The following is a 72,089-nucleotide window of genomic DNA, read 5'->3' on the forward strand; positions in this document are numbered from 1 at the left end:
GTAAATCCACGATATGTTTTTTATTTATGTTTGATCCATTTTCCTAGACAGCTAATATGTGTTTTAAAAAGCTAATATGTATTTATATGAATGGATGTACGTTTACCTTCTTCTTCTTTTTGTTTTTCTCCAAAAAAGCATAGCATTTTACACCATGTCTCCACCTAAATTTCGTGATTTTGGATTTGCATTTCTTTTCTTTTTTTTAACAAAAAAGTTATTGACTTGAATTAAATCCATTGGTGGTAATGTATTTCACAGGAAATTCTCCAATACGGATAAATATATTTTGATACTGAGATGTGTATAAGTACAATCCACGTCTTAAATAATGAGCGACAAAGTAATCTATTTCCCGAGGACCGTGGATTGAAAAAAAAGAAAGAGTTGTTTAACATGAAACGGTGGGGGTAAAATCTTTACTTTCACCTTTAAATCAAATTTCAGATATTTCCATACACAATCTCTTTCGTTTTATTTGTGAGTGCCAGAGGAGAATTGTGGGGGCAGGGGCGGCCCGATGGTGTTTGGGGCCTAAAGCCAAATTTTATTGAGGGGCCCTAAGTTTTTTGGTATTAAAAAACTCATTTAGTAAAACTTTATTTAAAGTTTATTTTTTTAATTTTTTGAGATGTAAATTATTAATAATTTATTTATAATCAATTTCTTGGCTAGGATTATAAATAAATAAAAAGATGATACATATACATACAAACAAAAGATATCAAAAAATAACAAATTCTAGATGCAAAGTAATAAGAAAAGTACGGAATAATTGAACCTGGTTTAACAAACAGTTATAGATAACTTTTTATTACTTTTGTTGCTTCAATATTTTTGGTGCAATGCCAGGAAAGCTTGACAAAAAAGGGTTGCAATTGCCTTTTGCTATCTTACTTGACGGAATGTTTTATAAGATAGTTGACTTGTAAAGAAAAATAAAATAATCAAAGTAATATGGGTCTCATGATAATGATGATAGTGTAGTCAGGAAACATATTCACACTTAAAGTTTAGGGCTGAATCTCAAAAGTAACTATTTATATTACCAAATTATCTCTTATTTCCTTTTTCATGAAAAATATATATTTTTTGATATATTAGATAGTTTTAAAAAAAAATTATCATATGCAGCTATTTAATATTAGAAAATTTTGGACCCCATAAATATGGGGCCTCAAGCGATTGTTTGAGTTGCCTTACCATCTGGGGAGACGGGGGATTGGGAGTTAAAAGAAGTCATTTGTCCAGTTATTACTCCCATTAAAAGGTCAAAAAAATTACTACAGGAAAAAATATATCCAATGAACAAAATAGGTTTTGCTACAAAAAGCAAGTTAGTATTTTTTAACGGATGTTGTCAAAAGCAAGGCATTTGACCACGCGGCTATAAGTTACAAATTCTAAGCTGTTGGAATTTGTATCAATCAGATTTTTTCCCCATTACGATTTCAAGTTGATTCAAGCAAATAGGAACATCATCTACCAAAAGCAACCTTACAGAGAAATTGTTTGTATCATAAGAAAAACTGTCTTTTTTCCAATTACTTAAAAATGAGGGTGAAAAAATATTTAACAGCGTTTATCCGAAAAACGGATAGAGTTAAATTTATACGTAGTTCTAAGGGTACGTGTTATAACTTAGCACAAATCAGACAAGTAAGTAGAAATATATCGAATATTGACTATAAAGAATAAAATACGAACCAAATTGAATAGAAAACAATTTTATGAACAAGCAAGATGAATCAATGTATAAAGCTCACAAGAGGATAATCTCTACTGTATTTCTCTGTGAATAATAATATCTGAATATGAGAGTGTATGAATGCCTTAATGTTGGATCCCCTTACAGAAATAATAGTCATCCCTCTTATAGCGAAGAGATCCTACTTTGGATATAATTAAAAATACATATTGGGGAACCTATGATAGACTAGCTTTTCCCTAATTCCCGCCGAGATTCTCTCCCTTAGTGCGGTTGTAACGGCTCTTGCCTCTTGGCTCGATCTTTGATCGGACTTGGTATTGGTTGATTTCCAGATTTAGAGCTCGATACTGACTCGAGCTCGATATTGACTCGGGGCCCGGTATTGACTTGGGCTCGGTATTGGTCGGTCTCTGGCTCTCAAGCTCGATAACGCCGCTTCGCATCATAGTTCGATTTGGATTCGAGTTCGGTAATGACTTCGAGCTCGGTATTTGGTCGGTCCCAAAAATTTGAGCTCGGTAACCTGGCTTCAGATCTCATCCCGATATTATGAAGATGACTTTCGGTCCATTATGTTCCAATCTTGACTAATCATTCGAATGTCGAAACCGATTTTGATCGTATACAAACAGTTAAAGAAAAATCAATAACAATTTTTTCAACATGACCATTTTCTCATTGCAAAATGGAGATTAGGAAAATGCAGGTAAGGTGGAAGAGATGTTGAGAAAGTTAAAGTACATGAAAAAGAATTAGTTAGATAATTAAAGTCTCCTTCGTAATTGCCTATTGTCAGCGCAAGCCGCTAGAGGAGTAATCCTTTTCCAATATTAGCGTAGACTAATTTTGTCCATTAATGTGTGGAAAAAAGAGAGGTGATATTTAGATATTTCGGAGAGGTTTCGATTGAAAAATGAATAGTAACACAAACAGAAGAAGGCATGAAAAGAGATATAATGGATGTGTGTGAGTAGCCAAAATTTGAAGCTCGTAGGTTCAAAATTCTAGTTTTTTTTAAGTTAGGTTTCTTATGATAAATATAAGGTTTATATAAAACGAATTTCTTACGATAAATATAATATTTGAATCAAAATTACTTAATTTGGTCAAATTCGTAACCCAAATGCTAGCTTAATGCTGTGTATGTGAGAGAGAAGGAAAATAAAAAGAAAAGTTAAGGATAAATATGAAAGCATCAAATATAGGAATGACATCAGTTACTTGCATGACTTTATTTTCCATGTAGCCTTTTGCTGTGGGCTACATGCATATAGTGGCCAAATTGTTGGAGTGAAAAAACTTCCCCCGTCACAACCTAAAACAACTTATTCACCACGCCCACAAGAAATTAGAGAAGATGAAAAAGATTAAGCAATAAAAATAAGAAAAGAAACTCAACTATACTCTTTCGTGTCCGTGTGCTCTTTGTGTAAACAGTGTGCGAAAAAGCGAGTAATTAGGATTAGTTATTGCGTCTAGTTTAGTTTTTTATCAACTGAAAAAGTTACGAAAAACTTGTGACTCGACGCTAGAAATTTTTTTATTGGGCAAATAGATATTACTAACGGACCCGAATGTGTTCCGAGTGTTGACTATTGCAATACAGAAAATATTGTATCAACAAGTCAACCAGGGGCTGAGCTAGAGACCTTGAGTATGGCTTATGGCTTCAGATAGCTAGAATTAAGTAGTTTTGGTCAGTCTTTATATTTGTGTTTAAAAATTCATTTAATATGTGTAAATATTATGTTAAGAACACCGTAAACTATATTTTTTAAAATTCAGAATCATAAATTCAAAATTCTAGCCTCCCCCTAAAGTCAACAATAGTTTTCTTTTTCTTAAACCATAATACGATGTTCGGCAGATCCCTTCACAATTTGTTAGTGAAGAAAAGTATTGCGTGAGATGTATAGAGTCTAGTTTTGAGATATAAGAGGGATATATATTCGTTGTATCGAATGATAAAATGGAAGGCATATATGAATAGCATCTGTTCTAGTCAAGCTATTGCAAAACTATTTGATCTTAATCACATGGTAAAACTTTCGAGACATTCGCACCGTTTTCCGGACTAAGAATTTTTACTTTTTCTAAGTCGAGATTTCATGCAGAGCATAATCTTTTTTCTTTCAACTGGCAGACTCAATTTGTTTTTATATTAAAATCTCTATCTATTTTTTATATTATTATAAAAGTACTAAAATTTAAGCAAAATATCGACCAACTTTCTAACCTTTAGAATATATTATATTCTATGTTGTACAAAATTGTAATCGCAGATAATATGTTTTTTTTTACCTTGGAAGTTGTTAGTAATATCTCCATTCATTGAAGACACATCATTCATATTTTTCCTTTTCTTTCATAAGTTTAAGTATATTTCTATGACTAGAAGACATTTGATTCCTTCTTAACAAGGTATTTTCTATTTAGTATATGTTAATTAGAATTGAGAATGATTTTTCCTTCTTGAAAATTCCTCTTTAATTTATGTTAGGAATCTTAGGAATGTTTTCCTTTTTTTAGTCACTTTAGGAATTTGTAGCTAGGGCTTTTTTTCACTTTGAATATAATCTAATTTCTTCCTTGAAAGGGGTCGTTCGAGTTCATTTAATTCCATATAGCCAATGAACTATCTTTGCTTCTTTATAAGATTTTTAGCGGTGAACTTGCCTCTGTATTTTAAAATTTATCCATCTTCTGTTATAGTTCTGTCTTGTTAAACTTACATTTTACAAGATGAATGCATTCTGTAGAAAGAAAACAAAAGTTTTTTGTTTAAAAAGTAACAAAAGCTTTTATTTTATCTTCTTTGATTTACATAAATAACACGTATATAAGGTACTTGCACAAAGATTAGCTAGTGAAAAAAGATGCTAGAGTCATAGAGCATTTTAATATTAAAACTCTTTTAACTTTTCATGTTAGTGGGATATTATGGTGATATTAGTAGTAAATAGTAGTAGTAATAACATCTTTTGTTGTGTAACTCTTTGAGGCCACTTATCGCACACTAGTCTATTTATTAATCACTAACACTAGCGACTATTCAATGCTTTTTTGTTTCACTATTAAAGACTGTGTACACCTGTAAATATGAGTTATTTTTATTGGTAAATGTGTATGAAAAAAAGAATGGTATCTGAAATGGAAAACCCTACAAGTGTTTGAACATATAAGTGAGTGCTTGTTAATGGAGTTTTTCATAGCTTTAATATTTTACAAGTCGTCTGGAGATTATTTTTCAAAGAGTCATGCCATGTTGGATGGGCAAGATATGCTAAACATAAAGGCTTGCTTCCTCATTTGCTTTTACCAATATTGTGGTTATGATGCTCATGGGCATCTTATATTATCTGAATTTTTTTTTTAAAACTGGATTTTATTTCGAAAATGTAATTTTAGAGCGTATAATATCTTGGAGGGAATTAGTCAACAATATATTCCTCTTAAACAGTAAAAGTATCTACGGCAGTTGGATTCAACATGAAGACTTTTCTTGTAACTTTTCAACTAACCATTGGATTCACAAACCAATTTGAGAAAAACCTTTAGCTAATTCGTAAGCAGCATTGCACCGTGATAGAATAAAAGATATAGAAAATATAAAGCTACATAGCTTTTATACATTAATATCGGAAGCTAATATAATTTTCTTATTAATGTCGAATTGTAATATCGTCATTTTATTCGTGTTTTGTATACATCACTTCAGATTATTTTCAAGAGCATTACGGATGCTTTTGTTTGTATAATGATCTCTAAAGATACATCTTAGCAAATGTTATCGGTTTTGTCTTACCAGAGTACGTTTAACAACAATCCCAAAATTGTTCTAACTCAAGAAAATAAAACCTAAACTAAGTAGAACTTTTAACCAACCAAAAAAATCTAACAAGGAAATAAAATAAAATAATTAAATGCTTCCTAAAATAAGGAGGATATATAGTGCATGCAATAATATCTAACCAAGGTAAATCGGAGGAAATAGAATATTAATTAAAAAATAACTAAAAATAATACTCACCTTCTTTCCTTTTTTATCCATTATTATCAGTTATAAATGAAAAAGAATTATTCAGACATGATTAATAGCCGGTTTGGCCAAGCTGTAAAAATGAGCTTACTTTGAAAAATATTATTTTTCAAAAGTGTTTTTTTCAAAAGTATTTTTGGTGAAAAACAGTTTGTGTTTGGCTAATTAATTTGAAAAATAATTTTGAGCAGTAATTAGTGTTTGATCAATCTTTTAAAAACTATTTCTAGGTGTATTTTTTTTAAAAGTACTTTTCAAAAAAATAATTTTGATAATAATCTACTTTTTTCTATTTCTCCAAAACTGTTTATGGTTCTACTCAAAAATATATATATTTTTTTTCGTAAAAGCTTGACCACTTTAACTTTGAAAACAAAAAACGCTTAATTTTAGAAAAGTTTGACTAAATAGGCTATAAGTCTCCATTAATGGAGATTAGGCCGTACATGGGGACAACGTGAAAAAAGTAAGCTAAGAGAAAATTGACTTTTCTTCTCTCTTAGACAAAAACAAAGACTGAAGAGTCGAAGGGCAGGGGGAAAGGGATTAGCTGGAGGTAGGCGAAGGTGCATTGTAAAATTGTACATTAGAGGCCGGGATTAAAAACTAATATCGGTATAAAATTTAATGTTACTATACTCTATTTGGTATTTTAGTTCGCGTTTTGTTTCTGATTTAAGAATGCCAATATAATTATTAATCGCAAAATTTAAATATTATTTTAAACCGAGTTTAATATAAAATAATTGATCTAACTATATTAGTTTTACAGGGATAAGACACCTAAAAGTCAAAGAATAACCTTAATTTTTTCTCTTTTATTGTTTATTTAGGTAATTAAAACAAAGGTAAAACTATAAAAATATTATATATTTCATTTCCAAATAAAATAAACAAAACTAAATAATTTAGCAATTATTAATCGTTGTATTACAATCCGTATATTATTTGTGTGGTGAACCAAACGACCCCTAACCGTAAAAATTAGAGAGGGGCAGAACTGTGCATGGGATGTGGCGCATGGGACTCCCAACAGCCAACTGTGATTGTGATGATAAAAAGAGACCATTGGAAGGAGTTATTTATGATAATGTTTCATTATTCATTGCACCACATGATAGACAGTATATAGATAACAAAATCTGAAAAAAAAAAAAAGGTCTTTTTATTTCCTTCTCTTTTGGTGGTAACTATAATTCTAACAAAGGGTCACAATTCTCATCTGGGGGCGGCTAATAGAATTAAAAGGAAGAGGGTTAAGTTTCTTGCATAATATTTGGCCTTTTGATATTGCTATGAGCCACCTTGGTTTCTGTTTCAAGGGGCTACATACCCCTAGCCCCGCTCACCCCGGGTGGATGCACCTTCATATTATCGGATTTATTTAAATTAATATTATCAGCTTGAAGCATAAATATATATATATATACACAAAAATTAATAACAAATATGAAGTCATAGTTTTAAGAATATAATATGTTTCATCCTAAAAACCTTAAATATTAAACTCATAACTTTAAAAATATAATATGTTTCATCCTAAGAATCTTAAATATTAAACTTAATTATAAAACTTAAATTATCTATCCGCTTCGACATCCATCCCCACTCCACCCCCACCAATCTTAACCATGTTTGTACGTATATATGTGTAAATATATTAACAAGGACAAAGTTTTTGTCAAAGTTTAATTGCATCCATAGAATGAGGAGCTAGGAAACTTCAAAAGTTTTCTTAGAATCATATACTACTACTACTTATATATATGAGGAAAAGGGCAACTAGGTGTCCTCACATTCTAGTTGATGTGATATAGTTGCACATTTATTTATTTATATTTCTTTTCATGTTTGAATTGCTTTTGGAAATTTAAATAATAGATAAAGTGGGAGAAGCGTGTATAAAAAATACTACTATTAAAGAATAAGGAAAAATGGGACCACTCCCAAATTGTGAGAAAGATATTTGCACTTTTAATGGACTTTTGTCCTTTTTTATAAATTTCAACAAACAGCCAAAAGATCCCCACACTCTCCTAAAATTTTCATTTTAATTTCTGTGGCAGAAAGACGTTGGCTTAAAGTATCCTCATATTCATTTCTGTGAACAGGAAAAATATATAATTGTGTCAAGATTATTTCCAACTCATATGTGAAAATGATTTCTGCTCTTTGAAGGTTAATTTTGTAATTAAAATACGGCAGAAAACTAGATAAAATTCTCAAAGTTAAGAACTTAATATTAGAGGAAAAATCCCTCTCCATAAGATTTTCAGTTTAAAGTAGTCATTTTCCATTTCTTTTTGCTGGTGTAATAGTTGACATGGTTCTTTTTTTAGACGACACACATATCATACAACTCATTTTCTCTTTTTCCTCTTTTCCTTTTTTTTTTCGATCGATTATTTGTTAGTTTCATTTTTTGACCAACTTAGCTAACGCAACACCTTTTTCATCCAACATTAGATGTTCCCGTATGTTTCTCATTCGTTTCAGAATAATTTCTCCATATAAAAAAAAGATGTTGTAGATCCATTTAATTTAGACTTCTTAACGAGATTAAATTACTATGCTACTAATAGAACCTTAAGATATCCACTTTTAAAAGATATATATATATATATATATATATATATATATATATATATATATATATATATATATATATATATATACCAAAAAATCGGATAACAATTGAATTTATACGCGATTTTAAAGATACGTGATCTAATTTGATACAAAGCGGGAAATCAGATTTAATATGGAAGAATAAATAAAAACCATGTAGATTGAATAACTTAAGTCTCGTAGGATTAACTTCCTTTGAACTTAGGAGAGATATTATTGGGACCACAATATTATTGAAACTAAGACAATATGAACCAAGCTGAAGAAGATAGTCTGTTGTTCTTTTGAGTCTGTTACCATGTCTCTAATGAATTACTCAGTTCCCTTTATATATTTAGGGAGATGAAGTTTTTAAGACATTATTTTATCATAAATTATGTAGACCGTAGCTCCCTTTTTGACTTAATCCCATGATTTCTGTCATAATGATTGGGTAATAGCGAGAATCACGGATCCTTATCGGATGAGTCGGTAAAACTTTTCTTCGAGGTCGGTTAGAAGCAGGGTCGGTCGTGCCCTCGAGAAACTCGAGGGCAAATCTGATGATCTTGTTTGAACTTCGATCCTCGATATCGGGCTCTGTTACACCTGTGACTTCGATCTCTTACATATGTGTCGAGCCTTGACCTATTGTTCCAGATGCTCGATCAAGCGTCGAGTTTAGTTCTACCCGTATACAGATAGTCCCCTCATTTTTTGAAGAGTAAGCGATGGAAAACGATATGAACCTTCGGTCTTCACTTCGATAAATCATGATGATGGGTGCATGACGTAGGTGATAAGAATAGTGAAAACGTCCCGTCAGTCCTGTCTTCGAGGCATTAAATGTGTGTCAATTGACGGTTGGCTACCTCGGGGGATGAACCACTGCTTGAGGAACCTATAAATACCCTTTAATTCGTTTGTTAGAACTTTTACACTTAAATCCTTTTTGTGTTCTAAGAAAACTTCACCTTCTTCATCTTCTGGTTTCCTCATTGTTAACCTCAAAGCTTCCCCTTATCAACAATCTCTTTCCTTCATTTTTTATAAAAATGGCAGATTTCAAAGTCTGTTCCTAAAAAAGAAGCACCTCCTTCTTCAAAGCCTTCTAAAAACGTTTCTCACGCTGCTACTGAGGAGCCTCCTCTGAGATCATATATCCCTACTGGGTGCCTTACTCTGGTTGACTTCAAGGTTGAGAATACGCCCATGGTACCAGGTCGATGTGAGCTGGTCTCGAGGTTCATGTGTACGATTAGGGACATCATCCTCGATAAAGTTAAAGAGGACTGCAACTGGGTAGGCAAACTCGTAGTGGTTCCTATCCCTAAGGAATCAACCACCACCTACGTGGAGGGTTTCTTAAGTGTTTACACTTACCCTTTCACGCTGGGTCCTCTAAACCTGGTTATCATAGCCTTTTGCAAAAGGTATGATGTGACGCTCGGGCAAATACATACTTCATTTTGGAGGATCGTTATTCTACTTCGATTATTTGTGAGCAAGGTTGAGGGATGTCCATTCACCATCGACCATTTCATGCGCCTATACAGCCCTCGACTTTATCGAGGAAGGTTAATTAAGCTTGCACGCCAAGCCACCAAGACCTTATTCTCGAGTATCGACGAGGATCGAGACCGAGGTTGGTTCGATCGATTTGTTAGAGTGAAGATCTTAGACTTAATCCCGGCTGCGGACATGCCATTTCCTGAGAAATGGAACATGAAACGTAAGTTTAGCTTTGTCTTCAGTATTCCTTTTATTGCTTTTCATTCAGTTGATTTCTCATTGATGTTTTGTGATACAGCCGTCTCCTAAATACCGAACCCCATTCCTTAATTAAAGAGTGGGTCGAGGACATCTCGACACAGAGACCTTACTCCGAGCATTTATGGCGTGAGCTCTCGAAGGGCCGATCAGAGGCCCGTAATCATGGTAAGAGTTTTTCCCTAATAATATATTTGATCTCATTTTTTCATCATTGGTCTCTGATCCATTATATTTTCATTTTGCAGGTTTACCAAAGGACGTCGAGATGACCCCTGCTTCGAATTAGGTCAAAGAGAAGAAGAAAAGAAAAGTTCTAAGCCCCTCGGAACCAGAAAAGAAAAAATCGAGAAAGCGACTGGTGCGTAAAACCAAAGGCGCTAGTGCCCGAGAGCTCTCATCGGACTCACTCCATTGGTTGAGGGATGAGTCCGAAGAAGAAAAATAAGATTCCAATTTGGTGGCCCGTGTGAGAAGTGGTTCTGAACTGCCTCAAGTCAGGGAGGCTGTAGAAGAAGTAGCGGCTGAAGCCTCTGAACCAGGGAGGGTCGAGACCATTTCACTCCGAGCTTGGGAAGCTGACAAAGGGATTTGGCCGGTACTTCCCGGTGAGAAGATAATATGCCTAAGGAGGCGCTTGCGGTGATCAGCCTCTCTGGGTTTCCTTCGTTTACTGATTCGATGATAAATAAGGCTCAGACACTGAAAGGTAACTTCGGTGAGGGGACACAAGGAGCAGTAGATTCTCTTCTCCATTTCTTCGATGGCCTGGAATCTACCTCCTTAGAGGATGTTACCGGGTTGGACGACTTACAAGTACCAAAAAAGACACCGTCCCCGGAAGCTGGCGAGTCTTCTTCAAGCCCATAATTAGTGAACCAGTTCCCAACTCTGAGTGTTGACCCTACTCGGAGATGGGAAATTTATATGTCTATCCCGAATGACGCCCGAGTTCTTTTTTCCCCGGTGGGGATTGCTAGTTACCTTCGGTGGTTGGTGACCGACGAGGATCAAATAAAAATAAATGAGGTAGAGGAGCCCTGCCTATTCAACGAAGCTCAACATGCGCTGAATCAGGTAATTTCGAATGTATCTTTATTATGTACTTAGCTTTAAGCTTGAATAACCATAACGTTTTTCCTTTGTTTTTGTAGGCCTCGGTTCTTCATCACGAGACTTTTCTTCGATACCGGGAGGTGTCAAAATATTTCGAGGTCGAGACCTGGGACCTTGCCGAAAAGAGGGATGCTTATAAGTTCCTTAATGAAAAATCCCAAGCTGAGCTGGTGGCGGCTCGTAGGGAACATTCTGACCTGGTCGAGCAGGTAAGAATAGTTTTTGAAGTTAGTGATGATGAGTCGGACTTAGTAGCTAATGATCCTTGCCCGCATGTTCAGAAAAACTTGACGTGATCTAGAAACTCCGAGGGGAGGTGGATACGGTCAAAGTCGAGACCGAAGAATGGAAGAAAAATATGGATTGCTTAGCCTCGGAGAAAGAGACCGCCCGAACACAGTTGGTTTCTGCTGAGGTTCATCTTTGGGCTGCAAAGGAGAAGAACTTGGTGCAGGCCAAAATGATTGAGGGACTCCAATCTCAACTGAGCTCGGCTGTTTCTAGTCAAGAGAATCTGGCCAAAGAGCTTGAGGCTTCCAAGTCAGAAGTTATCACGACCCAGAATGAAGCTAATAAAAAAGTGGCCCAAAACGAAGCTAATAAAAAAGTGGCCCAGCTCAAAGTTGATGTCGAGGCTATCCAGGAGCAGACAAAAAATATGGTGAAGCATGCGAGGTGGGAATCCCGAAGGGAGACCCTCGAGGGAGTCCATGCTCATAATTTTGACATATTGACCGAAATCGAGAATGCCAAGACATGCGAAACCAATGCTCGGAGGCTAGCTTTTCCCGAGGAGGATTCTGAGGTGTCTGAAGAGTCGGGTGACTCCGATGGTGAAGAAGACCCCGGAGGTGATGACGCAGCCACCGGTGAAGATTAGGCCATTTAAAATTTTTGTACTATCTTTTTGTCAAGGCACTTTGGCTTTTGTATATAACATGTAACGGGGCTATTCAGCCCTTGTAAAGAAATTTGATATATATATATATATATATATATATATATATATATATATATATATATATATATATATATATATATATATATATATATATAACGCCTTTCCTTTTCATAACTTTTGAATTTCTTCTTTGCTTTATTTATATTCGCAAAGGTCGAGATGCCTTAGCATGAAATAATTAGGTTGTGTTCGGAGGTTCGAACAAACCTTACCTTTATCGCCTTTTTAGGGTTAAGACATTGTAGGGGTTCGGTGTTACCAATAATTTGTCCCCGAACTACCGTAGTTTTATAGCCTTGCCGAGGGCAGTCTTTAGAATCGGTTATAAGAGTTTTTCAAAGGCCTTGATTTTGTTACGAGCCCTGGACGTCTCCGAGTCGTGTTAATATGGCCGCGGCCTATTCAGTTTGGGCACTGCCAAATAAGCTTTTATGCCCTCAAGTATTTTTAACTCGGAACAGCCTTAGCCTTTAAATTCGGGCAATGCCAAATAAGCTTTATGCCCTCGAATTTTTATTAGCTCGGAATGGCCTTAGCCTTTAAATTCGGTCAATGCCAAATAAGTTTTATGCCCTTGAGTTTTATTAACTCGGAATGGCCTTAGCCTTTAAATTCGGGCAATGCCAAATAAGCTTTATGCCCTCGAGTTTTTATTAACTCAGAATGGCCTTAGCCTTTAAATTCGGGCAATGACAAATAAGCTTTATGCCCTCGAGTTTTATTAATTTGGAATGGCCTTAGCCTTTAAATTCGAGCAATGCCAAATAAGCTTTATGCCCTAGAGTTTTATTAACTCGGAATGGCCTTAGCCTTTAAATTCGGGCAATGCCAAATAAGCATTATGCCCTCGAGTTTTTATTAACTCGGAATGGTCTTAGCCTCTAAATTTGGGCAATGCCAAATAAGCTTTATGCCCTCGAGTTTTATTAACTCGGAATGGCCTTAGCCTTTAAATTCGGGCAATGCCAAATAAACTTTATGCCCTCTAGTTTTATTAACTCGGAATGGCCTTAGCCTTTAAATTCGGGCAATGCCAAATAAGCTTTATGCCCTCGAGTTTTATTAACTCGGAATGGCCTTAGCCTTTAAATTCGGGCAACACTAAATAAGCTTTTATGCCATTGTAATCTGGTATCTCGGAACGTCCGAGATTATTTTTTGATCGGTAGTCCCCGAGTGAATGTTCGAACTCAGATTTTAAGATTGCCCTTATGCTTGATGTCTAGTCCTCGAGTGAATGTTCGAACTCGGATTAAGGTTTCCCTTAGGCTTGATATCTTTAGTTGTAGGGAATCCCTTGAAAAAATACAAGAAACATTTTTGAGAACGAGATGTTTATATGCAAAGGAGGCTCTTTTATTCTTGCACACAATAGTTGTACATGTATACATGTTTAGTGCCAAGGGTCAATTGATTTGAGCGGGCACGGTTCATTTGACCGTTTGGCCCTTACAATAAATCCTGTTGATCGAGGCTCTTTAATCTCGAAGTTGAAATGCCATGTTAAATTTGATATCCCCAAGGATCTTGCCCCCAATGTTTGAGGTTGATCGAAGAGATGCCTCGAATGTTGTCATGATCATTGCAACCGGTTCATAACCGACCTCTGATTATAAGTTAGTACAATTTATTTGTTGCCTCGTTAAAAACCTTGCCGAAAAACCCATTTTGGGACAAAACCGGTCCAAGGGAAAAAGAGTGCAACGTGTGCTTTCAGACCTTGTATTTCATATTATCCTTTGTAGGTTGCCGGTAAGTGTCAGTTTGGAATGTAAACAAAACGAAAGGAAGAATTGGGGCCGTACCTTAGCAATAATATCACTTTAAGTGAGTTATATTCCAATTGTTCTGTAATTGCTTGCCGTTCATTGTTCCGAGCTTGTAGGATCCTATTCCGATGATTTCGATAATTTGGTATGGGCCTTCCCAATTTCGGCCCAAGTTTCCTTCGTTCGGGGTTCAGGTTTTTAGAGTGACTTTTCTTAGTACCAAGTCCCCGACTTTGAAGTATCGAAGGTTAGCCCTTCGGTTGTAATACCTCTCGATCCGCTTCTTCTAGGCAGCCAATCGAACAAGGGTGGCTACAAGCCTTTCATCCAATAGCTCCAGGCTCGTATTCATGGCCTCGTCACTTGATTCTTTTGTTGCATATCGGAATATGATACTTGGATCCCCTACCTCAACCGGTATTAAAGCTTCGGTGCCCTAAACTAAAGAGAATGGGGTGGCACCGGTACTGGATTTCGAGGTTGTGCGGTATGCCCATAGGACCTCAGGTAGCATTTCCTTCCATTTTCCTTTTGTGTAGGTTAACCTCTTTTTAAGGTTTTGGAGTATGTTTTTGTTGGTAGACTCAGCTTTTCCATTCCCACTAAGGTGATAGGGAGTGGATAATATCCTTTTGATCTTACGGTCTTCAAGAAACTTACTTACTTTGCTGCCAATAAATTATTTCCTGTTGTCACACACAATTTCGGCCGGTATCCTGAATCGGCATATGATGTGGTCCCAAATAAAATCAATGACTTCTTTTTCCTTGATCTTCTCATATGCATGTGCTTCCACCCATTTAGAGAAATAGTCAGTCATAAATAAAATAAACTGAGCCTTACCGGTTTCCCGATGGAGGGGGTCGGCGATGTTGATCCTCCATTTCATGAAAGGCCATGGTGAGAAAACTGAATGCAGCGGCTCCCCACATCGATGGATCAGCGGAGCATGCCTTTGGCATTCATCACATTTTCGAACAAACTCCTTTGCATCTTTTTCCATGTTGATCCAGTAGTAACCGACTCTGATTAATTTTTGAACCAGCGACTCGGTGCCCGAATGATTTCCACAAGTACCCTCATGTATTTTCCTTATAACGTACTCAGTATCCCCCGGCGTTAGACATTTTTCAAGTGGACCATCGAATGTTCTTCTGAACAAGGTTCCGTCTTCGGCCAGGCTAAATCGGTTGTACACAGGGCCCTCGATTCTTTTGGGTCTTATGGTAAATTTTCGATCCTGAGATACTCTACGTACTTGTTCCTCCAGTCCCAAGTTAGGCTCGTCGAGTTGATCTCGGCGTGTCCTTCTTCCACCACCAAGCTCATAAGTTGCACGACTTCTCCTGAATTTAACTCGTTATCTTCGACCGATGATCCCAAGTTAGCTAGGGCATCGCTTTTGCTGTTTTGATCCCGAGGTACATGTTGCAAGGTCCATTCTTTGAACTGATGTAATGCCACCTGTAACTTGTCTAAGTATCTCTGCATTCGTTCTTCGTTGACCTCGAATGTTCCGTTAACTTGGTTTACCACAAGAAGGGAGTCGCACTTGGCTTCGACCACCTCTACTCCCAAGCTTTTGGGTAATTCAAGACCTACAATCATGGCCTTATATTCGGCCTCGTTGTTAGTCAATTTCACAGTCTTAATAGATTGTCTAATTATATTACCTGTTGGTGGCTTTAGTACGATACCAAGTCCGGACCCTATGGCGTTTGAGGGTCCGTCTGTAAAGAGGGTCCAGATTCCCAAAGATGTCCTTGAGTTAACTAATAACTCTCTTTCGACCTCAGGTATCAGGGCCGGTGTAAAGTCGGCCAGGAAGTCTGCTAATATTTGGGACTTAATGGCAGTCCGAGGTCGATATCCAATATCGTACCCACATACTTCCACGGCCCATTTGGCCAATCGACCCGAGAGTTCGGGTTTATGCATAACGTTCCTTAACGGGTAAGTAGTTACGACACATATGGGGTGACTTTGGAAGTATAGCTTTAGCTTCCTAGAGTGTAACGATCCGGCCGATCGTTTTGAGTATTACAACCTCGTTTTCCCATTTACTGCTCCATTTAAGCCTTGCATTTGTTATGTAACTCGTAGGGGTTAATCGTTTCGGATCCGGTGAGGTTTTGGAATGATTTGGAACACTTAGTTCCAAGGTTTAGAACTTAAGTTGAAAAGGTTGACCGTATGTTGACTTATGTGTAATGACCCCGGAGAATTGTTGCTAAGGAAATTAAGGTTTTGCTAAGGAAAACATTTCTGCAACCCACTATGCGGTCGCAGAAACACTCTGCGGACCGCATAATGGCCGCAGAGTGAGGTAGGAAATGGGCAACTTTGGATGCCATTTTCGGTCGACTATGCGACCGCAGAACTGTTCTGCGGTTCATTAGGCGACCGTAGATCGGGTCTGCGGGCCACATAGTGACCGAAAATTAAGGAAGGCGACTTCAGATTTTGGGCACCAATTTTTGCTGCCGAAATGCGGACCGCATATGCGACCGCAGAGTATGTTTTGGAGCTTCATTTTTCTGGTTTTATAAACCCAACCCATTCTTATAAAACACTATTGGGGGTCATTTTGAAGGGTTTCATTTGATATTTTAGAGAGTGGTGAGATCATCTTAGAGATAAAAAGTGAAAAATTAGTCAATTGTTCATCAATTCTTGCTCAAGACTTGAAGATTTCACAAGGATCTTGTTAGGGCTTCAAAGAGGTAAGAATTTCTTTCCCCCAATTCTTCAATTTCGATTTTTGGGGTAAAATATAGGAGATTAAGAGTATGATTCTTGGGTGTAAGAGTATCATTATACATACACGTACCAATAAGGTTTGTGGAAAGATTGTTGAGTTTAAATGGGTAAAGATTGGGATGAAAATCGTAGAAATCTTCAAAGACTTTAATTGAAGATTTGAGGGTCGAGTTGATGTCGGAATTGTGTGAAATTTATATGGTTGGACTTGTGGTTAGATAGGCGCTCATATTTTGTAACTTTTGTCTGGTTCCGAGGCGTGGCCCCCACATGCATTCTTTTTAGTTAAATTTTGAATTTTATTGGAAAATTTGTATTTGCTTATGAAATTAATGACAATAATTGGTATTGACCGAATCAAATTAATTATGGCTAGATACGAGGCTTTAGAAGACCAATTCGCGAGGCAAGGGAATAGCGGAGTAAGAAATCACGCGGTTTGAGGTAACACTTCTTAACTTGGTTCTGAGGGTATGAATTCCTGAATTACATGTTGTATGAATTTTTGGAGATGACGCACTCGCTAGGTGAAGGGCGTGTGAGCGTGCATCATAGGAATTGTGACTTACTTGATTCCGTGGAGTTGTATAATTAAATAAATGTCATTATCCGCACATCCTTCACGTGTTAGAGAAATTGAGCTGAGACTCATGTTAAAGATCATGATTTGGCTATGCACCGATATATTTTGGGACCCACATGGGTCGTATTGTTGTTGAACTATTTGTTTAAATTTACAATTTTGTACTTAGTAACATCTATCACTTGCATATTATATCTCAGTCTCTGTTGTCATTCATTGATATTCCATATCATTATGTCGGGTTGATTCTTCATGTTATTGAGAGCCCGAAAGTCTGGAGATTCTGAGTGATAGTTATGTTTATTTATTTATGCCTGGATCTGGCTATTATAGCGCTTGGGCTGAAGGAGCCCCTCCGGAGTCTGCACCCCCACAGTGAGCGTAGTTGATATATATATATATATATATATATATATATATATATATATATATATATATATATATATATATATATATAATGGGATGGATCTTCCTTAGGCATGGATCTTTCCCGAAGCATTTATATTGAGGGATGGATTTTTCCTGGACATGGATCTTGTCCGAATCATTGATATTTGGGGATGGATCTTCCCCTAGGCTGGATTCGCCTTTTATAGTACTGAGTGACTGACTGTCAGTTGATGGATATACATATATATTTTGGGATACATCTTCCCTGGGCTAGATTTGCCATATACAATACTGAGTAATTGAGTATTTTAGATTGTGAGTACACAGAGTTTTCATTAAGGTGCATCACATACAGTATGTACATTGGCATGTAGATACAAAGATGTCACATTCCTCGTATTGTTCAGAATTGATCTGTTTTATTTGTACTGAAAGCAACTGTTGAACTTGAAAGCATGCCTACATTTATGTATTATTATTATTTATACTGGATTGTACCTGCGGAGTTCGTCACTACTTTCAGCCCACAGGTTAGTTTTGTTACTTATTGAGTTGGTTGTACTCATACTACACTCTGCACCTCGTGTGCAGATCCAGGTACTTTTGGATACGGCGGTTGCGAGATTTGAGGATTTAACTGTTGGAGACTATCAAGGTAGCTGCTCGGTGTCCACTGACCTTGTCTCTCTTTCCTTCAGCTATTAAATTGTTATATACTTTCATACAGTGTTTTATCAGCCAGACTTTGTATTCATATTAGATGCTCATGTACTCAGTGACATCGGATTTTGGGAATGTATTTTTATGTTAGAAATTGTGAGATTTCTATGAAATTCAATATTATGTTTTCAAACTTAATGGAAATTGAAGTTTATTGAGGTTGTCGGCTTGTCTAGTATTGAGATAGGAGCCATCATGACAGGTTAGGATTTTGGGTCATGACAAGTTGGTATCAGAGCTTAGGTTACATAGGTCTCATGAGCAGGTTTAGTAGAGTCTTGCGGATCGGTACGGAGATGTCTGTACTTATCTTCGAGAGGCTGTCGAACCCTTGGGAAAATTTTACTTTCTTGTATTCTATTTTGCAAACTTGTTGATTCCGGAAAACTAAAATTCTGTTATTTTATTCTCTTACAGATGGTGAGAATACGTACTACCGAATCGGATGATCAGCCACCAATGCCACCAGTGCTACTAGTTAGGGCTACGAGAGGCTGGGCCCGTGGTAGAGGTCGAGATGTTGCTCGTATAACAGTTAGAGCAGCACCTGTAGCACCACCAATTGCTCCAGCTCAGGAGCAGATTCCAAATGTAGTTGAGCTGGCGAACCCGCTTAGGCACCAGCTGTGCCCATTGAGATTCGAGGCCTACATGAGGCTTTGGCTCAGATATTGTCAGTTTGCACTGGCCTTGCTCAGGTGGTTTCGGCTCAGGCCGCACTAGCCACTTCTCAGGCCGGGAGAGGTACTCATACCCCTGTTTCCCGTGCTCCAGAGCAGGTAGTGCAGGGACTTCAGATACCGGGGGAACTCCAATCCAGCCGGCTGCAGCTGTTCATGCCCCGGTAGTCCCCGTTATGGCAGATGATGAGCAGAGGAGACTTGAGAGATTTGGGAGGCTTCTACCTCCATCATTTAGGGGTTCTGAGTCAGAGGATGCTCAGGGTTTTCTAGATAAATGCCAGCGAATACTTCAGACAACGGGTATTCTGGAGACTAGTGGGGTCTCGTTCACTACTTTTCAGTTTCCTGGGGCTACCTTCAGATAGTGGGAGGCTTATATGAGATGCAGGCCGATCGGTGCAGCACCACTTACATGGCAGGAATTCTCCATTCTCTTTTTAGAGAAGTTTGTGCTGCAGTCTCACAGAGAGGAGCTGCGCAGACAGTTTGAGCAGTTACGTCAGGATGGTATGTCTATGACGCAATACGAGATGAGATTTTCTGAGTTGGCTCATCACGCAGTTTGGTTGGTTCCCACTAATAGGGAGAGGATTAGGAGGTTCATTTATGGCCTCACATATCAATTGCGGTTGCTTATGACTAGAGAGAGGGTATCTGGTGCCATTTTTGACGAAGTGGTTGACATTGCTCGACAGATAGAGGTGGTCCATAGCCAGAAGCGTGGTGAGAGAGAGGCCAAGAGGCATCGAGGTTCGGGCGGTTCTGGTGGGGTACCTTCTGGAGGGCAGTCCTACCACAACAGGGGTCGTCCTTACAGACACGCTCAAACGGGTCATCCAGTTCACTGTGGTGCATTATCCAGCCTTGGTTCATACAGTTTTCATCAGGGTCAGTCATCTCTCAGTGCACTTCCAGCCCAGAGTACGCCTTTTGCTCCTTCAGTTTAGGGATCATCTGTGACAGGTTCTTCTGGTAGTTATTCTGATTCTCGAGGTCCGCTTCAGAACTTACCAGCCTTTTCAGAGAGGGGTTGCTTTGAGTGTGGAGACTTGGGCCACATAAAGTGATATTGTCCCCACCTTACGCGAGGTCCAGTTCAGCAGAGGAGTCATGTTACGACTTCTGCACCAGTTGCTTCACCACCTGCCCAGCCATCTAAGGGTGGGGCTCAGTCAGCTAGGGGCTGCCCAAGAGGGAGAGGCCGATCAGGTGGTGATCAGGCCCGATTCTACGCTTTTCCTACTATACAAGATGCTGTTGCTTCAGATGCAGTGATCACAAGTGTTGTCTCAGTGTGCTTCATGGAGGCATCTTTATTATTTGACCCTGGTTCTGCTTATTCGTATGTATCATCGTACTTTACTCATTATCAAGATATGCCCCGTGGGTCCTTAGTTTCACCTGTATGTGCATCTACGCCGGTGGGCAATTCTATTATGGTAGACCGTGTGTATCAGTCGTGTGTGGTAACTATTGGGGGACTGGAGACTAGAGTTGACCTCTTATTGCTTAGTATGGTTGATTTCGATGTAATCCTGGGTATGGATTGGTTGTCCCCATGTCATGCTATTATGGACTGTCACGCAAAAATCGTGACGTTGGCAATGCCGGGGTTGCCAAAGGTCGAATGGAGAGGTTCTCTAGATTATGTTTCTAGTAGGGTAATTTCTTATTTGAAGGCCCAACATATGGTGGGGAAGGGGTGTTTATCATATTTGGCCTTTGTGAGAAATGTTGATGCAGATACCCATGCTATTGATTTAGTACCAGTAGTGCGAGACTTTTCAGATATATTTCCTTCAGAACTGCCGGGTATGCCACCCGATAGGGATATTGACTTGGTGTCGGGCACACATCCTATTTCTATTCCTCTGTATCGTATGGCACCGACTGAATTGAAAGAATTAAAAGAGCAACTTCAGAAACTTCTTGATAAGGGGTTTATTGGGCCTAGTGTGTCGCCTTAGGGTGCACCGGTCCTGTTAGTGAAAAAGAAAGATGGCACAATGAGGATGTGCATCGTTACAGGAAACTGAACAAAGTTACAATAAAAAATAAGTATCCTTTGTCGCGTATTGATGATTTATTTGATCAGATTCAGGGAGCAAGGGTATTCTCCAAAATTGATTTGAGATCCGGGTATCACCAGTTAAAAATTCGGGACTCGAATATTCTAAAGACGGAAATCAGGACCCGCTATGGTCACTATGAATTTCTTGTGATGTTATTTGGGCTAACCAATGCCCCATCAGCATTTATGCACTTGATGAATAGCGTATTCCATCTGTATCTTGACTCATTTTTTGTGGTATTTATTGATGATATCCTGGTGTACTCACATAGCCAGGAAGAACATGCACAACATTTGAGTATTGTACTACAGAGGCTGAGGGAAGAAAAACTTTATGCCAAATTCTCTAAGTGTGAGTTCTGGCTTAGTTCGGTGGCATTCTTGGGACATATAGTGTCCAGTGAAGGGATTAAGGTGGATCCCAAGAAAATAGAGGCAGTTCAAAGTTGGCACATTCTATCTTTAGCTATTGAGATTCGGAGTTTTCTTGGCTTGGCTGGTTACTATTGTCGCTTTGTGGAGGGCTTCTCGTCTATTGCATCTCCCTTGACTAAATTGACCCATAAAGGAGTTCCTTTCAATTCGTCGGATGAGTGTGGAGAGAGCTTTCAGAAGCTCAAGACAACATTGACTACATCCCCAGTATTGGTGTTGCCTACAGGTTCAGGGTCTTATACTGTGTATTGTGATACGTCGCGTTTTGGTCTAGGCACAATGCTTATGTAAGATGGTAGGGTGATTGCCTATGCATCCAGACAGTTAAAGGTACATGAGAAGAATTATCCGGTCCACGACCTTGAGTTAGCAACTATTGTTCATGCCTTGAAAATTTGGTGGCATTACTTGTACGGTGTCCATTGTGAAGTATATACCGATCATCGGAGTCTACAAAATTTGTTTAAACAGAAGGATCTTAATTTGCGGCAACGAAGGTGGTTGGAGTTGCTTAAGTATTATGATATCACAATTCTCTTTCATCCCAGAAAGGCCAATATGGTGGCCGATGCCTTGAGTCGTAAGGCGGAGAGTTTGGGTAGTTTAGCATACTTACCGGTATCAGAGAGGCCTTTAGCCTTAGATATTCAGGCGTTGGCCAACCAGTTTGTCAGATTGGATATTTTCGTGCCGAGCCAAGTATTGGCTGGCGTGGTTTCTCAGTCTTCTCTTTCTGATCGTATCAGAGAACGTCAATATGATGACCCTCATTTGCTTGTCCTTAAGGACACGATTTGGCACGGTGATGCCAAGGAAGTCACTATTGGAGATGACGGTGTATTACAGATGCAGGGCAGGCTATGTGTGCCTAATGTAGATAGTTTGCATGAGTTGATTCTCTAGGAGGCTCACAGTTCGTGGTACTTCATTCATCCAGTTGCCGCAAAAATGTATCAGGATTTGAGGCAACACTATTGGTGGAGGCGAATGAAGAAGGATATAGTTGGGTTTATAGCTCGGTGTTTAAATTGTCAACAGGTGAAATATGAACATCGGAGATCGAGCGGATTACTTCAGAGACTTGAAATTCCGAAGTGGAAGTGGGAACGTATCACCATGGGCTTCGTAGTTAGGCTTCCACGGACTTTAAGAAAGTTTAATGCTGTTTGGGTGATTGTAGATTGGTTGACCAAGTCCGCGCATTTTATTCCAGTTGGTACTACTTATTATTCGGAGCAGTTGACTGAGATTTATATCCGCGAGATTATTCGCCTACACGGGGTGACTGTGTCCATCATTTCAGACCGGGGCACACAGTTTACATCATAGTTTTGGAGAGCAGTACAAGGAGAATTAGGTACACAGGTTCAACTAAGTATAACATTTTAGCCTCGGACGGACGGGTAGTCCGAGCGCACTATTCAGATATTGGAAGATATGCTTCGCACTTGTGTTATAGATTTTGGAGATTCTTGGGATCAGTTTCTACCACTCGCGGAGTTTGCTTACAATAACAGCTACCAATCGAGCATTCAGATGGCTCCGTATGAGGCTTTATATGGGAGACAGTGTTGGTCTTCGGTGGGTTAGTTTGAGCCGGGTGGGACTAGACTATTGGGTACTGATTTGGTTCATGATGCTTTGGAGAAAGTTAAATTGATTCAGGAGCGGCTTCACACGGCGCAGTCTAGACAGAAGAGTTATGCCGACCGGAAGGTCCGTGATGTTGCTTACATGGTTGGGGAGAAGGTTCTGCTCAAGGTTTCGCCCATGAAGAGTGTGTTGAGGTTCGGGAAGAAGGGAAAGTTGAGCCCTCGGTATATTTGGCCTTTTGAAATACTTAAAAAGATTGGAGAGGTAGCTTATGAACTTGTATTGCCGCCTAGTCTATCAAATGTTCATCCATTGTTTCATGTATTTATGCTCCGAAAGTATGTCGGGGATTCGTCTCATGTTTTGGATTTCAGCACAGTGCAGTTGGATGGTAATTTGACTTATGATAAGGAGCCGGTGGCCATTTTAGACCGAGATATTCGAAAGTTAAGATCACAGAATATAGCTTCAGTGAAAGTGCAGTGGAGAGGCCACCGAGTATGAGAAGCTACGTGGGAGACTGAGCGGGAGATACAGAGCAAATATCCACACCTATTTCAGACTCCAAGTATAATTCTAAACCCCTTCGAGGACAAACATTTGGTTAAGAAGGGGGAGAATGTAACGACCCGACCGGTCATTTTGAGTATTACAACCCCGTTTCCCCATTTACTGCTCAATTTATGCCTTGCATTTGTTATGTGACTTACCGGGGGTAATCGGTTCGGGTCCGGTTAGGTTTTGGAATGATTTGGAATACTTAGTTCCAAGGTTTATAACTTAAGTTGAAAAGGTTGACCAGATGTTGACTTATGTGTAACGATCCCGGAGAATATTTGCTAAGGAAATTAAGGTTTTGCTAAGAAAAACATTTCTGCGGCCTACTATATGGTCGCAGAACCACTCTGCGCTAGGAAAGGGGCAGCTTTGGATGCCATTCTGCGGCCGACTATGCAACTGCAGAACTATTCTGCTGTTCATTATGCGACCACAGATCAGGTTTGCGGGCCGCATAGTGACCGCAAACCCAGGCATGCAACTTCAGTTTTTGGGCACCAATTTTTGTAGCCGAAATGGAGACCGCATATCAATTCTGCGATCGCATATGCGACCGCAGAGTGTGTCTCAGAGCTTCATTTTTCATATTTTATAAACCCGACCCCATTCTTATAAAACACTATTGGGGGTCATTTTGAAGGGTTTTATCTGATATTTTAGAGAGTGGTAAGAGCATCTTAAAGAGAGAAAGTGAAGACATTGTCAATTATTCATCAATTCTTGTTCAAGACTTGAAGATTTCACAAGGATCTTGCTAGGGCTTCAAAGAGGTAAGAATTTCTTTCCCCAAATTCTTCAATTTCGATTTTTGGGGTAAAATATGGGAGATTAAGAGTATGATTCTCAGGTGTAAGAGTATCATTATACATGCACGTACCAATAAGGTTTGTGGAAAGATTGTTGAGTTTAAATGGGTAAAGATTGGGTTGAAAATCGTAGAAATCTTCAGAGACTTTAATTGAAGATTTGAGGGTCGAGTTGATATCGGAATTGTGTGAAATTTGTATAGTTGGACTCATAGTTGGATAGGCGTTCATATTTTGTAACTTTTGTCGGGTTCCGAGGCATGGGCCCCACGAGCGAAATTTGAGTTAAATTTCGGATTTTATTGGAAAATTAGTATTTTCTTATGGAATTAATTACAATAATTGGTATTGACCGAATCGAATTAATTATGGCTAGATAAGAGGCTTTCGAAGACTAATTCGCGAGGCAAGGGCATAGCGGAGTAAGAAATTATGCGGTTTGAGGTAAGTAACACTGCTAAACTTGGTTATGAGAGTATGAATCCCTGAATTACATGTTGTATGAATTGTTAGAGATGACGCACATGCTAGGTGACATGTGTGAGCGTGCATCATAGGAATTGTGACTAAATTGATTCCGTGGAGTTGTATAATTAAATAAATATCATTATCCGCACATCCTCCACGTGCTAGAGAAATTGAGCTGAGACTCATGTAAAAGATCATGATTTGGCTATGCGCCGATATATTTTGGGACCCACATAAGTCGTATTGTTGTTGAACTATTTTTTTAAATTTACAATTTTGTACTCAGTCACATCTATCACTTGCATATCATATCTCAGTCTCTGTTGTCATTCAGTGATACTCCATATCATCATGTCGGGTTGATTCTTCATGTTATTGAGAGCCCGGGAGACTGGAGATTCTGAGTGATAGTTATGTTTATTTATTTATGCCTGGATTTGGATGTTATAGCGCTTGGGCTTAAGGCGCCCCTCCGGAGTCTGCACCCCCACAGTGAGCGTAGTTGATATATATATATATATATATATATATATATATATATATATATCTGGGATGGTTCTTCCGTGGTCATGGATCTTGCCATAGATATACATATTGAGGGATGGATCTTCCTTGGGCATGGATCTTGCCCGAAGTATTTATATTGAAGGATGTATTTTCCCTGGACATGGATCTTATCCGAATCATTGATATTTGGGAATGGATCTTCCCTGGACTGGATATGCCTTATACAGTACTTAGTGACTGACTATCTGTTGATGGATATACATATATATTTTAGGATGGATCTTCCCTGGGCTGGATTGACCATATATAGTATTGAGTAATTGATTATTTTAGATTGTGAGTACACAGAGTTTTCATTAAGGTGCATCACATACAGTATCTACATTGGCATGTAGATACAGAGATGTCACATTCCTCGTATTGTCCAGAATTGATCTGTTTTATTTGTATTGAAAGCAACTGTTGAACTTGAAAGCATGCCTACATTTATGTATTGTTATTATTTATACTGGACTGTACCAGCAGAGCTCGTCACTACTTTCAGCCTAGAGGTTAGTTTTGTTACTTATTGAGTTGGTTGTACTCATACTACACTCTGCACCTCATGTGCAGATCCAGGTACTTCCGGATACGACGGTTGCCAGATTTGAGGATTTAACTGTTGGAGACTATCACGGTAGCTGCTCAGTGTCCGCTGACCTTGTCTCTCTTTCCTTCATTTATTAAATTGTTCTATACTTTCAGACAGTGTTTTATCAGCCAAACTTTGTATTCATATTAGATGCTCATGTACTCAGTGATACCGGGTTTTGGTAATGTATTATTATGTTAGAAATTATGAGATTTTCTATGAAATTCAATATTATGTTTTCAAACTTAATGGAAATTGCAGTTTATTGAGGTTGTCGGCTTGCCTAGTATTGAGATAGGCGCCATCACGAAAGGTTAGGATTTTGGGTCGTGACATAGAGGCACTTAGCAAAGAGAGCGCCAATTTTTCTAGGTGGGGGTATCTAGTTTCGGCCTCACCCAAGGTCCATCTAACATAATAAATCGAAAATTGCATACCTTGTTCTTCCCGAACTAGGACTCCACTTACCGCTATCTCTGATACTGCCAAATACAAGTATAGTTGTTCATCTGTCCTCAGTGTATGAAGCAGTGGCGGGCTCAATAAATACCGCTTAAGTTCTTCCAAGGCTCGTTGGCATTCCGGGGTCCATGTGTAGTTGCTTTTCTTTTTCAGCAACAAAAAACATTGATGACCTTTATCGGAGGACCCCGAGACGAATTGCCCAAGGGCGACAATGCGACCAGTTAGCCTTTGCACGACCTTCACATTGTCGCCTACCGTAATATCTTCGATAACTTTGATCTTGTCGGAGTTGAACTCGATTTCTCGGTTGGATACCATGAATCCAAGAAATTTACCTGATCCGACTCCGAACGCGTATTTTTTCAGATTCATCTTCATGTTGTACTTAACTAACAGACAGGACAAGAAGATACCGAACCTCAACACGTCATAAATATGATCATCGATGAAGTCGACATCCTTGTTTCTAAATTGGTTCTTCCAACCATTACCTAGCCTCTTAAATGGACTGTACTATACCATACTGCTGAAAACCTACAGTTTCACACCAAAATCACCCAGACCAAAAACTGATTTTGTTAAACTAAATAGTGATGGTAGTGCGTTGAACAATCCTGGTAAGATAGGTGTAGGGGAAATCATGCAATTGCATCTCCTTTGGGTGAAGGCACCAACAACCTGGCTGAAACTGAAGCAGCCTACCTGGGCATCAACTGGTGTATCAACAATGGGTTCACCAAAATCCAATTTGAAGCTGACTCTTCCCTATTGATTCACTGGTTGACAAATGTTGCAACACCACCTTGGAACCTTGGCATGTATGTTCAGAAGCTCAAAATCCTTTGCCAACAATGTGATGCCATCACTTATAGTCATGTTTACAGGGAAGCCAACACTCCCACTGACTCACTCTCCAAAATCAGCCATACTCTCCCTACCATTATCCAACCTGATAGATCTCCTTGCTCATATTAGAGGTCAGATACACTTAGACAAAATGGGCACCCCTGCCTTTAGATACAAGCTGACTAAGAAACTCTAAGATCCATCAACAGAACCTTCCACCAACTCTCATGAATATGGTTGACATCATAATCTGTAGGGGAACTAACCTAATTATCCAATCAATACCCAACACCACCATTTGGAGCCTCTTGGCAACTACCAAATCTCAAATCCACCCTCACATTAGCACAAAACCAATCTATCCTCTAGTCACCACCTCCCAGCATAACACAACTGATCCAATGGGCTTCCTCCAGTGTGTGGCATTAACACCTATGGTTCTCAATCTACTAAAGGCTTCCCATTGCATTGGCCTAGTGTTCACCTCCTCTCAATCACACCCCAAACACCACCCTGATCAACCACCACCTACCATCAACCTAACCACCCCTCTACACATTTCCTCCTACCCAACACCACTCGATCACAACACAATATCACACATATCACCTTCTAAAATCCACACAAACATACAAATAAACCCCACCTCACCTCAGTCACAAAACACCTATCACCAACATCAGCCAAATACTTCTCCATTCCATTCCACTCCAATTCACCCCAAATGCATCAGTGAACACAAGAACCTGAATACAAAAACCCATGGATCTCACAAAGACAACAAAACCAAGGATCTGGGCATTAAAGCTCAGTTTTCTCTAATACTATTTTCCTTTTGCAGGTTTCATTCTCTTCAGGTTCAATCAATTGGTATATTTCCAGAGTGTGGTATTAGCATCCATGATGCTCAGATTTTTGGAAAGATACCAATTGGTTGAAGAAAAATTCCACTGGATTGACTCTAACAGACAGATCTTTATAGAACACTCCACCACTTTGCAAGTTCTAAGCTTTCCTTGTTAGTCGAAGCAGGACATTGTTCACTCTCCTCTGTTAGAAGCATCAGTCAACAACAAATCCACAGCCCAATTCCATGGGCCTTTTTGTCAACTATCTTCAACCTGGCTTTCTTTGTCTTCAATGTCAAAGCAAGGTTAAAGATAGTACCCTTTACTATCACATATTTTTTGCCTCCTCTCATAAGGATTTTCTACATTTTACTAGCTGTAGAACTTGTTATATACGGAAGATGATCTTTCAACTCTATTGTTTAGTAGATTTAGGATCTCTAGTATCTTTTGTATAAGTTGACCTAGGCTTACTTCACTTTGATTTTGTATACCCAAGTGTCTATCAATGTTGGATAGACATTTGTTTCATCACTATAGGTCTAACTTACCATAGCAATCAGGTTTCACTTGATTGTCATAGTTGGACGACCAAGTGTTATTTCATCTTCGGAGGTCAGGTTTATGTCCCCATCCACTATTGTACTTTTATTGTTATATATATGAAAACCAGACCTAGGCACAATGCCTAATGGAGTTTATTTAAAAATAAAAAAGTGGTTCTTGGCTCGGTCGCTCAAGAATTCTTGAAGGTGCCCATTGTTGAATAAACAAAATATTTCTTCTCTCAACTGTGGACAATCTTTCGTTCTATGACCGTGAGTGCCATATTATTTGCACATCTAGTTAGGGTCCCTTTGAGCTAGATCGGATTTAAAGGTCGAGGCCATTTAGTATCACCGATGCGCCCGATAGCAGATACAATGGCGGCAACATCGATATTAAAGTTGTATTCTGATAGCCTCGGTGCTTCTTTAGGCCCGATGGACCTGTCGAAGCTATTTTTGGTCAAGAGTCCCCGGTTGCTTCGACCTTGATCACTTCTCCTGTCATTTCTTATGGGGTTCCGCCCCGACCCACTTCTCATTCGATTCCATTATAGGGTCGATATCGATCCCTGTTTGATCTTGGTTCACGATCGATGTCCCTCTTGTCTCTATCGAGAGTCCTGGCGGGATATATAGACTTCCAAGGTTCCCCGAGTTGATCATCTTCGACTCTGATTTTTGATTGATACTGATTGTGTACATCGGTCCAGGTAACAACAGGGTATTCTATCAGGCTTTGCTTTAATTGTTGCGAAGCCACCGAGCTTTGAATATTGAGTCCCTAAGTGAAAGCCTGAATAACCCAATCATCAGGGACTGTCGGCAGATCCATTTGTTCCATTTGAAAATGGGACACGAACTCCCTGAGCATATCGTTCTACTTCTGTTTGACTTTGAAAAGGGCCGGCTTCCTAGTGTCGACCTTGATGTCACCAGCATGTGCCTTTACGAAAGAGTCTGCAAGCATAGCAAATAAGTCAATGGAATTAGGAGGTAAGTTATGATACTATATCATGGATCCCTTTGACAGGGTCTCCCCAAATCATTTCAGCAAAACAGACTCGATTTAGTCGTCTTCTAAGTCGTTCCCTTTGATGGCACATGTATAAGAGGTTACATGCTCGTTTGGATCGGTCGTTCCGTTGTACTTAGGTATTTCGGGCATCCAAAATTTCTTGGGGATCGGTTTTGGGGCCGCGCTTGGAGGAAAAGGTTTTTGCCCGAACTTCTTGGAATCCAGTCCCTTTAATATCGGGGATGCTCCTGGGATTTGATCTACCCTGGAATTATAGGTTTCAACCTTTTTATTGTTCGCTTCGATCTTCTTTTCCCTTGACTTTATCTGCTTTGTCAGCTGCTCGAGCATTTTTATAATTTTGGGGTTAGTCCCCGACTTTTGTTCATTTGACCTTACCACGACCGGTTCTGTTCTGCAGGTGACTTCTTGGGGCGGATAGGGTTCAACCCTACTCGGTGCCTGGGTTTGGCTCTGCAACTGAGCTATCGCCATCTGTTGAGCTTGCAGCATTTTGAAGATCATGCATAGGCTAATCCCGTCTCCTTCAATGTTTTGTGTGTTTTGAGCTGTAGATCGGGGTCCACCACAGACACTATTTTCAGGGTCGGTACGCAAGTTCGCGTCGATGGCCACATGTGAATTTATATCAATTGGATTCGCAATCTAAATTCCGACAACAACAGCGGGTGGCCCCACATTAGCGGGCGCCATGGTATTATTCTCACCTTGATGACCTGCCTCGTTGTCGATATGTAGAGGTGTTAATTGAGAGTTTGTCATTTTTGGCCTGAAATCAAAGATACTTCAAAGATCAAGTATAAAGTAATGTGTGTTATGAAGATTTGTATCAAATAACCACTATTATCCTTAGTCCCACGGTGGGTGCCAAACTGTTTACCCCAAAAAATTGGATAACAATTGAATTTATACGTGATTTTAAAGATACAAACTGTTTACCCTAAAAAAATCAGATAACAATTGAATTTATACGCAGTTTTAAAGATACGTGATCTAATTTGATACAAAGCGGAAAATACGATTTAATATGGAAGAATAAATAGAAAAATAAATACAAACCATGAAGATTGAATAACTTAAGCCTCGTAGGATTAACTTTCTTTGAATTTAGGAGAGATATTATTGGGACCAGAATATTATTGAAATCAAGACAACTGAAGAAGATAGTCTGTTGTTCTTTTGAGTCTGTTACCATGTCTCTAATGAATTACTCAGTTCCCTTTATATATTTAGGAAGATGGAGCCTTTAGGCTTTAAGACATTATTTTATCAGAAATTATGCAGACCGTTTGCTCCCTTTTTGATTTAATCTCGTGATTTCTGCCATAATGGTTGGTTAATGGCGAGAATCACGGATCCTTATCGGATGAGTTGGCAAAGCTTTTCTTCGAGGCTGTTAGAAGCAGGGTCGGTCGTGCCGTCGAGAAACTTGAGGGCAAATCTGATGATCTTGTTCGAACTTCGATCTTCGATATCGGGTTCGATTACACCTATGACTTCGATTTCTTACATACGTGCCGAACCTTGACCTATTGTTCCAGATGCTCGATCAAGCGTCGAGCTTGGTGCTACCCGTATACAATAGTATTGATTAAAAAAGTCATTCAATTATAGTGAGCAGAGTATTTGCTTAAATGGCCATATAGTATATCGATGTTTTTCGGCTCTTTTCTTTGCTTTTCCCCTTTTCCCAATTTATTAAGCTGCTCGAAGAGTTGGCTTTTATAAGTTTATCTGTGTATCTGGCTCCTTTCTTTAACTTCAACTTAAATGAGATTTTCCTTTTTTTTTTCTTCTTCTTTTTTTGGTCTAGTTCTTTTGGTTCGACGACATCATTTATGGTCTTTTTATCTTTCTTGTCTCTCTAAGGTTTACTTTTGTCTAAGGCAAGAGACAGTCTCTTAGATTCTTTACTTCTTAATATAACTTTGGTGACCTCTTTGAATGTCCCAAATCAACATGTGTCCTAGGAAAACGAAGGAAAAAGAACACATTGAAAAGAAATCAAGACTTGCCTTCGCTGAAAAGTGTTGGGACAAGCCCATAAAAAAGGCACAATACACAAAGAAAGAAGATCCATATATAGTGCACAAGATTCCGACAAAGATTGAAATATATCCTATATATATATTCTTATTGATTCTATTGTTTGTGGAATCAATTCACATGGAATATGTTCAATTACACATCATCATTGTCAAAAAAGTAACTATACTTGTGAATCTTTGAATACATCTCCCAGCTTTTGGTCCACCTCAAAAGATTCCACACAAAAACTATAGTGGCGATATAGCTCTAAGCCTCTAATTAAAGTTCTTCACATCCAAAAATGTTTTTAATGGTGTTTTTCCAAACATCATGATCAAGCTAGCGTATATAACACAACCAAAGTCATGTCATATAAGTTGTCATGTCTGCTGATTAAAATCTTGGCGCACTTCTTTTTTTTTTTAAGCTCACCTTAGTCTTCAATATTGACTTGAATGGTGCAACATCATCATCAATAATTGTGTCAAAATACATATGTTCTCCAAGATCACATACTACTACATCCAAGCTTAAAGACTATCAATTAGTGATTGAATTTCTCAGCATAGCAAGCAATCTCCAACAACAATTGGAATATAGTTAACATCTCCTTTGAGCTCCCTGAAGGGATATTTTTGGCATAATCAATATAATAGTTGTGCTCAACTTTACTGAAAAAGAAGATATGAAGTATCAACTATCAGACTACTACGTAATACACAACACCTGTATTTATCAAACAATTCAACCATAAAATCTGCCTACAGGCTACAACTCTTTGCATAAAGAGTATATGCGTTCATGATAGAAGGAAATCATTTGCTACAGGATGGCAAAGATAGAGGCTTAAAAATAGGAATTACTCTACTATGTATTCCCAGTAGGCCACTACCCCTTTTCTTTTATAATTGTTAGTTTGAGTGCCCGTACGAGTTACTAAAAAACTGGTTCTTTACCGTGTTCCTTAAGCGAAAAGTAAACAAGCAATAAAAATAAACACAATGAATTTTACGTGAAAAATTACCCGGCTCAAAGGTGCAAAAATCACGACCTACCAAGTAGAATTTTCAACTCCAACTCCACTAGAACAATGAGCCAAAATGTATCAATTATAATGCTGTAATTAAATACTCTCCGGTACTCCTACTACTCCTATTTGATTCACAAGTAACTCTAACTTGTAAAACCAAACACTCACTTCAACTCACTAATTGTTTATGACACTTGATTACGACTCAATTTCCTAAAATACATTTACTAGACTAACTCGAGCAGAGTACAAGACAAGTACTCAACACAAGTGAACCACTTTATGACTCTCTTGTTGATGTGTAAAAGGATAGTTCAGAAGTCCAAACTCAATCCTATTTAAACACGACTTGAGATCTTCTAGGAGTCCTATTCATAGTCAAATTCCTCTTTGATAGGACTCCTACTGTTTCACAGATTCCACAAGCTTTGGGACTTTTTATCTCTGACGGACTTATCCATATCTTCTTGAGCAACAACCTTTATCACTTACATCAGCTATCTTCTACCAAACTCGCACTTGGAAACTTTGAGATAAAGTTCCAATGTCTTGTACAAACGTACAAGTATCAATCATGAGGAGTTGATCCTTTAACCTGAGAAGCTGGTTCTTCACAACAGTTAAGCAGCTAGATTGAAAACCCGATTCTTTGAGTAATTAGTCACATTCTGTTAATCATCAAAACTTCAATACTAAAAAAAATTTCCCCTTTTTGATGATGACAAACTATGTACCCAGAACCAACAATCAAAGAACCAGATGATCACAAAGTACATGTATGCCCCTACCTTATCTTCCCCCTTTTGGCATCATCGAAAAAACACAAACAAATGTTAGACAGTAAGCACATAGAGTGTAAGATTCAAAGCCTATCAGGCGACAACACAAGCATAAGAAAAGGCAAATATGCTAAGCTGATGATCCAAAAGAGTGTAAATTAGTAAAGCGGAGGAATGAGATACATTAAGTAGTGCCAAAAGAAGCCCAGGGCCTTGTCTTCATCATTAGAATACAATAATCTAAGCATATTGCAGACAACTCAGACTAAGAAAGAAAAAGAATAAAAGATAAGACATCACTAGAAAGGCAAATGAACTAAGGACACTGGGAAGGAACAAGTTCAAGGGTGAGAGGCAGTGGGGGTCAAGGCATTTACAAGGGTAGTAATCTGTTGAGCATGGGATGCGCTGTCTTTTCGGAGCTCTTCCCTGAGTTGCTTAGTTTCCCGTCTCAGTTCATTATTGTCTTCACAAAGCTTGGCATTCTCTTCAACAGCTAACTCCAACCTCTTGCTGAGTTCTGCAACCCTACTATTCCCAGTAAGAATGGCAGGTCCTGTGGGTCCTCTAGACTTGATCTCCTCATAGCAATACTGCTTGAGGGTAACAACATCTAAAACATCATTTTGGTTTCCAACTCAATCTTAAGTAAGGCAATGTTGAGCTTATCAAATAACTTAGTTAACATGAAACCATATGGCATAACATGCTTTGGTTTGGAGGTATCTGCAGCTCTTGCCATGTGCTGAATCATCAGGCTAGGAAGATTGATAGGTCGACCAGTGTCAAGCAATTCCATCAAAGCCATGTCTAGTAGAGTAGCCTCATGCCTTCTTTCATATCTCTGAAGAATGCAGGAGTTAACAAACTGAAACAGTAGCTTGTGAAAGGGAGTCATATCAGTCTTGTACACTTTCTGGAGAGCATCTAGTTCAAATTTTTGGGAGAACTTCCTGGTGACCACAATGCCAGTGTCAACATCATTGTCTATGGCTGGCCACCTCTTCTTCAAATAATTGTCAAATCCCAAAGAAGGGATATTCAAAAGTAGTCCCAGTTCCTCAGCATCAAACTCCATGTCGAAGCCCCTACTTTACTCTTGACTACCTTCCCATCAAAAGTGAAATTTGTGTAGAACTCTACCACAGCAGGAACACATGCTGGGGGGAAAGCTTTGACAAGCATGTGCTTCCACCTCTATAGCTCAAGTTTCTCAACCAGTTGAGCCATTCCCTTCTCATCAATGTTCGCAAGAATCTTCCCATTTAGTATTTTTCTATTCCTAAACTCTATGAGTCGATCAACTGCAGCTGAAATATTCTTCCTTGTCTTTCCCCTACTAGCCCTTGCAGAAGAGGTAGCAGGTTTGGTGACTTTGGCTCCCCTTTTCTTTGGTGTTGTAGATTTTGCTAGAAAGGATGAATGAGATTCATCTTCTCCATCTACCTCAACAACAGGTTCCACAATTGAAGCCTTCTTCTTTCTCTTCTTTGCACTTCTGGACTCCTTCATAATTTGTTCATCAACAAACTTTCTTTTACTCCTTGTGAGAGGAGTTCTAGCAGAAGGAACCACTTTGTTCCTTGTCAAAATTGTTGTCTTTGTAGCTTTCTCAGTGGTCTTTCTGAGTTTCTTCCCTACCTCAGATAGTGGCACATCATCTTCATCACTGCTAACTTCTTCATCTCCAGTGAAGGGAGCCAATAGAGACCCAGGTTCTTGAGCCCTCGTCTCCTCACCAATTTCTTCTGAAGAGGCTATGACAGTGTTTCCAATTGTCATAGAGCCTTCAGATTCCTCACTCTCATTCCCTTCTTCTTTCTCACTCTCGTCATTACCTTCTTCACTCTCATCTACCTGTTCTTGATCCTCTCCCTCACTTTCAGAAACCTCCTCTTCTTCACTATGATTTTCTTCTTCTGCAGAATTATTAGCCTGTTCACCTGTCTTATCCTGTGTATCACTCTCCTTCTCATCTCCAGATACTCCCCCATTCTCACTCTTTCCTTCTTTATTGACTATGTTTTGAGCTACATGTTCCTCATGACTGATCACAACTTCTTCTTCTTTCTAACCTTCATCATCTTCCTCATCCTTAGTCCACCTAAAATTAAGTCCATCAGACGCCTCCTTTTGTAATGGTATTTTATATCACCCCCTCTCAATAATAGGCTCCATAGCTATTGTATCTACCTCCTTTCCCAAGTCCCTTGTATGTTCTTCTACCATGAATTTCTCTACTAGTGGCTTCGCACTCGTAGGTGGAAGAGTATATAGGGGTTCAACATCAATAGCAGAAGCCAAAACATTTAGCTTGTAAGCATAATGTGATACCTGATCAGTAGTGTCTATACCTGATCCCCCCTGAATCATAGATTCCTTGACTCCAGAGTCACTCTGCGTAGCAGTCTCAGGAACTTTCTTGACAGATTTTCTTGAAGTTGCTTTGACCTTTTCCGTCTTAGAGATATTTTTCGTAGGAAGCTCGGTGCATGGGGAGTGGCTTTTGAAAGAGGAGATGCGGTAGAGATGGGAATAACAGGAGCAAGAGCAGTAAGAGTAAGAGAGGATGAGGTAGGTATGGTGAAGGATATTGATGGAGAAGGAACATGTGTGGATATGGGTTCTCTTGAAGGCTTGACATTTTTCTTTGATTTGGGCTTCAAGATTTTGGGTTTTGCTTCAGCTATGGCTGATGATTTAGCTTTAGAGGGTGTTTGACTGGCTTTAGGCATGGTGATAAGATGAGAACCTAAAAAAAGAGAATGGAAGGGTTAGTTCTTAATACTTGCTTTTGATTTTTTTCTTAGGGTTTGACATGAACAGTGGGGTTAGAGAAGCTAATGATAAGGGCCTTTTAAAGGCATTACTCCTGATTTGACTGGAAGAGAGAAGGTGACTTAATTTGAGTTTTAATGGGACTCTTATAAGGGTTACTTTGACTGTAAGGTGTTTAGGATTAATTGATCTCTAATTATACAAGGATTCCCCCTTACTCTTTGACTAGAAGATAACTAGAAATGATGCCAACTGAAATGAAAGTCTAAATATATCAGTAATTTTAGAAATATAAGTTCTAGTGACTCAAGATTGTCTGACACAAACTTGAGTCAAAGAACCAACTCCTTATTCGTTTTTGCAATAAAGCTTCAGTACTTCATATTAGTATCATGCAACACATTTATCAGCCATATTTTTTATGGGAGTGTGTGAGCTTAATACAAGCACAAAGCTGAATCAAACACATTGTACTTAGATATCTACGTTTTATTATATTTTGTTTCTAACCAATTACTGGGAGTCAACTTAGTGGGAGGAGTTGATTAGACCTAGTTCTAGTATATTCATTTCAAAGTGATCCCTACTTAGAGCTTAAGTAAAAATATCAGCAATTTGATCTTCAGTTTTACAGAATTTAATTGAGATATTCCCCTTTCAACATTGTCTATGAGAAAGTGATGTCAAATGTGAATGTACTTGGTTCTTTTATGCTGACATGGATTTTTGCAATGTTTATGGAAATAGTGTTATCACAGAAAATAGGAACACAATCAACAAATATACCATAGTCCCTTAGCTGGTGTTTTATCTATAGTAACTAAGCACAGCAGGATGCCGCTGCCACATATTCAGCCTCAGCTGTAGATAATGCCACTGACTTTTGCTTCTTGGTTCCCCAAGACACCAGACAAGAACCTAGAAAATGTTCTGTTCCTGAAGTACTTTTTTTGTCAACATGAAAACCTGCACAGTCAACATCAACATAACCAACTAGATCAACATTGTACCCTCTAGGATACTATAGACAGAGGTCAGGGCCCCCTTGAGATATCTTAGTATTCTTTTGATAGCCTCCAGGTGGGATTCCTTAAGATTTGCCTGAAATCTTGCACATAATCTCACACTAAACATTATATCAGGCATGCTTGCTGTGAGGTACAATAGTGACCCAATCATTCCTCTATATAGCTTTTGTTCCATACTTTTCCCTTCTTTATCAAGGTCCAGCTTTGTTGCAATGACAATGGGGGTATCAATAGACTTGGAGGAGTCCATGTTGAATTTCCTCACTAACTCTTTGATATATTTCTACTGATGTATCATGGTTCCAGTAGATGTTTGCTTGATTTGTATCCCCAGAAAGAAGTTCAGTTCACCCGTCATGCTCATTTCAAACTCATTCCCCATCATCTTAGAAAATTCCTCGTACATTGCTTCATTGGTATCCCCAAAGATAATATCATCCATATACACTTGCACAATCAGGATATTCCTCCCTTTACTCTTCAGAAATAGAGTGTTGTCCACCTTTCCTCTAACAAAGTTGTTAGCTAAGAGGAATTATGAGAGTCTTTCATACCAAGCTCTAGGAGCTTATTTCAGACCATAAAGAGCTTTATCCAGTTTGAACACATGGTCAGGAAATTCTTCACTTTCAAATCTAGGAGGTTGTTTGACAAACATTTCCTCCTTTAGGTACCCATTCAAAAAGGCACCTTTTACATCCATTTGATATAAAGTGAATTCCATGTAGGCAACAAAGGCTATGAGCATTTTTATAGCCTCCATTCTAGCTATATGTGCAAATGTATCATCATAGTTAATGTCCTCCTCTTGATTGTATCCCTGAACCACCAATCTGGCCTTGTTCTTTGTGATATTTCCTTGTTCATCCAACTTATTTCTAAACACCCATCTGGTACCTATGACTGTTCTGTTCTTGAGTTTCTGTACCAGGTGCCAGACCTTGCTTCTCTAAAACTAAATTAACTTCTCTTGCATGGATATGATCCAGTTTGGATCCTTTAGAGCTTCTTTGATGGTCTTAGGTTAAACCTGTGAGAGAAATGCTGTGAGTGCACATAGATTTCTTAGAGAAGGCCTGGTTTGCACCCTTGCATTTTTGGATTCGAGATGATATTTTCAAGAGGGTGTGAGCTTTGATGCTTCCATGGTCTGGTCAGCATACATAGAGAAGATTCACCTGAGGAGTGACCCAAAGGAACAGGTTCAGTGGATGTGGCTTCATTATTCTGATCAGCTGTTAGAGTAGCTCGATCTTCTTCTGGTTCCTCATCATCACTGTCAATTTCCTTGTGGTTTTCAGATCCATCTTCATCAGATTCCTTTGTATCTCCACCACCAGTGAATCTTATGTCATAATCTTTATCCTGCAGACCTTTCTCAGCCAAATTGTTAGATTCATTAAAAACAACATGAATATTTTCTTCCACACACATAATTCTTTTATTAAAACCTTATATGCCTTACTATGTGGAGAGTAACTGATAAGTAGGAATTTTGACCACTTATTTGCACTCTTTTACTTTCGTTTTAGCTCAAAAATGCTTAAAGGTATTCTCGAGAACTAATGAAATGTGCTCTCTTACAGGAATATTGGGAAATGAGCCAAAGAGATAAAAATCAACTCAAGAAGGAGTAAAATTGGACAAGGACCAAAACAAAGCAGAAAAGAGCAAATGTGCAGACATCACAATACTGTGTGCGGCCACAGACTATGAAGAACCACTGACAAATTCCCTTCGCAAAGTGCGGACTGCACAATTATTGTGCGGCCACATAAGACGAGGTTCCGAGAGATGGTGTTTTGGGTCCTTGAAGAAGTGTGGACTGCACTATTATTGTGCGGTCGAAGAATGCAAAAGTGCGTCTGCACTCATAAATGTGTGGTCCACAGAAATCTCCCAGGTCCAACTCAAGTCCAAGAGTGCGGCCACACTCAGAAATGTGTGGTCCGCAAAATCTGAATAGGTGCGACCGTACCCCAGAATTGTGCGGCCGCAGAAGTCCATCCTGGCAAGCCAGCTTCAAAGTGCAAACCGCATACAGAATTGTGCGGCACACAACCTCTACAAGGACAATTTTGTCCGATAATTTCAGCTGGTTATAAATAGATCTTTTTGTCAAATTTAGGTCAAGTTTTGAACTCCAGAAAGTAGATAGCCGTTTTTCCTTTACTACTTTTGGAAACTTTGTATCCGTTTATTATTTTAATATTGGATTTTAATCCCTTTATCATCTATTATGAGTTTAATCTTATTTTCTTCCTTGGTTTCTTCATTTTTGCCTATGAGTAGCTAAATTTCTAGCTAGGGTTATGACCCAACCCTAGTGTGGGTATCTAATGGGTGTTTGATTTAGGGCTTGTTTAAGGTTGGATGTATGATATTTAGCCTAGTTCTTGTTTGAATTTAGGAATTAATGGTTGTAAATATTGATTCATGCCTAATTGACTTGGTCTCTACTTGAGAAAGAGAGACTAAGTCTAGAAAAACTTCGTTAACAAGAAATTAGGATGAACTCAAGAAATTGATAGCCCCAATTAAACGGTTGAATCTAGAGATAGTAAAACCCGAATTGAGCATATATCAATGGTTTTGTGAATTATCCATTTGGACTTGAGAAAGCCAAATTGGGCAAAACCACTCTAACTACCGAGAGGTATCGAGTGGGTAATCGCGTGTTGATTGCTATATTACACCCCGACCAACGAAACATTCCCCTAAACCCACAACCCGTTAGGTAACCACCTAGGTAGAAGTGACATCCCTAGATCTTTGATCAACTTGAAAAAAAACAATACCAAAATTATCGTTCCTTAGCTTTTCATTTACAAATAATAGTAAACTTTTTAGAAGTAGGAAGAAACAACTAATTATGTGGAAGTGCAATTTGGGCACATCATACACCTAGTCTAGATATATACCTAATCAAATATAAGCTCTTTTTGGAATCGACCCTGACTCACGTTGGGTAATTATTATTTCAACGACCGCTTCACAATCCCAATCAGTGGTGTGAGTTTGGGCGACATCAATTTTTGGCGCAGTTGTCGGGGAGCTAAAAACGGATTTAGCTATATATTTGGTTTCGTGTGTGATTTGTCTTCTTTTCCTTCCAGGTTACTAACCTTTTTGTGAATCGATTGTAGGTACAAAAATGGCTCTCAACATTGATCCTCTCAGAAACATGCCTTTGGGGGATGTGGACGTGGAAGATGACCCAGTTGAAGAGGTTCCTCTTGAACCTCAAGCAAATAGACGAGGCCGACCGCCTCAAGACAACATTCTCGTTTGACCCCCAAATCCACCAAGAGAGGCTACACACCGGGTGTTGCCGAATGAAGGATATGCAAGTGCAATAGCTCCGCCCCGCATTAGGGCGGGCAACTTCTAAATCACCAATGTGATGCTTACATTGCTAGAGCAATGGGGATTCTTCACCGGGGCTCCAAGTCAAAATTCATACAAGCACCTAAAAGGGTTTGTGGATACTTGTTGGGGGAGTAAACAACCAACGTCTCCGAGGATGCTTTAAGGTTGAGGCTATTTCCCTTCTCTCTATGGTGAAAGACCTTGGATTGGTTAGAAAGATTGCCAAACCATTCTATCCATACATGGAATGAATTGGCGGAAACATTCATTGCCAAGTTCTTTTCTCCCGAGCATATGGCTACTCTTCGGGATGAGATTCTAGCATTCAAGCAAGAACCCAATGAGCCTTTGCACGAGATTTGGGAGAGGTACCGTACCATGGTAAAAGAGTGCCCGAATAATGATATGACTGAGGCTATGATTCAATAAACTTTCTACCGGGGGATCGACACTACCAATCAATGCGTGGTCAACTAACTTGCCGGTGGGAATTTTATGACAACGCCATATTCCGAGGCTTGTGAAATCTTGGATAAAATGGCGGATACTTCATCGGCATGGCAAAGTAGAGCAAATGTTCCTCAAGGTAATCCGAATGTGATTCTCCTACATAAAGAATGGAATGATCAAGGGCAAGCAATTGTTGAGTTGACCACTACAATGAATCAATTGTCCAAAGCTCAACTTCAACAGGTTCAAGTTCCTAAGCAAGTAAATGCAATGGAATGTGTCAATATGATGGTGAATAAGCGAAGGCAAAAGGGTCAACAAGTGCAAAACCGTGTGGAACAATTTGTGCAAGATGATAGTCGATTTGTCCAAGACGAATCATACAATGAGCAAGAGGAAGAAGTGCAATATGTGAATAACTACCAAGGGCAAAGAAACAACTTTCAAGGCCCGAGCCAACAACAATGGCGTTCTCAAGGAAACCAAGGAAATTGGGGCAATCAAAACCACCAAGGCAATTGGAGTGGTGGTAACAACAATAAAGGTAATTGGAAAAATAACAATAATCAAGGCAACCAAGGAAATTGGGGTGGCAACAATCAAGGATATATTGGAGGCAACAACCAAGGGGGTTGGAATAATAACCAAGGGAATCGGGGGTCGGGCTTTCAAAGGCCCCCGATGTATCAACAACCAAGCAACCTGCCTCCTTATCCATACCATGGTTCTAGCTCTTCCAATAATGAGATGGGACGGATTGAAAATATGTTCAAATAGATGATGGAGAAAAATGCCGACTCCCATGCTCAACTAGCCTCTCACAACACTTCAATCCGCAATTTGGAGGTTCAATTAGGACAAATCTCGCAAGCTTTAAACACTCGTCCTAAGGGGGCACTACCTAGTGACACGGTGGTGAACCCGAAGGGTGAAAACAACACAGGACATGCCATGGCCATAACCACAAGGAGTGGAAAAGGTAGGGAGGCAACAACCTCAAACCAAAGAAGAATTGTGGATGATGATGTAGTGATTCAAGAAGATGAAATTCCAAGCATTGTGGTTCAAGCTAATGAAGAAGTGAGAATTGATATTGATGAAAATGTGAAGGAGACTCAAGAAGAAGTGAACCTGTCTAGGGAACACGTGATTGACATACCGAAACTGGTAGTGCAAAAGGTCAAGGCACCAATTCCAAGGCCTACTCCTCAATACCATCAAAGGCTCGCCAAGCAAAATAGCGAGAACCAATTCAAGAAGTTTATTGACATGATGAAGAGCTTATCCATTAATGTGGCATTGGTTGAGGCATTGGAAAAAATGCCCGGCTATACAAAGTTCATGAAGGATTTGGTGACAAAGAAAAGATCAATAAATTATGAGACTATCAAGATGTCACATCAAGTGAGTGCAATTGTGCACTCAATGGCTCCGAAATTGAAAGATCCCAACGCTTTCACAATCCCTTGCACTATTGGGAGCGTCGACTTTGCCAAAGCTTTATGTGATCTAGGGGCGATTATAAACTTGATTCCCTACTCAGTGCTCAAAACTTTGGGAATTAGGCAACCAATACCCACATCTATGAGGCTACAAATGGTGGATCGTACTATTAAAAGACCATTAGGTATTATTGACGATGTGTTGGTTCGTGTTTATAAGTTCATCCTTCTAGCAGACTTTGTGATTCTTGATTGTGAAGTGGACTATGAGGTGCCTATTATCTTGGGTATACCTTTCCTTGCTACGGGGAAGGCTCTTGTTAATGTGGAAGCCGGTGAGCTCACCTTCAGGGTGGGTGATGAAAATGTGCTTTTCCAAGTGTGCAAATCTATGAGGCAACCAAATAGAAATGAAGTTTGTTCGTTTATGGACTTAGTGACCGAAGTGATTGTTGATGATGCTAGTGTCGTGATGAATGTTGATGATACTTTGGAAGCCGAATTTCTTAATCATAATGATGATGAGAAGGAAGGCTATGTGGAATGTGTAAATGCATTGTAAGGGATGGGGTCGTATACTTATGAACACCGAAAATTGTCCTTAGATCTTGAGAATCGGAAGACTCCTTCAACAAGCCCTCAATCGAGGAGCCTCCCACTTTGGAGTTAAAGCCATTGCCTCCACATCTCAGGTATGAGTTTCTTGGACCATGTTCTACTTTACCAGTTATTCTTTCCTCTTGCTTGACTAACGTGCAGGTAGATTCTACTTTGGCGGTGCTACAAAAAAGGAAAAAAGTTATAAGATGGACATTGGCGGATATTCGGGGTATAAGACCCGCCTTTTGCATGCACAAGATTATTTTGGAGGAGGATGCCAAACCCTCCGTTGAACATCAAAGAAGACTAAATGAAGCAATGCAAAAAGTGGTCAAGAAGGAGATCATAAAGTGGTTAGATGCCGGGGTTGTTTACCCCATTTTCGATAGCTCGTGGACCTCTTCGGTGCAATGTGTCCCAAAGAAAGGGGGCGTGACTGTGGTCACCAACGACAAGAACGAGTTGATTCCTACAAGAACGGTGACCAGGTGGAGAGTGTACATGGACTATCGGAAGCTCAACAATGTCACAAGGAAAGATTATTTCCCACTTCCATTTCTTGATCAAATGCTTGATAGGTTGGCCGGCCGAGCTTTCTATTATTTTCTTGATGGATATTCCGGCTACAATCAAATTCTTATTGCTCCAGAGAACCAAGAGAAGACTACTTTCACTTGTCCCTATGGTACTTTTGCATTCTCGCGGATGCCATTTGGGTTATGCAATGCACCGACAACTGTTCAACGGTGTATGATGGCCATCTTTACCGACATGGTAGAGGACATTCTTGAGGTCTTCATGGACGACTTTTCCGTGGTTGGGAACTCTTTTGATTATTGCTTGAACAACTTGGATAAGGTCTTGGCAAGATGTAAGGAAAGTAACTTGGTTTTGAATTGGGAGAAGTGTCACTTCATGGTCGAGGAAGACATTGTCCTAGGCCACAAAATTTCAAAGCATTGTATTGAGGTCGACAAGGCCAAAATAGAGGTGATGTCTAAACTCCCACGCCCTACGTTCGTGAAGGAAGTGAGGAGTTTCTTGGGTCATGCGGTGTTCTATCGCCGATTCATCAAGGACTTTTCTAAGGTGGTAAATCCCTTGTGTAAACTTTTGGAGAAGGATGCCAAGTTCTATTTCAACAAGGATTGTATATTGCTCAAGTTCAAATTGACTACTACTCCTATTATCACCTCACCAGATTGGAGCTTACATTTTGAGCTCATGTGTGATGCAAGTGATGTGGCAGTTGGAGCAGTGTTGGGGCAACGAATCAACAAAATCTTCCATATGGTCTACTATGCTGGTAAGACCATGAATGATGCCCAAGTAAACTATACAATGACCGAAAAAGAGCTTCTTGTTACTGTCTTTGCTATGAAGAAGTTCCGTCCGTACTTGATGGGTACAAAGGTGATTGTCCACACTGATCTTGTGGTGCTTCGATATTTGATGAGCAAGAAAGATTCAAAGTCAAGGTTAATATGGTGGGTGCTTCTATTGCAAGAGTTTGATCTAGATTCAAGACCACAAGGGTAGTGAAAACCAAGTGGTGGACCACTTGTCTCGTTTGGAGGAGGAGGGGAGGCCACATGAAGGCCTTGAGATAAATGATTCCTTCCCTGACGAGCAGCTTCTAGCCATTTCAATGACCGGGATGCCATGGTTCGCCGACTTAGCCAATTATCTTATGAGTGGTGTTGTACCGAATGAGTTCTCTTCAAACCAAAGGAAGAAGCTCAAACGAGATTGCCTTGACTATTATTGGGATGAACCGTATCTCTTCCGGATTTGTACCGATGGTATGATTCGACGATGTGTACCAGAGGAGGAACAAATGGAAATTCTTGAGGCTTGACACTCTTCACCATATGGTGGTCATCATGGGGGATCTAGAATGGCAACATAAGTGTTGAGTTGTGGATTCTATTGGCCTACTCTTTACAAGGACGCTAGCGATCTCGTCAAGCGTTGTGATTAATGTCAAAGGGACGGTGGGATTTCAAAGAAAAATGAGATGCACCTCTCCACCATCTTAGAGATTGACATTTTTGATGAGTGGGGCATTGATTTCATGGGTCCGTTCGTGAGCTCTAGTGGGAACACTTACATTTTGGTAGAGGTGGATTATGTGTCAAAGTGGGTTGAAGCCGTGGCTTTACCTAGCAATGAAGCTCGAAGTGTGGTGGCATTTTTGAAAAAGAACATCTTCACGAGATTCGGTACTCCAAAGGCCATTATTAGTGATGGGGGATCGCACTTTTGCAACAAAGCTTTTAATACCTTACTCACAAAGTATGGTGTCACTCACAAAGTGTCAACCCCCTATCATCCTCAAGCAAGCGGGCAAGTGAATGTCTCCAACCGGGAGATCAAAAGTATTTTGTCAAAGACAGTGAATGCTAATCGGATGGATTGGTCAAAGAAACTTAATGATGCTCTTTGGGCTTATTGGACTGCTAACACAACACCGATTGGTATGTCTCCATACCGGTTAGTGTTCGGGAAAGCTTGTCACCTTCCGGTGGAACTTGAGCATAAAGCTATGTGGGCATTGAAGAAGCTTAATCTTGAATGGGATGTCGCCGCCAACTTGAGGGTGGAACAATTGAACGAGCTTGATGAATTTCGGTACCATGCATATTTAAGTTTGTTCTTATATAAGGACAAGATGAAGCACCTCCATGACAAGTACATCCGGAACAAGGAGTTCAAAGAAGGTGATCTTGTGTTATTGTTCAATTCTCGGTTACGAATGTTTCTGGGAAAGTTCAAGTCTAAGTGAAGTGGTCCATTTGAGGGTATGCATGTGACACCCTTCGGTGCATTGGACTTGAAAAATAAAAATGATGAAGTGTTTAGAGTAAATGGTCATCAGGTGAAGCATTATCTTGGCAAAGTTGATGATGGCCATGTCATGGAGTTAATTCATTTCAAGTGATTGATGGTAATCTGTGTCGTGCCGCGACATTAAATCAGGCGCTTCTTGGGAGGCAACCCCTGTTTCTTTTCATTTTTAATTTTCTTCTTTGTTAGATAGGTTTTGTTTTGAGCTAACTGGTTTTGAAGTGAATTGTAGGAATGAGGGTGAATTGTAGGGATTGCGTTCGAAAAATTTGGCCAAGTGTTGAACAAAGTGCGGACCGCACGTTTATTGTGCGAACTGCACAATAATGAATGCAATCGCAGAAAGGAGTCTGCGGCCCTACAATTCTTTGTGCGGCCGCACAACTGGAGACCCAAAAATTTAAACTCTCTGAAGTTTTGAGTTACAAAGAATAGGCCATTCTGCAGCCGCACACAAAAATGTGCGGACCATACAAATTTCTGCGGCCGCACTCACTTTTGTGCGGAGTGCAGAATCTCAGCAAAGGTCTAGGTAAAGAGTGCGGACCGCGCTCAAAATTGTGCGGCCGCAGTCAGCTCAACTTTTGACCTACTTGGTCAACCTATAAATAGGTCCTTTGAGCACTATTCACAACTTTACACACTCTGAGTTCTTGAGACCTAAGCAAACACAGTGCACCACAAAATAGCTCACACTCCATACTCATTTCATCAAGTTTAGATTCTCACATGCATCCTTCATCACTGGTATGTTCAATCTATGTTAGATGTTTTCCATTTTTCTTAATTTTTGTTCTTGATTAGTATAGTTATTTGTAGGCCTAAAATATCAAATGTTATTCATGTGTGCTTAAAATCATGTGGGTTATATCATGTGTGTTCTTTAGAGACTGGGTAGATCATTAATCATGTTTATTTGCAAATACTATGTCTAAATTGTGAAAAAATTACAAAACCTAAAGTCAGTGCCGCTTAAATTCAAGTTGTGTGGCCGCACACAAAATTGTGCGGTCCGTAGATCTTAAATTAGGGCAAATGTGTTGCATGAAAAGTGCGGACCACACTCAAAATTGTGCGATCCGCAGTAAAATTGTGCGGTCTGCGGAAAAATGTGTGCGACCGCACTTTGGAACTTCAGAGAACCAGTGTTCTAAACTTGGGAATGTGCGGCCGCACTCAAAATTGTGCAGTCCACACTTCAGGATGGGAGACCTTACTTTGAAATTTTGCGGTCCGCACATGATAGTCTGCGGCCGCACTCAAAATTGTGCGGACCGCACTGTCTCTTCTGTAGACTATTTTCCTACAGCTGTAATGCAACTGTTTACACTATTTTGAACTCTAACTGACTTATCCGCATTGTATTGTAGAAAATGGTTTCGTCATGAGGTAGAGGCGATACATCTAAAGGGGGTGAACCGTCCCGAGGCTGAGGAAAGGGCACTCACCCATTGTGAGTGCAATCAAAATCCATCGCCAAAAAGACGACTACTAGGAGAGGTAGGGCCACAGAGCCCTCATAATCTAGTTCATATTCCCCATCTAGGGAAGCCTCCGAGGGTCATTCAGTTGAGTTACAGCCTGAGGTCCAGTCCCAACCACCACAAACCACTGAGAGATATCAATTGCGCAACGAACTCTCCACTACAACAAGTTCTTTTGAGGGTTCCGATGCTGGTAGCCAGGGTTCAGAGCCCTCCTCTACACCTACTCCTCTTACACCAGTTGCAGTAGATGATGATGGCAATGTCCCAGATGATGGTAGAGGAGGTGACACTCGAGTGGGCGGCCTAGAGAGGTCGAAGAAGAAGGAAGCGTGGGAGGATAAATTTGTGAGTTTGACGGCCTTCACAAGGTTCAGAGAGTGGTGGCCACAAAGATCACTCACACTTGAGCGACAGTTCTTATTGAAGGATTTGGATAGATACAATCCAAATGTGCTCAGACAGTTCAAAGAGCGCAAGGGGTGGGAAATGTGGTTCACCAAGAGTGTTATGGATGCCAAAGAGCTTTTGGTGTGGGAGTTCTATGCCAATGTGGCACACATCAAGAAGGGTACCAAAATGACCAAGGTGAGGAACTTGAAAGTCAGATTTGACCAAATCACTCTGAACACTTACTTGGGGCTCGAGGAGGTAGATGCAATCCAGTACTTGGAGAAGCTTGCCATGGGTGATGTAGCTCGCCCTTGGCTAGCAGAGATGTTGGCAGCACCAGGACCACCACCACTGTGGATCACAGCGGGGGTTCCCATTGCACGGGCCACCCTCAATTTTGAAGCAAAAGGGTGGAAATATTTTGTGTGTAGCCGTAAAGACCCGAGCCAGAATGAGAACAATCTTCCTATCCCTCGAGCAATTTTGGTGGCATCTATTATGGCCGGGTACCCAATCAATGTGGGTGCCATCATGTCGGCCAACATGTCAGTGGTTGTCCGAAAAGGTGAAAGCTCCTACCCATATCCCAACACCCTCATAAAATATTTCACAGATGCAAAGGTGGAGCCGACGAGTTTTGATACAAAAGTGCAGGCTAAGAAGCCCTTTTAATGGTACTCCTTGCAAGGTTCGGGAAACCCAAAGTTCAAGGGAAAGGCAACTGCCACCGTTGGCCAGTATGATGAGCCATCAGTGGTGGTTACAGATTCTACTGCTGAGCCATCTACAGCTCCCATGCCTTCCACAGTAGCTAGTCCTTCCATCGAGACAGTCGACATGCCACCACCTTCATCTTCTAGACCATCAGCATCAGTACCAGTGCTTGTCTCATCCACATATCCACTCACTGCGTTGCGAGTCTCCCAGACATTAGCGAGTCTCAACAACTAGATGCAAACATGTACTTCAAAGCTGTCTGATATATCCAGTGTTGTTGCAATATAGTCTTCCACCCCAGCAGCACCATAGGTTCCTCCGTTAGTAGAGGAAATATTGAAGAAGATCCTGGACAACCAGAAGACCATTATGGATACACTGGTGGCACATGGGGGAGCTATTGAGGAGTTGGGCAAACATGCAAAGAAGATGAGGAAATCCCAGGCCTAGAATAAATCAGTGGAGAGATTGAGAAAGGAGGTGGTAAAGGTTGCAGCATCTGGTGATTTACCATTAGACCTACTGATGGAGACAGATCCATCAGTACCAGCAGCACCAGCAGCAGAGGCACCAGCTGGCCAGTCTGACGAGCCAGACCTTGCTGCCCATACTGTCGAGGAGGTGCTTCAGATGTTCACGAACCCCATTGTTCCCCAGCCAGATGATGATGAGATCGAGTTGGAGGAGCCCGAGGGTGGTGATGCTGTCAGTCACCCTGAGACCACATAGGGAGTTTTCTTTACTCTCTACCCTCCCTTATTCTGATTTTGCTAAGCATTGAGGACAATGCTTAATTTTATTCAGGGGTGGTCTATTTTGGTTTGAATTGATGACATTGGCCTGTAATAACTTTAATACTCTTTTTCTTTTATATTTATCTTCTCTTTCATTATGTATATATTCCTCCCTCTCTTTTGATGTATATATTCTATTCCCCTCGGTTTGTATGTTCATTTGCTTTACTTTAGTAGTTTATTTCATAGCTTCTTCATTTTGTTTTATTAATAGTATAGCTTCTTATTTACTTTAATAGTTTCGTTTTGATTTGTTAGCTTCTTTTTATGTTTAAGTGAAAAATAAGCCTTTGGTTTTCTTAATTCCATGGTTCTTTCCAAAGGCGGGTTTTGTGTGAACCGGGTGGCTCTTTCCAACGATGGATGGCGTGACAACCTTCTTAAGGGATCGAGTCTGTTTTTTATGTTTAGGTAGAAACAGTAGTATTAATGAATAAATAAGGGTCAAGCATGCTTCACTTGGTACCAACACACTTAACTACACGCTTATGATTAAAAATAGGTTTTTGAAAAGAAATGGCTCTAGTTAGTGACCTTGTGACCCTTGTGTTGACTTAGGCAATCATCGAGTGATTTAGTTGAACCATTAGCGATTTTTAATCTTGAATGCAGTTGTTGTGGGCCCTCCACTCTGTTATCTTTAACAAACCAGTTGTGTGAGAGGTGAGGTATTTTGTTACAAGTCCAAGTACCCGTGCGAATGGTCTAGAACTTGTCCCGAATGTATTTCTAGGCGAAATTCTAAGTTAGCTTGGCTTGAGAAGTGATTGTAGGCTCTCCTTGACCCGTTTTGAAGCCTTTCATGTCCCACCAATGATATTATTCCTAATCAACCCTTTTGAGCCTAAAGCCTTTTTCATTCGATAACCATACCCATTTTATAGTGACCCTCTCTTGGCACCGGAGCTTTCTTTAGCACTCATGAGAAATAAATGGCGAAAACATAAGTTTGGGGGAGAGACGAGGAGTTTGAAAATGGTATCAAGGCACAAAAAGAGAAAAGAAATGAAGAAGAGGAAAGGCAAAGAAAAAGAAAGAAAGGACAAAAGAAAAACACAAAAAGAAAGTGAATAATGTGAAAGGGTTTAAAGGATTCAAAAGAAAGCAAAAGTGAAAAGCATGGAGAAAACAAAGAAGGAGAATATGAATAGCTTGGCCAAGAAAGAGTGATGTTAAGTCTCTATAGTTATCCTAAGGAAAAATAAAATGACTCAAAGAGTCGGCAAAGTTTGAGCCAAAAAGAGAAAATAGAGTGCTAAAGGAAAGATGAACCAGTTCCATTCCAATATTTCCCTCCTTAGTCCAAAAGCCTTCATTACATGCCGAAAAAGCCCTCTGTGATTTCAGGCCATGTAAGCTTACATTAGTGGTGATCTACATGGGGGGCAAGCATATGGTACTTAGAGTCGGGCTGGTGACATTCTTTTGATAGTGATGAGCGAACCTTTTTTGAATCATTGCATTGAGTGCTTCATTCTTGAGTGAGATGAGCTTATGGAGAGTATAGGATGAGGAGTTTGGGGTCCACAGTGACCTGCACAAAAGTGCAAATTTCCTTGATGAATAAAGTCAACTCTTGATGCTCAAGCGTCACATTAGAGCTATTTGTGCTTTAACATTCAAAACATAGGCTTCTTGAAGATTCATGAGTGTGTGGGTAATCGTTGGTCCCAATTGATGTGTGTTTTATTCAACTTAGGCCAGCTGAAATAGCTCTTTCCTTGTGGAGGTGGGAATTACCGTAATTGCTTGAGAACAAGCAAAAGCTTAAGTTTGGGGGAGTTGATAAGAAGGGATTTTGACCACTTATTTGCACTCTTTTACTTTTGTTTTAGCTTAAAAATTCTTAAAGGTATTCCCGAGAATCTAATGAAATGTGCTCTCCTGCAGGAATATTGGGAAATGAGCCAAAAATAGGAAAATCAACTCAAGAAAGAGTAAAATTAGAAAAGGACCAAACAAAGCAGAAAAGAGCAAAGTGCAAACCGCATAATACTGTGTGCGGTCGCAGACTATAAAGAAGCACTGACAAATTCCCTTCGCAAAGTGCAAACCGCACAATTATTATGCGGCCGCAGAAAAGGGGGTTTAGAGAGATGGTGTTTTAGTTCCTTGAAGAAGTGTAGACCGCACAATTATTGTGCAGACGTAGAATGCAAAAGTGCGGCCGCACTCATAAATGTGCGATCCGCAGAAATCTCCCATGTCCAACTCAAGTCCAAGAGTGCCGCCGCACTCAGAAATGTGCGGTCCGCAAAATCTGAAGAAGTGCGGCCGCACCCCAGAATTGTGCGGCTGCAGGAGTCCATCCTGTCAAGCCAGCTTCAAAGTGCGGATCGCATACAGAATTGTACGACCGCACAACCTCCACAGGGGAAATTTTATCCGATAATTTTAGCTGGGTATAAATAGATCTTTTTGTCAAATTTAGGTCAAGTTTTGAACTCCAAAAAGTAGATAGCTGTTTTTCCTTTACTACTTTTGGAAACTTTGTATCCGTTTATCATTTTAACATTGGATTTTAATCCCTTTATCATCTATTATGAGTTTAATCTTATTTTCTTCCTTAGTTTCTTCATTTTTGCCTATGAGTAGCTAAATTTCTAGCTAGGGTTATGACCCAACCCTAGTGTGGGTATCTAATGGGTATTTGATTTAGGGCTTGTTTAAGGTTGGATGTATGATATTTAGCCTAGTTCTTGCTTGAATTTAGGAATTAATGGTTGTAAATATTGATTCATGCATAATTGACTTGGTCTCTACTTGAGAAAGAGAGACTAAGTCTAGGAAAACTTGGTTAACAAGAAATTGGGATGAACTCAAGAAATTGATAGCCCCAATTAAAAGGTTGAATCTAGAGATAGTAAAACCCGAATTGATCATATATCAATGGTTTTGTGAATTATCTATTTGGACTTGAGAAAGACAAATTGGGCAAAATCACTCTAACTACCAAGAGGTATCGAGTGGGTAATCGCATGTTGATTGCTATATTACACCCCAACCAACGAAACATTCCCCTAAACCCACAACCCGTTAGGTAACCACCTAGGTGGAAGTGACATCCCTAGATCTTTGATCAACTTGAAAAACAACAATACCAAAAATATCGTTCCTTAGCTTTTCATTTACAAATAATAGTATACTTTTTAGAAGTCGGAAGAAATAACTAATTATGTGGAAGTGCAATTTGGGCAAGTCATACACCTAGTCTAGATATATACGTAATCCAATATAAGCTCTCTGTGGAATCGACCCTGACTCACGTTGGGTAATTATAATTGCATCGACCGTTTCACAATCCCAATCAGTGGTGTGAATTTGGGCGACATCAGTAACCCAAGAATATTCCCCCATCACTCGTGTCATCAAACTTACCTAGAGCTTCTTTCCCATTATTGTGCACAAAACATTTGCACCCAAATGCTCTCAGATGAGTGATGTTGGGTTTTCTTCCTCGAAGTAAATCAGGGAGTTTTCTCGAGAATGGGTCTGACCATGCATCTATTTAGCAGATAGCAAGCAGTATTGATTACCTCAGCCTAGAAGTTCTTAGGCAGTCCGCTAGTAATCAACATGGTTCTTCCCATATCTTCTACGGATCTATTCTTTGTTTCTATAACTCCTTTTTGTTGTGGAGTTCTAGGTGCAGAGAAATTATGGCCAATCTCATGTGAGCCACAGAACTCAAGGAATTTTGAATTTTCAAATTCAGTTCCATGGTCAGTTCTTATACTTAAAACATTACATCCTATCTATTGTTGAATCATTCTGACAAATACAGAGAAAACATCAAAGGTTTCATCTTTGGATCCTAAAAACAAAGTCCAGGTATACCTGGAAAAGTCATCAATAATCACAAACATATATCTCTTACCTCCTGTACTCCTTATTCTAATTGGTCCATACAGATCCATGTGAATGCGTTCCAGATGTTTAGAAGTGCGTACAAACTTCTTAGATTTAAAGGATGGACTAATATGTTTCCCTCTAATACAGGCATCACATACTTTGTCAGAGGTGAATTCGACTTTAGGTAGCCTAAGGACCAAGTCCTTAGCTGCCAACTTATTGAGTTGAGAGAGACTAGCATGTCCTAGTCTTCTATGCCATAGTAGAGGATCATCTTCTACTACACTCAAGCATGTATGCTCACTCCAGGGAAGTGACATAATCGATATCTTGTAGACATTGTTATATCCCCCCCCACCTTTTAGTACAATTTCATCAGTATCAAGCTTAGTGACAGTGCCGATTTTGGAATTTAATTTTACCTCATTTCCTTTGTTGCACATTTGAGAGATTCTAAGAAGATTGTGTTTAATACCTACCACATAATACACAGCTTCTATAGCATGAGAGAGTGACTTGTCAATCTTACCAATACCTGTTATCTGGCCCTTTTTCCCATTACCAAATGACACTCCCTCCTTGGAAGGCTGTCAGTGAGAGAAAGATATGTCTTGAGCAACCACTGTCTAGATACCAGTCCTGATTGTTTTCTCTCACCTTAACCTGCACCAAAATTCACAAGTTAGTTTTGGGAACCCAGACTAGGTTGGGTCCCTTTTTGTTTGAAAAAGGATGAATCAGATCTATTCTTACCTAGAAGGGAAGAGGATTAGAAGCTACTTTCTTGTTAACCTTAATTCACTTAGTATGGATAGGAGAATTAACCTTTGTCTCCTCTTCCTTCTTCACATTTTTAGCAATACCAAAGGTGTTTCTAAACTGAGCATGAATTAAGGCAGAACAAGTGTCTCTAAAATGTCCTACTCTTCCACAATGAGTGCACATTTTATTATCAAAAATTCCTACATACTTTGGGTCAAACTTAGGGACAGGTTTTCTATAGCCAATTTCAGATTTGTTAGTGCTACAATTTTCATTCAGCCAATTCAAGACACCAGAAGATCTATGCCATTTTCTTAGTCTAGAGAGTTCATAATTAGCCTTTTCTAGGTTCTCATGCAGGACTTTATTTCTACATTCAGCTTTACAGAAATTATCATTAGCAATTTTTAATTCCTTTACAATCTTATCCTGCAGATCACTCATTTTTCCTTTTCCATATGTATCAGGAGACTTCTCATTCTCAGAAATTAATTCAAGAGCCTGGTTCTTAAGGTCTTTGTCCTATTTCTCTAATCTGGCTTTGTCAGATTCAACCTCTTTGATGTCTAGTTTGACACAAGAAAGATTACTGATTAGCACATCATTTCCATTACTCATTTTATCCATTTCATTCATTAAGGTCACAATTATAGTCATCAGTTGCATTTTGGACATAACATGAATATTTGTTTTCAAGTCAGATATATTTACCTGGTTTGTTTCATCTTCAGTTTTTGAATTACTCATGGCCATCATTCCTATCACTTCTTCCTCTATTTTTGATTCTTCAATATCCACCAGAGCCACTTCGATGTCTTCATTTCCAAAGTCAAATTCCAATGTCCTCAATATATCATGAACAGAGATGCAAGAGGACACTCTGAAGAGGGTGTTTCTAGACAGACTTCTGTTGAGCAAGTCCTGTGCTTTGGCATTTATCTGAGCTAGCTGACGGTCTACCTCATCGTATTCCTATTCTAATTTGTTGCACTTGTTACCTTCATCATCCAATTTGGTTGGGAGAATTAGTCCATGACTGACGATTACCTATAGATCAAAGTCAGTAGCCTGAAGAAACGTTTCCATACTTAGCTTCTATTCATCATAGTGGAGTTCATCAAACAGAGGAGGTCTTCTAATGTGCATTCTAAGTTGTACTGGGGGTTCTGTCTTCACAGCTTGATGTTCATCAATCACAACAGAGATACTAATAGCCTCATCCTCCTTTTCTTCCTCTTGATCACTCCTACTACCCTCATATGCTGCCAAGAATGCCTGCTTCATAGCTTCAGTAAATCCTTCGCCTAGGATTTTTGCTTTGTTGGAACCCCTCTCTCTCATCTTCTCCCATTTTTCTTTTTCAGCTCGTTCTTTCCTCCGCTCGATTTCCCACATTGGGTAGTCCTTTAACATGTGATATAGCTTATCACACTTGTAGCACCCATCATAGTTAGCTTTGTCGATCTGCTTATGCTTACTACTGGTCTCTCTTTTGGATGCACTTTTGGAATTCTTCATGAATTTCTTGAACTTGGCAAATATTGCTAGATCAAGATCATCGAAGTCAGATTCATCATCCTCAGATGACTTAAATACTAAGGCCTTATCCTTCTTTGGTTCTTCTTTACGCAGTTCTATCTTTGTCATTTCATGAGTTTTAATTTTCCAACCAACTCATCAAGTGAGATTTTATCCAATTCCTTGGCTTCCTGGATTGCAGCGACTTTTGATTCCCATGAAGTTAGAAGGATTCTTAGAACTTTGCTAACCAACTCTTCGGAGGTAATCACATTTTCCAAGTGATTTCAGTTCATTGGTTATTATAGTGAACTTAGTCATAATATCCCGGATGGGCTCAAACTCTTTCATGGAGAAAAGCTCATAATTTCTCATGAGTAGTTCAATTCTTGATCTCTTAACTTTATTTGTCCTTCATGAGCAGTTTGGAGTGCATCCCAAATCTACTTCGCATTAGAGCATACAAAATTTTTATTGTACTCATCAGGACCAAGTCCACATATAAGGATATTCTTAGCCTTTGTATTCTTCTCCATCATTCTGAAATTTGCTGCCACAAATTCGGAGAGGTCCTTAGAAACTGTTTCACTTTGTACATTTTGTTTAGTAGGAATCAAAGGTCATTTGTTTATTATTGTCCATAGTTCATAGTCTTCAGCTGTCAAGAAATCTTCCATTCTTGCTTTCCACCAATTGTAATAATTTCCATTGAATAGGGGTGATCTGGTAGTTGATTGTCCTTAATTAATTCCAGGTGGAGCACTCATCTTTCTTACAAGATCTCTCTAGGTGTTAGCCATGTAAATGAGAGAACCTGCTCTGATACCAATTATTAGTTTGAGTGCCCGTATGATTTACTAAGAAACTGGTTCTTTACTGTATTCCTTAAGCGAAAAGTAAACAAGCAATAAAAATAAACACAATGATTTTTACATAGAAAATCACCCGGCTCAAAGGTGCAAAAACCATAACCTACAAAGTAGAATTTTCAGCTCCAACTCCACTAGAACAATGAGCCAAAATGTATCAATTACAATGCTATAATTAAATACTCTCCAGTACTCCTACTGCTCCTATTTGATTCACAAGTAACTCTAACTTGTAAAACCAAACACTCACTCCAACACACTAATTATTTATAAAAGTTGATTACAACTCAATTTCCTAAAACACATTTACTAGACTAACTCAAGAAGAGTACAAGACAGGTACTCAACACTTTATGACTCTGTTGTTGATGTGTAAAAGGATAGTTCAGAAGTCCAAACTCAATCCTATTTAAACACGACTTGAGATCTTCTAGGAGTCATATTCATAGCCAGCTTCCTCTTTGATAGGACTCCTACTGTTCCACGGATTCCACAAGCTTTGGGATTTTTATCTCTGACGGACTTATCCATATCTTCTTGAGCAACGACCTTTATCCCTTACATCAGCCATCTTCCAACAAACTCGGACTTGGTAACTTTGAGATAAAGTTACACTGTCTTGTACAAACGTACAAGTATAAACTATGAGGAGTTGATCCTTTAACCTCAGAAGTTGGTTCTTCACAACAGTTAAGAAACTAGATTGAGGACCTGGTTCTTTGAGTAGTTAGTCACATTTTGTTAATCATCAAAACTTCAATACTCAACAATAATATTTTTGTTAAAGATATTCGACTGACTAATAAGTTCAATCACTACTATGTAACAAGAATACGTACGTAGTATTAACATTTGTATTTCCTTTCCAGTACCAACAAAAATACTTAGGTGCAACGTAGAACTAGCTTTTTCTTCAACAATAACAAGTCATAAGTACATAATTAACATGATAACTTACAAATTAGTATAAAATAACAAATTTTAATTAGGATTCAGAATTTCTTACGTGTTGTAACAACTTTTGTACTCTTTCACCCTACAAGTTTGAACGATCGAGACTCAATACTAAACGTAGTTTGGTAATACCATGTCCCTCGAGCATATAGGTGGTTTGCTATTCATAATGAGTTTGTACAATCCCTACATTTTCCGTAAATTAGGTATTTGATATATGAGATGAATATTAAAGTTTTGGGTTCTAAGAAAGAATATAGTATATTGTATGAGTCTAATGGGTTTTACATCCTATTTCACTTGTAGATAAGCAGGACGAAGGGTGACATTGTGTCCAAATGAATAGGTAAATAAGCAAGACGACAACATTTGCTAGGACTAAGGGTGACATTGTGTCCAAATGAATAGGTAAATAAGCAGGACGACAACCAGCCTTTATTAAAGCATATTTTCATATTATTTTTGGATCGTGGACAATGTCAAAAACCAAGTATTTATCTAAGAAGGTTTTCTATAAAAATATTTATTGATGAATTTAAGAAGATCATAAAGGTGATAATCTGAGCTGATGCACCGAGCTGATGTACCTCACGGATAGTTGGGACCAGTACCAAAATTTGCACAAGAAGTACAGAGTGTAGTATGAATATAACCGACCCCATGTACTTTATAAATATCGAGCCTAACCCCGACGAAGTAGTGACGAGGCTAAGGCGGGTAACTTACTCTATAACCTGTATGCAGTATAAAATAATGACAGGAAAGGAAAATACGGAACGTAATAAAGTAGTTAACTTAAGAGAATAACTCAATCCTAAAAACAAAACCAGTGAATGACAGAAATACCAATCCTTAGAGTCTCGTATGAAAGTATTGAAGCCAACACAACAAAATAAGGAATAGAAACACATAAACTGTTGCGGCACGCAACCCGATCCCACCGTACAACACTATCCTCTCTTATTTTACCCCATATATATATATATATATATATATATATATATATATATATATATATATATATATATATATATATATATATCTGTGTGTGTGTGTGTGTGTGTGTAAATAAATATATGTTGCGGCGCGCAACATATATATATATATATATCTGTGTGTGTGTGTCAATAATAATAAATAAATATATGTTGCGGCGCGCAACCCGATCCCACCATATAGTCAGAATCAATATCGTAATTCACCCTTATTTCACCATATCAATCCACCCTTATGTCACCTGTTATGGCGCGCAACCCGATCCCGTCGTATGAATATAAATTTACTATTATTTCACCATATCAATCCACTATTATTTCACCTGTTGCGGCGCGTAACCCGATCCCACCATATCAATATAAATTCACCCTTATTTCATTATACCAATCCACCCTTATTCCACATGTTGCGGCGCGCAACCCGATCCCACCATATCAATAAAAGTAAATCAATGAGGTCAATCAAACTAACAACTCGAATCAAAAAAATCTCTACGATTAACGATTATGAAGTAGAACCAGAAGGGAAATCTCGTGCCAAACTGAGAATTCAATATAATTAATATTAAGTAGTAGAACAAGTCAAGTACATATTGATTAAAGGGTGCAAGAAAGTCAATTAAGGCAAGTAGCAGTCAATTATAGAAGTATGGGAGAATCTAACATTTTTAACACTAGAATAATAAATGGCAAGTAGAAAGTAAAGGCATGAGAAGCATTTAAAGCATGTAACAGTTAAGACATAGAATAAAATAATTAATGAGATATGGAAAAAATAGGGAAACAAGTACTTTGGTGGCGTATATACTCTCGTCACCTCGCATATACGCCGCTACATATGAATTTCACATAGCACATAGCTCAAGGGTTCCTAATTCCCTCGAATCAAGGTTAAACCCATACTTACCTCACTCCGCAATCTACTCAAAATTCAATCACGACCTTGCCTTTCGAACAAGCCTCCATATCAACCAAATCAAGCAAATTATTAACCAAAATATTCAAATTAAGCTTTAGAAATTATTCACGAATGAAAGAGGTCCAATTTAGATCATTATTGAAAAAATCAACAAAAGTCAACCCCGGGCCCGCTTGTGAAACCCCGAGGTTCGGACCAAAATCCGATCACCCATTCACTTCCGATCTCGATTATGAAATTAAATTCGAAATCCGACATCAATTCGAGGTCTAAATCTCAATTTTACAAAATTCCCTAATTTTACCGAAATTCCTAATTTCTACTATGGAAATTCTAGATTTAAGGTTGAAATCTTATGAAATGTAATTGGTAATTGAAAGAAAATAGATTAGAGTCACTTACCAATTAATTTAGGAAGAAGAGTTCTTCGGAAAATCGCCTCTAAGGTGTTTAGGGTTGAGAATTTGGGAGAATGAGCTAAAATCCCATTTTTCTCAGCTTTTGATCAGGCGCCGATGTCACAATTGCAACCTGGGGTTCGTAATTGCAAACCCCGCAAATGCAAAAAAGCCTTCGCAAATGAGAAGCACTCACACCTCTGTTGCCTTCGCAAATGCAAATAATATGTTCGTAAATGCGAACCTGAGAAGATCGCAATTGCGACCCTAACCTCGCAAATACGAGAAACCAGCCCACAGCCCCTGCTCGCAAATGCGAAGTCTCCTTTGCAAATGCGACGCTCGCATTTGCGAAGTCTGCAGTCCAGCACCAGATGAAGTTTTGCACCAGCTATGATTCTAAGTCGAAAACCACTCCGAAGCCTATCCGAAACTCACCCGAGCCCTCAGGGCTCCACACCAAACATGCACACAAGTTCAAAAATATCATACGAAATCGCTCGCGCGATCAGAACAGTAAAATAACACATAGAACAACTGATCGGACACCAAAACTAATGAAATTTTCAATGAAACTTAAGAACTTTTAATATTTCAATCGGACGACCGAATCACGTTAAATCAACTCCGTTTTGCACCAAACTTTGTAGACAAATCATAAATACCGTAATGGACCTATACCAAGTTCCGGAACTAAAATCCAGACCTGGTATCAACAAAGTCAAACATCGGTCAAACTTAAAATTTTTTTAAACCTTTACACCTCAAATTTTCAATAAATTGTGATAAATTAGGCTAGGAACCTCCGAATTCGATTCTAGGTATATGCCCAAGTCCCAAATCATGATATGGACCCACCGGGACCGTCAAAACATGAATCAGGGTCTGTTTACTAAAAATGGTGACCGAAGTCATCTCAAATAAGATTTAACACATAATTTCATATTGTAATCAATTTCTTTTTGCATAAAAGCCTCCGGATAAAGGCACGGACTGTGCATGCAAAACGAGAAAGGTTAAAAGGAGCTATTTGAGGTTTTGAAGCACAGAATTCAGGGTTAAAGCTCTAGATGACCTATCGGGTGATCACATTCTCCACCTCTAAAACAAACGTTCATCCTCGAACGGTCATTGAAAAGTACCTGGATTGGTGAAAAGGTGAGGATATATACTCTGCACGTTCGACTCGGACTCCCAAGTGGCTGCCTCGACCGATTGACCTCTCCACTACACTCGAACTAAAGGATAACTCCTTGACCTCAACTATCAGACCTGCCGGGATAGAATAGCCACCGACTCCTTCTTATAAATCAAATCCTTGTCCAATTGGACTGAACTAAAATCTAACACATGGGACAGATCACCGTGATACTTCCGTAGCATGGACACATGGAACATCAGATGGACTGCTGATAAACTGGGTGGCAATGCGATTGTAGGCCACCTCACCCACTCTCTGAAGAATTTCAAAGGGTCCGATATACCTAGGGCTCAACTTGCCCTTCTTTCCAAACGTCATCACACCCTTCATGGGTGAAACCCAGAGTAATACTCTCTCTCCCACCATGAATGCAACATCTCGAACTCTACGGTCCGCATAACTCTTCTGCCTAGACTGAGCTCCGCCAAATATGTAACCAACAACCGAGCCTCCCCCGGCTTAAACCATCCAACTATTTGACTGGTAGCTGTTGTTGTAGGCAAACTCTGCAAGTGGCAAGAACTGGTCCCAAGAACCCCCGAAATCCATAACACAAGCGCGAAACATGTCCTCTAATATCTGAATAGTGCGCTCGGACTGTCCGTCCGTCTGGGGATGAAATGATGTGCTCAACTTAACCTGCGTGCCCAACTCACGATGTACTATCCTTCAGAAGTGCGAGGTAAACTGCGTACCTCAATCAGAAATGATAGACATGGGCACACCGTGAAGACGGACGATCTCGTGAATGTGGATCTCAGCTATCCGCTCTGAAGTATAGGTAACTGCATTTGGCATGAAATGTGCTGACTTGGTCAACCTGTCCACAATGACCCATACCGCGTCGAACTTCCTCTGAGTCTGTGGGAGTCCAACAACAAAATCCATAATGATACGTTCACACTTCCACTCATCTAACTTCTGAAGCAAACCACTGGGCCTCTAATGCTCGTGCTTTACTTTCTGACAATTAGATGCCGAGCTACATATTCAACTATATACTTGTTCATCCTTCTCCACCAATAATACTGCCGCAAGTCCTGATACATCTTGGCGGCACCCGGATGAATAAAATACTGGGAACTGTGGGACACCTCAAGGATCAACTCACGAAGCCCATCCACATTGGGCACACAAATATGGTCCTGCATCCTCAAAACCCCATCGAATATTGCCCTTTCTTAGATAATTATTGATATGAAGATTGCCGAGCATATCAAAAAGGTATCATCTCCAATCGTAACCTGCTTGGCACCACCGTGCCGCACCGTGTCCATAAGGAAAAGCAAATGAGGATCATCATATTGCCGCTCTCTAATTCATTCATACAAGGAAGATCGAGCGACTATACATGCTAGAACATGACTGGGCTCTAAAACATCTAACCTCACGAATTAATTGTCCAACTCCTGAAAATCTGATGCAAGTGGTCTCTCTCCAACTGGAATGCACTCAAGGTTGCCCATACTCACTGCCTTTCTAGTCAAGGCATCGGCCACCACATTGGCCTTCCTGGAGTGATACAAAATGGTGATATCATAGTCCTTTAACAGTTCCAACCACCTCCTCTACCTCAAGTTGAGATCCTTTTCCTTGAACAAATACTGTAGACTCCGATGATCTGTGAATACCTTGCACGACACGCCGTAAAGATAGTGCCTCCAAATATTCAACGCATGAACAATGGGTGCCAACTCTAAGTCATGAACAGGGTAATTCTTCTCATGAACCTTCAACTGCCGCGACGTATATGCAATCACCTTGCCATCCTACATCAATACCGCTCCGAGCCTAATACGAGATGCATCATAGTACACCGTGTAAGATCCTGAACTGGTGGGCAACACCAACACTGGCGTCGTAGTCAAAGAGGTCTTGAGCTTCTGAAAGCTCAAATCATACTTATCTGACCATCTGAACGGGTCACCCTTTTTGGTCAACCTGGTCAATGGGACTGCTATGGATGAAAACCCCTCCACGAACCGGTGGTAATAAACCGCCAAACCTAGGAAACTCCAGATCTTTGTAGCTGAAGTAGGTCTAGGCCAATTTTGAACTGCTTCAATCTTGTTAGGATTCACCTTTATGCCTTCTGCCAATACGATGTGCCCTAAAAAGGCGACTGAGTCTAACCAAAACTCACACTTCAAAAATTTGGCATATAACTAGCTATCTCTCAGAGTTTGAAGCACAATCCGAAGATGCTGCTCGTGCTCCTCTCGACTGCGGGAGTAGATCAAGATGTCATCAATGAAAATAATCACAAAATAATCCAAATAGGGTTTGAACATCCGATTCATCAAATCCATAAATGCAGCTGGGACATTTGCCAACCCAAATGACATCACTCGAAACTCATAATGCTCGTACCGGGTCCGAAAAGTCATCTTAGGAACTTCGGATGCCCTATTACTCAACTATGGTAGCCAGACCTCAAATAATACTTCGAAAACTCTTTGGCACCCTGAAGCTGATCAAATAAGTCATCAATCCTCGGCAACAGATACTTGTTCTTGATAGTGACTTTGTTCAACTATCGATAGTCTATACACATCCTCATCGACCTATCCTTCTTCTTCACGAACAATACAGGAGCACCCCAGGGCGAGACACTAGATCTAATGAAGCCCTTATCAAACAATTCTTGCAACTGCTCCTTCAACTCTGGCAGGGCCATACGGTATGGCGAAATAGAAATAGGCTGAGTGCCCAGAGCTAAATCAATACAGAAGTCAATATCCCTATCAGGTGGCATCCCTGACAGGTTTGAAGGAAACACCTCTGGAAACTCACGAACAACTGGTACTGAATCTATGGATGAAACCCCCGCACTAGAATCACGGATATATGCCAAATAGTCTAAACACCCCTTCTCGACCATACGTCGAGCCTTCACATAAGAAATAACTCTGCTGGTAGAGTGGTCAGGAGTCCTCCTCCACTCTAATCGAGGCAACCCCGGCATAGCTAAGGTCACCATCTTGGCGTGACAGTCCAATATAGCATGATAAGGTGACAACCAATCCATACCCAAGATGACTTCAAAATCTACCATATCAAGAAGTAGAAGGTCTATACTAGTCTCAAGACCCCCAATAGTAACCACACACGAGCGATAGACATGATCTACGACAATAGAATCTCCCACAGGCGTAGATACAAACACTTGAGCACTCAAAGAATCACGAGGCACAACAAGATATGCAGCAAAATAGGATGACACATAAGAGTAAGTAGATCCCGGATCAAATAGAACTGAAGCATCTCTATGGAAAATAGGAACAATACATGTGATAACGTCGTCAGATGACTCGGCCTCAGGCCTAGCTGGGAAAGCATAACTTCAGGGCTGTGCCCCACCACTCGGAACTACATCTATAGGATGACCTCTAGCTGGCTAGCCTTCACCTCTAACGGCCTGACCTCTACCTATAACGGCCTAACCTCCACCCCTAACGGCCTGATCCCCACCACTTGGAAATGACAAGGCCTCTTATCCGACACCTGACCCCTCCCCTAAACACGAACCATCTCGATCCGTCTAGCAATATCTATGGCCATCTAAAAGGAAATATCACTCCCTGTCTCCTTGGCCATTTGAAGCCTGATAGTGTAAGTGAGTCCATCAATAAATATCCTCACTCTATCCCTCTAAGTAGGGAGCAAGATAATGGCATGGCGAGCTAGGTCCACAAAACGAGTCTCGTACTAGGTAACAATCATACAACCCTGCTGAAGACGCTCAAACTACCTGCGGTACTCCTCTCTCAGGGTGACAGAGATGAACTTCTCTAGAAATAGCTGTGAGAACTGATCCCAGGTAAGTGCAGGCGACCCAGGTGGTCTAGTCAACATATATTCTCTCCACCACCTCTTGGCAGAACAAGTCATCTGAAATGCTATAAAATTGACCCCATTAGTCTCAACGACACCCATGTTCCGCAGCACCTCGTAGAAGTGGTCAAAATAATCCCGTGGGTTCTCAGAAGGTTCACCACTGAAGTGAACTGGAAAGAGCTTAGTAAACTTGTCCAATCTCAATAAAGCCTCAGAAGACATGGCAGGCCTATCATCGGCCTGTGCCGCAACAACCGGATGAACTACCCCAACTGGCGGGGCTACTGAAGTCAGATACTGGGGAGCCATCTGCTCCAGGGTGTGAGTAGCGGGAGTCTGTGCTCCTTCCCCAGCCCGAAAGACGGCTGGTGCCACCGGAAAGGTACCGGTCTTGGCCACACTCTCCATAAGGAAAACCAATTGGACTAGAGCGTACTGCAGTACTGGAGTGGCTATGAACCCCTCCGGGACCTGAGCTGGTCCAGCAAGTAAAGTATGAGCCGGAACATCCTCATCGAAATCTACCTGAGGCTCCACTGCCGGTGCTGCTGTATGAGCTCTAGGCTGAGCTCTGCCTCTGCCTCTGCCTCTGACATGACCTCTGCCTCGACCTCTGCCCCTAGTAGGAGCTGCCACTGGGTCCTCCGGAGAGAACAAGAATAGAAGAGTTAAATCTTTAATGATAGAATAGGATCGCACGATAGAGAAGTATAAAAGTTAAATTATTCCTAAACTTCGTAGCCTATGGAGATAAGTACAGATGTCTCTGCACCGATCCTCCAGACTCTACTATGCCTTATCGTGACTCGTGAAACATAGGCAACCTAGTGCTCTAATACTAACTTGTCACGATCCGGAATTCCCACCTTCGGGACCGTGATGGCGCCTAACATTTCGCTCGCTTGGAAAGCCAACGTTGGAGTAAATTTTATGTCATTTTAAACAATTTAAGTAATTAAAACCAATTAAGCTGAAATCAAACTGGAAAACTATGCGAAAAGGTATAATAACCAAAATATCTAAGTACAACCCCGGATCTGGAGTCACAAGTACACGAACTACTAGAAGTTCTACAAACAGAGTCTGAAATAAATACAACTATTTCGAATGAAATGAACAGTAAATGAGAATAGAGGAAGGGGACTTCAAGGTCTGCGGACGTCAGTAGATCTACCTCATGTCTCCAAAGGTGATAATCCGAGCTGATGCACCTCATGGACAGTTGGGACAAGTACCAAAATCTACACAAGAAGTGCAGAGTGTAGTATGAGTACAACCGACCCCATGTACTTTGTAAGTGTCGAGCCTAACTTCGACGAAGTAGTGACGAGGCTAAGGTGGGTCACTTACTCTATAACCTGTACGCAGTATAAAATAATGACATCAAAGGAAAATATGGAACGCAATAAGGCAATTAACTTAAGAGAATAACTCAATCCTCAAAGAAAAATCAGTGAATGCCAGAAATACCAATCCTTAGAGTCTCGTATGAAAGTATCGAATCCAACACAATAAAATAAGGAATAGAAATACATCAACTGTTGCGGAGCGCAACCCGATCCCACCGTACAACACTATCCTCCTTTATTTCACCATATATATATATATATATATATATCAATAATAATAAATAAATATATGTTGCGGCGCGCAATCCGATCCCACCATATAGTCAGAATCAATATCGTAATTCACCCTTATTTCACCATATCAATCCACCCTTATGTCATCTGTTGCGGCGTGCAACCCGATCCCATCGTATGAATATAAATTTACCATTATTTCACCATTATTTCACTATACCAATCCACCCTTATTCCACATGCTACGGCGCGCAATCCGATCCCACCATATCAATAAAAGTAAATCAATGAGGTCAATCAAACTAACAACTCGAATCAAAAAAATCTCTACGATTAACGATTATGAAGTAGAACCAGAAGGGAAATCTCGTGCCAAACTGAGAATTCAGTATAATTAATATTAAGTAGTAGAACAAGTCAAGTACATAATGATTAAAGGGTGCAAGTAAGTCGATTAAGGCAAGTAGCAGTCAATTATAGAAGCATGGGAGAATCTAACATTTTTAACACTAGAATAATAAATGGCAAGTAGGAAGTAAAGGCATGAGAAGCATTTAAAGCATGTAACAGTTAAGACATAGAATAAAAAAATTAATAAGATATGGAAAAAATAGGGAAACAAGTACTTTGGTGGCGTATATACTCTCGTCACCTCGCATATACGCCGCTACACATGAATTTCACATAGCACATAGCTCAAGGGTTCCTAATTCCCTCGAATCAAGGTTAAACCCACACTTACCTCACTCCGCAATCCACTCAAAATGCAATCACGACCTTGCCTTTCGAACAAGACTCCATATCAACCAAATCAAGCAAATTATTAACCAAAATATTCAAATTAAGCTTTAGAAAGTACTTACGAAAGAATGATGTTCAATTTAGATTATTATTGAAAAAGTCAACAAAAGCCAACCCCGGGCTCGCTTGTCAAAACTCGAGGTTTGGACCAAAACCCGTTCACCCATTCACCCTCGAGCCCAGTTATGATATTCAATTCGAAATTCAATTCGAAATTCAACCTCAATTCCAGGTCTAAATCCTAATTTTATAAAAATCCTTAATTCTACCCAAATTCCTAATTTCTATCATGGAAATCCTAGATTTAAGGTTGAAATCTTATGAAATGTAATGGGTAATTGAAATAAATAGAGTATAGTCACTTACCAATGAGTTTAGGAAGAAGGGCTCTTGGGAAAATCGCCTTTAAGGTGTTTAGGGTTGAGAATTTGAGAGAATGAGCTAAAATCTCGTTTTTCTCAGTTTTTGATCAGGCGCAGATGTCACAATTGCGAATTGGGGATTTCGACTTGCGAACCCCGCAAATGCAAAAAGCCTTCGCAAATTCGAAACACTCACACCTCAGCTACCTTCGCAAATGCGAACTATATATTCACAAATGCGAACCTGAGAAGATCGCAATTGCAAACTTAATCTCGCAAATGCGAGAAACCAGTCCCCAGCCCCTGCTCGCAAATGCGGAGTCTCCTTCGCAAATGCGAGGCTCGCATTTACGAGCAAAACCTCGCATTTGCGAAGTCTGCAGTCAGCACGAGATGAAGTTTTGTACCAGCTATGATTCTAAGTCGAAAACCACTCCGAAGCCTATCCGAAACTCACCCGAGCTCTCGGGGCTTCACACCAAATATGCACACAAGTCCAAAATATTATACGAACTCGCTCGCGCAATCAGAACGCCAAAATAACACCAGGAACAACGAATCAGACACCAAAACCAATAAAATTTTCAATAAAACTTAAGAACTTTCAATATTTCAACCAAACGTCCGAATCACATCAAATAAACTCCGTTTTGCAATAAAATTTGCAGACAAATCATTAATACAGTAATGGACCTATACCAAATTCTGGTGCCAAAATTCGGACCCGGTATCAACAAAGTCAAACTTGAAATTTTTTTACACCTTTACACTTCAAATTTTCAACAAATTGCGATAAATTAGGCTAGGGACCTCCGATTTCGATTCCGGGCATACGCCCAAGTCCCAAATCACGATACGGACCTACCGAAACTGACAAAATATGGATCCAGGTCTGTTTATTCAAAATATTGGCCGAAGTCAACTCAAATGAATTTTAACGCACGATTTCAAATTTTTTGTTAATTTTTCACATAAAAACCTTTCGGATAAAGGCGCGGACTGCACACGCAAAACGAGAAAGGCTAAAAGGAGTATTTGAGGTTTCAAAACACAGAACTAAAGGTTAAAGTTTTAGATGACCTATCAGGTCATCACATAATATATATTAAATTTTTAACAATAAGTTTTACGAATTTTACGTTTTGGTACGAATTATTTTACCAAGTAAATTTATCATTTAGATTTCTAAGATCTTGGTACATAATATTACTACTTTCCTAGCAAAGGCTACCCCAATTTGTAGATATAACACAAAATCGCATCGTATATATAAAATTAATTTCTTTTATTTTATGTATATATAGTGTATGTTGCACCCCTTGGTGAAAAGATAATGTATGTTGAACCCCTTAGTGAGGAATCTTGTCTCACCAACAGGGGCGGATCTAGTAAGGCCCGATGGGGTGGTACGTCACCCGCAAGCTTCGATCAAAACTCTCTCTCTCTCTCTCTCTCTCTATATATATATATATATATATATAAATCGTATATATATTTAAAGCACCACCCAAAGTAAGAGCTGATAAAAAAGCGACGATGGCAAAAGGTAGGAGATTCCACGTTGATTGTGAAGAATTGAACCCCACTGGCAATAGTTTTTTAACCTCTTGGCTGGCTACATCGTGTTAAGCATTCAATCATTCTATATATTTCGTTCTCTTTTTTCTTCTTTTGTAATTATTGTTAACTATCTTGCTTTATTTGTTCACTTTTGACTTTTTTTTGTGCCTCTTATTAGTTAAATATTTACTTTTTTCACGCAAAATTAAAATAACATTTTCTTTTGTAAATTTTTGCTCTATCATAACTATAGTACTATATTTGCCGTTCAATCGATTTATATTATATACCAAAAAATAAGTAACCGAAATAAAGTCCAAAGTTGCTCAAACCGATAAAATATTTACTCTGTCTCAATGTATAAATAACGACACATGGATATTCAAAGCTACGTGGCTCCCGGAAGCTCCAAATCCTAGATCCGCCTTTACTCACCAACCATTGTCGATCAGTGTAGCCACTATGTCAACCTAAACATAAATCATTTTCTTTCACTAAGCATCTCAATAATTAAATGATAAAGGGTGTTACTACACTCGGGACGTAGCTACAATATTAGTTATGGGTTCAGATGAACTCCATCACTTTTGTTTAGATCTAATATTTGTATTAAATATTTACTATTTATATAAATATTTTATCACTAACCCAGTAACTCAAACGACCTATGAGTTTGATGTTAAATTCGAAACTCATAAACTTCATATTGTGGTTTCGCCTCTGACTATACTTACGCGTAGATTTGTTGTTATCGAACCATTTCGGCATTTCCTATATTTCATGCCCGTAGACCTAATACTACTGTAGACAAAGTTACATTTTTATGGGCTTTCTAAACATGACGTTTTCTTTTCGATCCAATGGCTGAATTATTCTCATAATTATCATACAATTGGGCTTCGGATTATAAAGGCCTGTTAAACATGGTCCCTAGGACTAGGAAGTTTTCAAACTGCATATCAGCCCAGCAAAGTCCACAACAAAAAAAAATTTAAGTCTTACATTTTTAAAAACTTTTAGGCAGTAAACAATTAATAATCAATATATTATCTATACATTTGTTATATGCAGAGCACTACAAGAAAAATGGCTTTTAGCGAGGAAAAATTCGTTCGTTGAAAGTCCAGATCCGGTCGCGATTACTCATTAACGACCGAAAAATATCTGATTGTCATCGGTCGTTAAAAGCCTCGCTATTAAAAGCTTATGATCGGATTGAAAAATTAAAAATATTTAACAACACGGTCATTTTGCCTATTTTAGCGACCAAATTTTTCCTTCGCTAATTATTATTCCTGTCGTGAAAACCCTTTAATTACGACAACAAATCCAAGTTGTTACCAGTCAAATTTCCTATAGTGGTGTACAACGGCAATGGCTGCAATTGTAACGGTTAGGTGGGTGAAATTTCTTTAGCCAGTTGGCTAAAACTGTCAAGACCCCACTTGCACCGATATTTCATTTACGCACATTGAAAGTAGGGTTCCCTTTACAGTTTACATATGTACTTTAATTTGATTATACCGTAACCAATAACCCATGTGTATATGTATAATAAAACTACAGAGATAATCAGATAATGATGTGCAATAATAATATACCAAAATAACAATAATCATTTCACTTAGATTTGTCATAAGTTCTTCATAGAGAGCCTCCATGATTCAATCATTGAGTCAAAATAGGTAAGCTATTGAGTAATGTTATTTTTGCATAATAAAATCTAATGTTGTAATGATTTTCGGCCAACACTTGTTTCAGTTGCAGCTTGATACTTGTTCACAGCTCCACAAATACAATGTCCATTTCTGCAGTGTGGTTGATATGGAAAGCAGTAAAGCTCACACTGCTTCCAATCATTACACGCATGTTGAGCTGATACTTCCAAGCATGATGAACCTTTAACAAAATTAAATGTCATTTTTAGGGTCAGTTTTCAATGTAGTACCATAGATTCAAAAATAAATAGGGATGATCAAGGATTTAATTATGGCGAGAGACAAAAACAAACAAATAATAACTTATAATAAGTCAATAAATAAATACTATATAATATAGCAGATTATGAAAATATATGAGGTCAAGTGTATTAAGCCTAATTCTTTTAAAGAAAAAGTGATTTACTCATTAGAAGAAAGAGAAGACAATCTCGACTCCCTTTTTCTTCATATAAAAAAGTGGAAGATTACTCGTATAAGAAATTTATGTAACATCTAGTTATGCTGAAATCTGTGCATCAAATAGTAACCAAAGATTCGAGTTTTTTTATTTTTTTTAAATGTAACAAAATCAAACAACTTTAGTGACAAAAAAGGGAGTTTGATGACTCTATATACGAAAGATTAAAAAAAACATAGGAGATACTGAATGGACAAAGATGAATGAAGATCACCATACCAATTACCGTCAGCAGTATGTAGACCAAGAAAATTGAAGTTAGGGAAACCTTTCTCATATTATCTAGTTCCAAAGAACAACTGATAAATGGATTATTCTGAGTCTCAAGATCTTAATTGGAGGAAACTTCTTGTTTCCTCAAGAAATATATAGGCAAAAATAACCTCAAGTTCAGATTATTGTAATTAGCATATTTGAACAAATATGAAAGAAAAGACTTTCATATGGATGAAAAACGAATGATTTTGACTATGAAGAAGCGTAGTTAATTGAGTTTTAAAGTACATACTAACTATTTCTCTTGTTAAGATATATTTAGAGATATACAAAATCGGATTGATGTAATTTATCTTTGAACATATATGAAAGAACAGATTTTGATATGAGTGGAAAATAAATTAGAAATAAATAATTTTTTATA

At 39.3% G+C, this 72,089-nt stretch overlaps 2 protein-coding genes across 2 annotated transcripts; one reads left to right on the forward strand and one right to left on the reverse strand.

The window, feature by feature from the left end:
• Positions 1-34,955: 34,955 nt before the first annotated feature.
• Positions 34,956-36,131, reverse strand: LOC138909988 (uncharacterized). Its single transcript, XM_070201206.1, has 2 exons — positions 35,952-36,131; positions 34,956-35,828 (listed from the first exon to the last, which is right to left on the reverse strand). Exons 1-2 carry the CDS (start codon positions 36,129-36,131, stop codon positions 34,956-34,958), a joined length of 1,053 nt encoding a protein of 350 aa, XP_070057307.1.
• Positions 36,132-41,470: 5,339 nt separating this feature from the next.
• LOC138909990 (uncharacterized) lies at positions 41,471-43,387 on the forward strand. Its single transcript, XM_070201207.1, has 2 exons — positions 41,471-41,644; positions 42,494-43,387. The coding sequence occupies exons 1-2, from the start codon at positions 41,471-41,473 to the stop codon at positions 43,385-43,387; spliced, it is 1,068 nt and encodes a 355-aa protein (XP_070057308.1).
• Positions 43,388-72,089: the final 28,702 nt, after the last annotated feature.

Source organism: Nicotiana tomentosiformis, chromosome 4, assembly GCF_000390325.3.
Source record: "Nicotiana tomentosiformis chromosome 4, ASM39032v3, whole genome shotgun sequence".
In the NCBI taxonomy this organism is placed as follows: domain Eukaryota; kingdom Viridiplantae; phylum Streptophyta; class Magnoliopsida; order Solanales; family Solanaceae; genus Nicotiana; species Nicotiana tomentosiformis.

Coding starts and splice junctions, on each gene's coding strand:
- LOC138909988 (XM_070201206.1), bottom strand. CDS start 36,131: ATGATTCAGGGGGGATCAGGTATAGACACTACTGATCAGGTATCACAT. Junction 35,829..35,951: donor CAAGGGACTTGGGAAAGGAG/GTAGATACAATA, acceptor GATGAAGGTTAG/AAAGAAGAAGAAGTTGTGAT.
- LOC138909990 (XM_070201207.1), top strand. CDS start 41,471: ATGGCGGATACTTCATCGGCATGGCAAAGTAGAGCAAATGTTCCTCAA. Junction 41,645..42,493: donor AGGTTCAAGTTCCTAAGCAA/GTAAATGCAATG, acceptor GAAAATGTGAAG/GAGACTCAAGAAGAAGTGAA.